The 72,089-nt window shown below is 34.5% G+C and overlaps 4 protein-coding genes and 1 long non-coding RNA gene across 11 annotated transcripts in view; 1 reads left to right on the top strand and 4 right to left on the bottom strand.

Annotated features, from left to right (window-relative positions):
• LOC115878607 overlaps positions 1-975 on the top strand; it is a 118,898-nt gene extending 117,923 nt beyond the window's left edge. For all 4 annotated transcript variants that reach the window (XM_030895157.1, XM_030895155.1, XM_030895156.1 and 1 more), the window contains one exon: positions 1-975. This exon is cut by the window's left edge and continues 294 nt beyond it. In XM_030895157.1, the coding sequence (XP_030751017.1) occupies positions 1-182 (182 nt within the window). In that variant the 3' untranslated portion in view covers positions 183-975.
• A 934-nt stretch (positions 976-1,909) lies between these two features.
• Positions 1,910-6,126, bottom strand: LOC115878608 (WD repeat-containing protein 13-like). Of its 2 annotated transcripts, XM_030895160.1 has the most exons (9): positions 5,805-6,126; positions 5,498-5,751; positions 5,275-5,441; positions 5,058-5,210; positions 4,848-5,001; positions 4,498-4,794; positions 4,253-4,439; positions 3,311-3,429; positions 1,910-3,020 (listed from the first exon to the last, which is right to left on the bottom strand). In XM_030895160.1, exons 2-9 carry the CDS (start codon positions 5,580-5,582, stop codon positions 2,815-2,817), a joined length of 1,368 nt encoding a protein of 455 aa, XP_030751020.1. In that variant the 5' UTR covers positions 5,583-5,751; positions 5,805-6,126; the 3' UTR covers positions 1,910-2,814. The 2 variants fall into 2 exon arrangements, with proteins under 2 accessions (XP_030751020.1, XP_030751019.1); XM_030895159.1 differs by having other exon boundaries at positions 5,498-6,126.
• A 180-nt stretch (positions 6,127-6,306) lies between these two features.
• LOC115878605 (carboxypeptidase B-like) lies at positions 6,307-14,032 on the bottom strand. Of its 3 annotated transcripts, none has more exons than XM_030895152.1 (8): positions 13,955-14,032; positions 12,466-12,678; positions 12,312-12,408; positions 10,801-10,901; positions 9,398-9,614; positions 8,725-8,981; positions 6,732-6,943; positions 6,307-6,523 (listed from the first exon to the last, which is right to left on the bottom strand). In XM_030895152.1, exons 1-8 carry the CDS (start codon positions 14,029-14,031, stop codon positions 6,378-6,380), a joined length of 1,320 nt encoding a protein of 439 aa, XP_030751012.1. In that variant the 5' UTR covers position 14,032; the 3' UTR covers positions 6,307-6,377. The 3 variants fall into 3 exon arrangements, with proteins under 3 accessions (XP_030751012.1, XP_030751014.1, XP_030751013.1); XM_030895154.1 differs by having other exon boundaries at positions 9,398-9,605; XM_030895153.1 differs by having other exon boundaries at positions 12,318-12,408.
• A 23,399-nt stretch (positions 14,033-37,431) lies between these two features.
• On the bottom strand, positions 37,432-58,230 carry LOC115878631. The gene is given in 16 exon segments (XM_030895177.1): positions 37,432-37,597; positions 37,665-37,876; positions 38,194-38,325; positions 38,327-38,397; positions 39,071-39,287; positions 40,233-40,295; positions 40,355-40,567; positions 40,623-40,631; positions 44,433-44,577; positions 44,638-44,849; positions 49,918-50,174; positions 50,376-50,592; positions 54,213-54,313; positions 54,371-54,461; positions 54,521-54,733; positions 58,080-58,230. Coding segments are annotated over 16 exon segments (2,376 nt in total). The 5' UTR covers positions 58,157-58,230; the 3' UTR covers positions 37,432-37,451.
• Positions 58,231-61,555: 3,325 nt separating this feature from the next.
• On the bottom strand, positions 61,556-62,657 carry LOC115878618. Its single transcript, XR_004049571.1, has 3 exons — positions 62,209-62,657; positions 62,043-62,109; positions 61,556-61,838 (listed from the first exon to the last, which is right to left on the bottom strand). It is a non-coding gene; the product is annotated as an uncharacterized LOC115878618 (long non-coding RNA).
• Positions 62,658-72,089: the final 9,432 nt, after the last annotated feature.

Below are 72,089 nucleotides of genomic sequence, written 5' to 3'. Positions count from 1 at the left end.
ACGAACCTTTAAAAGAGAATTTTGACGAAACCACTCGTTTTTGTTCGAAAAAAGATGTTTTCTCTAAAGGAGAAGCAAGTTTGTTAGACAGCGCAGACGAGGATAGCGGTATAGAGTCCAGTACGTTAGAGAGAAAGGTCAATAACGAAGCGGCTAAAGAACATAATCTTAAACTCCAGTAAATGGAGGTAAGGGTTGTTTTTAGCTGTTGATGATAACGTTGAGAGGTTTTTTGTGATAATAGAATAGTGTGGGGCTTTTCTTAGGAGGTATCTATGAATTTCGGTAGTTTTTAAGTTGTTTTTTTTTGAAGAAGATATATGGCAAGAAAAAAAGACGATATTTTCCTACTGTAGCCAATTCTTTTTGAATTTGTAGAAAATCAGATCATGATAATAGGAAATAGAAAAAGATATAGCAATGATCATAGAAGAAAAAAAGAACACATCATAGAGACCCAGTATCCAATTCTGATCCATTAAAAATATTCATTGAAAGATTGCTTCCCAATCATACAACTAAAAGACTATCAAACTTGTAATGTATGATTGAATGAAAACGTCATCACAGTAGGTATACGAAGATTATTTTAGTTTAAGCACATCTATGGGTCTCTAATTTATTTGATATTCTTGTTAAGTGTTAATACCTTAAAATTAACTTCAAATAATTTCTGAAATGTTTATTCTTAAAAAATTGCTTGTACTTGTTATATTATTGTGTTTTAACGTTTATTGATTGTACGCCAACGTTTATTGATTTCTCTATATACGTTTTTTAAAGGTCTTTATGATGTGTAGCAATTTTATTTTAGCGCTTACTTGAATCTCCACTACAGGGTCCGACTATTTCTTGTAGTATTTAGACTGTTTTTAGTTTGAAGGTTTATTTTTGTAATCTATGTCAATATAGGTTAGTATGTATATGTACTAGTTTTTTAGTTGTAATATAAAAAACGTTTGTATAATTCTTGAAAAAACACACTTTTTTATTATTTTATTTTGACGTATCGTGAAGATATAGTTTTAATCTATTTTGGTACAGGTTTTAGTTGGAATTTTATTACAATGAGACAAAGGAATGAGGTTAGTAATGGAATTTGGACACAATCGCAAGATATTGCGATTAAAGAGACCATTGTGATAATTTTATTATTTTCCAGTGTTTTATTTTTGAATAGGTTAGCAGTCATTTTTACAAAATTATATTTTTTGTCTTAGAAACAAACATTTTGATCTCTTAAATCACTTCTGCTAAAAAATAATGCCACTGAGGTGATTATTATAAAGTATAATATATTGTCCTAAAAAAGTAGTAAGCAGTTATTTATAAAATTTTATATATATTTTTTTATAAATTTTGGTTGAGGCTATAAAAACCTGTTTGTTTTAATTTTCCTACAGAGTTTATGAGATACTATTAAAAAAATATTGGATAAATTACTAACAGCTTCAAATTAAACTTAAACATATTTGGTGTGATTTGAGATTTATGTAGGTATATCATTTAGTTTATTTTTTATTTAGCAAATTTTAAATAACTTTGCTAAGTCTACCAAAAACATACATTTTTTGCTTAATAAAATATTTTTTAATATTAGCTGGGAGCGTAACAGATATATTTTCCTTACTAAATAGAGTTAGATTTGAAGTTAGTACAAATCGACACATACGATGGTATAGTGATTGAAAAAAATGGTATGGAGATATATAATATTTTTTTTTTATAAAATACGACCGAAAAAAAACCCGTCGTCAGTTGGTCTTTGAAATAACCTCTATATAATAATAATCTTTATATTTAAAAAAATTTATATTTAATTAAAAAAAAGTTTCCATATACATATGTACACAACTCTATTCAGTAAAAATTATTTTCTGAAAATAGATTTCTGTCTTAAAACTTTGTATTTTTTTCTGTATTGAATATTAATTTTTGACAAATTTTTTATAATCGGATTTTTTATAAATTACGTTTTCGGGTATCATCGATCATCATTTCAAAGGCTACTGCGGTGTCGTTTTTTTTTGTGACAGTATGACATGTTGCTTAGTATGCTATTGTATAATCTCAAAAAGAAATAAAAAAACAATACAAAATTACAGTAAACAAACAAATATAGTCTGTATAACAATCATTCAACGTTACGTGATCAATATTTTCTATAAAAAAAACAGTCGGATTCGAATTTTGTTTGACAGCACGGTGGATTTCTAGTTTTGACACTTATCAATATCCCTCAACAGAATCATAACATAACCACAAAAGTAAAGTGACAAATACTATAGAAACAATATATGCAGTGACATACAGTCTATTTCATTCTGTTTTCACGGGAAAGAAAGAGTACGACAGTATATGGCGTAACGTTGATCGCTGGTTGCATATTACTTTAATTTTGATTGTATAAAGATTGATGTTAAACTGCCAAGTTTTAATGATTTTTAGGAAGGAAAGGATTTGATTTAAGTGTCGATCGATATCTTAAGATATTTCTAGTTTTTAATTTCTGTAGATAATTGTTGTAGATATATATTTATGTCCGTATCGGATTAAGTAACATGTGATTGGTTATTAATAATTCTTGTATTAGTAGGATGTAGAAATTAATTGTATTACAAAAATAGGCGTAGTTATGTTAATAAATGTTTTATCTAAAGAAATAAGCATATTTTATTTAACAATTTAAATATGTAAATACAGGTTATCTTAAAATACACATTAAATATTTGAAAGATCAAAAATGTATACCTATAAAATATCAGATCTGGAAAAATTTAATAATTTTATCTTCATAAGATTGGGTGCAAGTAATCACTCGGTTTCCTCAATATTATTTGTACTTCTTTTCCAAATAATAACTAAACCTTCTAAATCACTAGTTGCCAATAGAGATTCATCATAGTTAAAGCTGATACTTAAAACGGAACTTGAATGACCTTGTAGTGTGTTAACAACTGCCTTAGTACCGATTTTTTCAACGTCTACGAAATACACACTGCCATCTTCACTTCCAGTTACTAAAAAAATGTTCCTTTTTAGTTTAGAAAAAGGAGACTAGTCCTTTATATTTTTGTTACAAATTGTTATTGTCATCCTACTGACATTAAAATAATAAAGGCAAGTTTGCAAGTGATAATAAAGGCAATAAAGGCAAGTGACCAGATGTCCGTCATTGTGATGGACAGTCCGCAATTCAGACGCGATGTCCGTCAAAAGGTCACCATATTCAACATTGCCCGCCAATTGACTTCAATCAATTCCCTGTCATCATTAAAGCACACTTTATCAGCTTGTATTTTTTTCTTACCCACACAGGCACCTTCTCTGAAAGACATGATTGGACAAAAAGTTGATCTAACCATATGTCTGCTGTGGCGATTTTGGAACTTCCTTTTGAGATACAGTCCACCTTCACTATCAGTTACACTGAAAAAAACATATTATTTCTTTCGGTGTTCCTTAATGACATGCTTATATTTAAGGGGGTGATTCTTGGGTATATTCTACGAAAAAAACTTCATATTAATGTATGTCCTAAACATTTTAATTTTTGAGATATCTACCGGCTGGTAAAATGTTCTAAAAATAACTGTTTTTGATAATAACTCTGATGTATTTGTAGGCATCTTTATGAAATATGATACACGTCTTCTGTTCAATGCATATATTTTGATGCAAATTTTTTTTTGTTGTATCTCTTAATTTCCATTCAATCAATGTGGAAACGATTTGCACACAATAATCACCGAATCAGATTTTTAGCGATTTGACCCTGAAGTCTCATGACTTTAATTTTTTATAGCAAAAAGTATGTTTCAGACGAAAAAAATCAAGAGATGAAAATTGTTTAGAAATGAATGAAGATCTTGAAAATAATGTTTATTTCAAGAAAAGTCACCATTTTTTCAAAAATATTCAACGTATAAAACCATAGACTTAAAAATGTATAAAACCTTTATGGACGCTACTGGTTGAAATAAATAATATTGTTTGTACACCAAAAAAGGCACTTTGATGTATAGAAGACGTGTATCGAATTTCATAAAGATATTTATAATAACATCAGTGTTGTCATGAAAAGATTTTTTTAGAAAATGTTTCCACCGTCTATCTCATAAGTTAAGATGTTTAGGACATTCATATGATTACATTCATATGATTTTTTATCTTAGAATAGGTCTAAGAATCACCCTCTGAAATATTAGCATGACATTAAGGAACAATCTATATATTTTTCTACCATTTTTACCTAAATAAGCACATGCTGTTATTTGTAGCATTAACTAACAACAACGGATCTCTAGCTTCCCTACTAATCCATGCTCTGTAGCTCAAATTTGTAATGATACAGTTTGGATCAAAAGTTATTTTCTTTAGTTTACACAGAGCCCCATTTAGCTCACAAAATAGTGACACAATTTCACCCCTGTTGTTACCTATAATGAACTTGAATAATTATATTATTCAAATAATATTTTAAAAATAAATATTTACCCGCCCATAAAATCTTTCCATTATTGTCCGTTGTGATAGTTAAAATACTTCCTCCAATTTTACAAATGTTTTTCAAAAATAATCCAGTAGATACATTCACTATTCGTATATCTCCTTTACTGTTACCTATTAGAATAAGGTTATTATTACTTGGCTGAAATATACAGCATAACATCTGTGCAGAATTTGGTTCTTTTAAAGTTCTTAAACAGGCAAAATCAGAAACTTTCCACAGTTTGATTGTGGCATCAAGAGATACACTCGCAATCAGATCATTATTAATTGACCAGTCAAAACCTAGAATAAATGTGATAAATAGGTCAAAACAGTGTTTTGTAAATATTCTCCACCTGGGACAGCTTCTGTATGTCCTTTTAATACTGCCAAAACAGCTGGAGGATCACTTGTAACATCACATATCGATAAATTACCATCTAAAGAGCTGCAACATAGCCTGGATCTGTCATTGTTCGCAAATTTTATCATTGTAGTAGCTTTGGAATGCTTTGAACAATATTATTTATTTGAATAAGGTTATATTAAGGTTTAACTAAACTTACTTGATCAAATATGTGATGAACTCCACTAAAAGCATAATTCTCAGCTATAGTATTTCCACCCACTATAGCCTTTGAAGCAAAAGCTTCTTTAGTTGGTATGACAGTGTTAGTTCTTGAAAATTGAGGCACTTGAAGGTCTGTTAAAATACTGGTCTGTGAAAGAACACGTAAATTAAAGATTATTGAACATTTTAATGTGATTTTAGTTTTTACTTACTCTGCTCATAGTTCGAGACAAATTTGTGTTTGAACCTGAGTCGGTTTTAGAGTTGCCATACCTCTGTTGCAAAAGCATTGCTCTTAGTTTAATATATTGTTTCCACTGGTCTGAATTCCGGTCAGTTTCTCGAAGTAGCTGACTTCGTCTTCTTATATATAAAGTACCTAGAATATGCCATTTTTATCCACAGTTTTTAGATAAATATCAAAGGCTAATTTACGGAAATTTGGGCTCTCTGGAGCCCTGTGTGCGTTATAGCGTGCATCTAATGCAAAAACTTGCTGTTGAAGCGCAGTTGTCATCATAAATAAATCGTTAACTCTTCTTGTTTGTATACAAACACATCAGCACAGCACATCAGCTGATTGTCAATTTGACATTTTCTTTTCAGAGAAAAAAGTGAAATAGACAAACTTTTGGTTTGGACAACTTCTTGACAGAGGGCACCACTGATATTGCCTTTTATTTAAAATCCTTTAAAATACAAATTTAGATCTTCCAAGTTTAAAGGATCTAATGGTACGTACACGTTGGTGCGCTGCGCCGTTTTTTGTTCTAACGAACATCCCGCGATCCATAGAAATCCCGCGAACATTCGTCTAGCCGTTAATCATGTCTCTAGCGTCCGAAAAGAACTACGCAACTTTAATCATGAGTAGTGCGACTCTTTAAACACTCCATTAATAAACAATATTCAAAGAAAAACACAAAAAAGGGAATTTATTCAAAGAAAATACACAGAGTCACTGATAAATGCGCGCGGTGTCTTCACCGGCCGTCCCAACTGAACAACGAACAAACAAAGCGGAGCGTCGAAAAACCCATAAAATAATTAACCGATTGGAGATGGTTCGCCGATGGCGCGCGGAGCGCGCGCAACTTGAATATACGTACTAATAGAGGCGAATCGGTGCGCGCCAATGTGTACGTACCATAAGAATATAAAATAACTTGTGTACCTTCTTTCATAAAAATTACAGTTTATTTAAAAATACTTTAATAGACAGGTAAGAAATAATAAACAATTAATAAATCTGTAAAAATCTGTATGCAAAGTTATAGTTACAAAACTTGTCTTTATTTAATATTTTTTGTCTAATCTAGGATGATGGGGTTGTAGTTGTGATCGTTAGGTTGGTCCAAAATCTTTCTTCAATAAAACTGTGGAAAACTTCAATTCCTGCCCAAGTTTCTTGAACTATTGGTAGAATTTCACTTGCGAGGTTCAAGAATGCGTATCTGGCAGCTAAAAATAACATATAACTTGTGAGGCTGAAATCTTTTTATAGACTACGTTCATATAGGTACTGTATGCTCGAAAAAAAAACGGCGTCCAGCTGGCTGAGAAATGACGACCAGTGACATTTCCCATATAAATTTACATATAAAATGACAGCGATCTTCATTTCATAGCCATCACTGTCGCCGTTATTTTTCGATCATACGGTACTTACATCCAAGTGGAAGTTCGATTGTATATGACAATGCTGATCCTCCGACCGCTTTGGCCCAATCAGCACTAGTTCCAGCAGCTTCATACAAGCCTAGTGCTGATGTATCAACCATGTATACAGAGTTTAGTTTGTTGGCATTGTATATTGCTTCTGCTACTAAATCTCCTAGATATTTTAGATCACCTACGTCATCTGGCACGATGCGATCGTATCTGTAAGCAAAGAAAAATGATCCATTACAGAGCTGCAAGCTCACAGAAAACTTTTCTTTCTGTATTTTTTTGACTTAAATAATTTTAATGACTTAAATCATTTGATTTTAAGTCATATTTCGAAAGCTGACTTAAGACGTTAGAAAATTTAAGTCATTTTCAAAATGACTTGTGATTTAAGTCTTTATTCCGAAATAGAAAAAGATTTAAGTAATTAAAAAAAGATTTAAGTCTTTTCAGAAAAGATTTAAGTCATTAAAAAAGATTTAAGTCTTTTATGAGATTTGTCTTTTTTTTCATATATTTTTTATCATAAATTTTTAACAGCGGCATCAAATATGTGTTTACCATCTTTAGTTTCATAAAAAAGTAGCAACTGTGAAAACCGTATCTTTGTACCTCTGCTCATAAACGAGAAACACTAAACACTGCAAAACACCATTTTCGCATATTATGCGAAAATGTCAAAAGTTGACATATGACATGTCATTCTATTCAGAGTGTCATTTTCTATCGAATAAAGTAGAAATATACCGAGAGTGCCATTTAAAAATCAAAAGTTGTAGTCATTTCCGGTGAAACAAGAAGTGACTAAAAACAATTGAATACATCAATATCAATCCTAAATTATGTAATATACTAACATTCCAAATCTTATTTTTTATCTGAAAAGTTAAAAACGTTATAGGGGTGAGCCACTTTTGAGACGCACCCGGTATATTCCAAAACTCCTCTCCAAAAAGATAACAGAATAAATCCTTGAAGGAAAATAATTTACATTATCTTATAGAGGATAATACCGTATGATCGAATAAAAACGGCGTCAGCGATGGCCAGTGGCTTAGCGACAAATTATGAACTTGAGTTAACCCCCCCAGCCTATAATATAGGGAATAGGGGTATTCCCTATTTTAAGAGTAATTCTATATTTATATTATTTTATTTTATATGAATATGAAGCTTGTAGGTATGACCAATTCAGGAAACAAAATTGGGGAATATATCTCAACTTCAAACCTAATATAAAACTCAACTTTAATGCATATAAAAACAAAACAATATATACAATATACACGATGTGCGAAGAACGTTACAATACAAAAAATATTATTTTCGGACAAGGAACAAGACCAAAAATATTCTTTGAAACTAGAAGGAATAAAAACTGAAAAACGTTCAGGCACCTAGTTCGCCTAAGTAGCGAACAATAATAAAGAACAGAAACAAAATAAAAAATACTCTTCAAAACTAAAGCAATATAAACTAAAAAAATCTTTGATTTCTAATCAAGCGAAAAAGAAACAAAATAAAAAAATATCCTTTAAGACTAAAAAAAAAGATTTCGGGCCCCCTTTGGGCCTGGCGCTACGCCACTGGCGATGGCCATGAAATGAAGATCGCTGTCATTTTGTATGTAAAATTATATGGGAAATGTCATTGATCTTCATTTCATAGCCATCGCTGACGCCGTTTTTATTCGATCATACGGTATTTATGATCGCAATATTTAAGATGCTCTATCTCAATTTTTTTAAATGCAACGCCCTGTATATTATTTTACTTTTAGTTGCAGAAATATATAACAGAAATTTTTCGTATTTTATGAGTTCCTAAATTTTTAACAATATATGGATAGCCATTATACTCTTTACTTAATCTTTTTATTCAAAGATGCTAATAGTTAATTTTCTAGTTTATTTTAGCAATACGCTATTCACAATGATGCGATAATTGAACAACTTTTAGAAACATATTTTTTTTTAAAAGGACATAATACTTGCCCCCAAGGATAGAGTAGCAAATTGCCAAAGCTGTGGAAAGTGAGGTACAATTTGACAGTGCCGTTGTTAGTAAAGAACCAGTCTTTCAAAGCAACTGTTTCCGGTTCTGAAAATGCTTGAGGTCCAGCATAAGTCTCGGCACAGGGGGTTGATGATGCTCCAGCGTGCATCCAGTAATAATCAAAGTTTCTGTTGCCGTCTGTCCCTCTGCAATCGGAATTCGGGAGGACGCTGCGAGTCTTTCGCCACCATCTTTCCTATAAAATTTAACAAAAATGCTCATTTGCATTAGTTATCTAAGTAATAAACTTGTAGTTATCTGTCAATGATCACGTAATAATTTTCCTTAGACTTTATTAAAGCCCAATATCCAGGTGGACATAATATCTCTGAATATTTTATGCACCAGTAGTATTCCGTCACGTTGTCAATAGTAAAAACCATAGAATAACTAACTGTAAAAACAAAGCAATCAAGACATTCTAAAGGCCCTCACAGATGTTCAGTTTTTTTCGCACTGGTCGCCTGTGCAGGTCAGGCTGTGGTAAAGAACTGGTTTGTGGGTATTTTAAGATTTAAAAACTAACGGCTTTTGTTTCTGTCCACTCCCATCAAAAAGAATAAAGGAAGACCATGAAGGTAAATTACAGAAGATACATATATAACAACTTACCTCGTCCTGGGTATATTGGTAGCCATCTGGGTTCAAACAGGGAATGATAGCCCAGTCTACGTTCTGATACAATGCTGCGTTCGCAGGGTTTTCAACTAATTGATGAATTATGTATAAAGCTGCGGGGGGAGCAATCCATTCTCTGGCGTGAATTCCTGCGTCTATGAATATAGTTGGTTTGGGCACATCGGGATTCGAACTGGGACCACTGGACACCCTAAAAAGATGATTGAAGGAATACCATGTGATCGAAAACAAAATGGTGTCCACTTGGCTTGGCGATTTTAGGTATGGCATTCCTCATATAATTTTACATATAAAATCATCTCTGATGCCGTTCTTTTTCAATTTTATGGTAGATTTATGGAGTTTTATCAGTATCAATTTTTCAAGAGCGGATGTCTGCTGTAGATATTCGCGAATGCAATAGTGGATATTAATTAGTTGTTAATAAATATTATAATAAATAATTACACCCCCACAAAGTGTGCGATACCGTTGCCACACACTTGATAACGGTCAGTGATACATCTGGCCGGAAGGTTGTGTAAGTAAAAAATATTTCGCAAAGCAGCCCAGTTGACTGACATGACGGTACGAAAAGAAGGCGCGAGAACAACCAGGAGCTAGGCATGTTCGGACCTGAGATTTCAGTACCGGTATCCGGTTGGACCGGAAGACCGGTTGGGACCCGAAGACCGGTTGGGACCTGAAGACCGGGTGGGACCAGAATATCGGATGAACAGGTAAGTACACGAGTCGTGAGAATGCGTCATAACTTTAGATTTTCATTGTTTATGTTTTCATTGTTTATTCTTGATTTCTTGTCCAACATTCTCGTTAGTTATGAAAAATGGAAAAACTACAGGAAGAGCAGCTCTTCTTAGATATAAATGGAGCGGAAATTTGATGCTATTTTACATATATTAAATAATAGAGTAGACGCCCTTGAATATCGGCCTTAGTTTAAAATTTACTTGAGTTAAAGCTTTAAGGGAATTTTAGATGTACTAAAAAAAGAAAACTAGATTACTAGACCAAACTTGACTAGCACATGCCTTAAACATACATTAAAATAAATTACATTGTATGTTACCGTATTATACCGAATGATCGAAAAAAGGCCTCCAGTTGGCTTGGAATTGAAATCGGTCTTCCGGTATCGATTGAAACCGGTCTTTTGGGACCGATTTAAACTGGTTTTCCGGTACCGATATCAAAACTGGTCTTCCGGTACCGATACCAAATCCGGTCTTCCGGTACCGGTACCTAAACCGGTATACCGGTCTTGAAAACTAGACGCATTTTACATTATCCACACGGAATCCAGTAAAAAAACGTAATAGATACGTTTTAATTTCGATGCTGAATTTTTGTCCACCCCATTCAAAGAATTACGGTACCTTATAAGCAACATATCTCTTCCTTCAAACGATGTTCCAAAATGTTCCAGTTTTGTGATTTCAGGATATTGACCAGCCAATCTTCGTAAATATGCATTCATCTAAAAAACGTATCCTCCCCAGTAGCATACCATATTGGCGCATTATTGGTTCTATATTGGTAAAATATTGCATACGGGCACAATATTGGCAATTTCTAGCTAATATTGGTAATATATATGAGCCAACCTTTTCTATACCGGGTGCGTCTCAAAAGTGGCTCACTCCTATAAGTTTTAATTTTTTCAGATAATAAAACGAGATTTGGTATATGACATAAATAGTATATGACATAAATTTTCCTCTCTCGGGGGAGGTCAAGTATCGAGGAATCACGCTTGATGCCAAACTGACCTGGAACCGACCTTTTGAAAATGTCACGAGGAGGGCGGTGACTACACTAGCGGTAGTCAGACGACTTGATGGTGCACTGGCTGTACACTGGAGTGGTGAGGCCTTCGGTAACATATGCATCCTTGGTATGGCGGCCTAAGGTAATGCAACAAACAATAATGCTCAGCCTCAGCAAGGTGCAAAGACTTGCTTGTCTGAGCATAACAGGGGCGATGAAGTCAACGCCCATTGTAGCAATGGAGGCGCTTCTGGACTTTCCGCCTCTTCACATAGTCTTTTCGGTCACATTCACTGTTTCACCGGAAATTACTACAACATTTGATTTTTAAATGACACCCTCGGTATTTTTTTACTTCATTCGATAGAAAATGACACTCTGATTAGAATGACATATTATATGTCAACTTCTGACTCCCATATGCTTTATTTGAAATTGTAGCATAGCGGTTCATAACGACAATTTGACTCGAAATGCCAAGTGTGTGGTACCAAATTACTCGTAAAAATGATTTTTCCTGATATGCTAACCAGCCATTCTTGTTCCATTTGAGAAAATTGAGATATGATTAAAAATACGATTTGAGCATTTTTTAACAACCGGCTACGACAAGACACGAAAAACATTAGACGATCAAATCTATTTCCAAGGCTCCTTGATTAAAATTAGTGTTTTTAACACAGCCATGGCACTAGATTTAAATTTAAAATACGATTTTTTTAAAGCGAAAATGTCAAAAGTTGACGTATGATATGTCATTCTATTCAAAGTGTCATTTTCTATCGAATAAAGTAAAAATATACCGAGGCCATTTAGAAATCAAAAGTTGTAGGTTAGGTTAGGTTAGGTTAACATACCAAATCTCGTTTTTTTGTCTGACGAAATAAAAAAGTTATAGGGGTGAACCGCTTTTGAGACACACCTGGTAATTCGGAATATTGGGACTGTATATATCTATAATATTGGATTTCATATAAAAAATATACTCGTACATTGGGCCATGAAAAAAATCTGTCTTTTCCATCGTTGAACCAATATGTAAATATAATATTTTATCAATATTGCTGTGCTACTGGGGCTAGGACCTATATGAATTATTATCATATTCTCCATTTCTTACACTCACTTCATGATGAAACATGAAACTTCTGAACGTAACATCTCCCAAACCCATAAACGGTCTAAGTGAAAAAGTTCTTCTTTCAGCTTCCATAATTCTAAAAACGTCAAAAGAATAATAAAAAGGGTATTAAATACCATTGTTATTAACTTACTCTTCAACATTTTCTACCACGATTTTGTACTTCAAACCAATGCTTTTAAGGATTTTTTCAATTTCTTTTTGATATTGAGGGGCTACAACGACCTCATTTGGCTCACCCAGAGAATAAGCTTCCTTGAGAAAATTTAGACCAGCTTGTTTTTCCAATTCCCGCAAGTACTTCATCTCGATTATATCATTTGCAACAATCTCATACAGTTTATACCTAAAGTTTATTAAAAAATATATATTATAATATATAAATGGTATTTTAATTTCTTACTATACTTTTATAGTAATTTTCAGGGTGGTCCGAACTGTATTCCGGAAACTTCGGCAGCATATTCTACAGATAAAAATGAGTAAAAAAGTTCGTATAAATATTCGTCCCAAAATGCTTAGTTTCGGAAATACAGGGCGTAGAAGTTTTATTTTTATTTTGATTTTTTTCAAATAATTTCTGAACTAACGTGAATATTTGGATGAAAATTGGAGTTTTTTGACATGAGAAATTTTATTTTGATGTGAATATGACTCCTATTTATAGGGGCGCCCCTACAAGTGTTTTAACTGTTTTGAAGCGTAATAACTTTTCGTTAGCACCTGTATAAAACTACTGAGTGAAAAAATATACCTTTCCGTAATTTTTACCTAAAAAATATCTCTTGGTAAAAAGAACGAGAACCGTTCTCAAGATATTTAGAATGGAAATAGTCAATACATGTCATTATTGACAAGAATAAACACGTTGAGTAGATAGTTATTTGACTGAAATAATAAATTTGGGAAATTTTTATTTTTTAAAATAATCATAAATTTTTCTTCGAAAAAATGATGATAAATCAATTTCTGTTGAATTTTTGCCACAAAAACATTTCGAATTTATGATTTCAGTCTAATAACGATTTAGTCAACATGTTTATGTACATTATGACAGGTATTGATAATTTCGATTCCAAATATCGAGAACCATTACTCGTAACGATTTTTACTAAGAGATCTTTTTTACGTAAAAAATGTCTTAAATGTATATTTTTTTACTCAGTAGTTTTATACAGGTACGGACAAACATTTATTATTTTTCTAACCAGTTAAAAAATATGTAGATGGTGCCCTCTACAAGTAGGAGTCATATTGACATCAAAATCAAATTTCTTATGTCAACTCCCAGGCACCAATTTTCATCCAAATATTGACGTTACTTCAGAAATTACTTGGAAACAATCATAATAAAAATGAAACTTCTACACCATGTATCTCCGAAACTAAGCATTTTAGGACATACATTTATACGAACTTTTTTATTAATTTTTATCTGCATAATACGCTCCCAAAGTTTCCGGAATACAGTTCGGACCACACTATATAAAGGTTTTCACGCAACTTCCGCATTTTAGGATCTAATTTAGATATAAATTTGAATGTTTTTAGAGAAACTTTTATCCTTGCACTTTTTTCTATGTATTATAGATTTGAAAAAAATAATGATTTTAACAACTTACCCTTCATAACTAAAACCATTGGTCCAATTAATAAGTAAAGAAGCACACAAAACAACAACGCTGGCTCTCATAGGCATTTTGTCCATTTACTTGTGTAAAAATGAAATTAACTAGTTTTTAAATTATAACATAATCTAATTTTTAAAACTTTTATGGTCTATTTATCATAATCAATTTTCGTTTTTTAATTAATCCAGATATTAGATTAACTTTTTTAACTTATTAGACTGTAAATCCAGGCTTACGAATTTGTCATTTTTGTTCGAAATTATTAGATATAGCAATTTGTGGGGAGATTGCTCACCTAAAAGTAAGATTTATTTTTCATATCAACATATAGGTCCAATTCTGCTTTGTTTCGTAGTTAAAGAGTGTTAAAATCTGAATATTTTTTTGATTTATTATAATTTTCTTCCAAGTACTTTTAGCGTTTCGAATGAAATTTTGAGGGTAAAAGGTACTATATAATATATTTCAATGCTAAAAAAGTGTCGACATATTCACCAGGGACGTGCAACGCCACTGATTTTTTTTCTCTTGTTAGTTGCTTGTTTTCTCTCGAAATAGTGTAACCGGTTTAATGCCGATTAAAAGTTGTGTCTTGATATTTTGTCGATTTCGGCCTCCTTGATGAGATAAACGCAATTTAATTAATTTGCCTTAATCCAAGTCTACTAGGAACCTCAAAAAAATAATATCATTAACTTGGGAGAGTTTTAAATAAGTACTCATTGATTCCTGTTCAAAAAAAAAAAAAAAGAAATAAAGTTCCTAAATGCATGGTTTTAAAGTTACAGGATCTACGTGTATCTTATCAAGGAGGCTGAATTTGACAAAATATCCAGAGATAACTTCTAATTGACATTAAACGGCCTACACCATTTTGGTATGAAAAGAAAAAACGGCAGTGGCGTACAGTGGTTTTTTTTCAAAATATCCCAGTGATAACCCATATGCACATCTCTGATGAATTTATTTCCACTTTTTTAGCATTAAAATATGTAGCACCTTTAGTAACTTTTACCCTCAAAATTTCATTCGAATCACCAAGAGTACCGGGTGGCCAACTAAGAATGGACGCCGGCTGTATCTCAGAAACTACTTATCGTATAACTTTGGGAAAAAAATTCTAATAAGTAAATCGACAAAGGGAAATCGGTGGAAATTATTTTCAAGTTCGAAAAATGCCCGCTAGGGGGCGTTTCTCTAATAGCCAATCAGAAAACAGGATTTTTCTCAAAAATATGCAGGTGAACAGGTATTTTAAATATTACTGTTGTAGTCATCGAGAAATTTGTAATTTTTTTGATATAGAGTATTTTGCTCTATTTCATAAAATAAAGTGGTTAGTGGGGAAGGTTAAACTTGCTTATATTAAAATAAGGATAACTCTGGTTTGAGTTACCCTATTTAAACAAACTAGGGCTCGTTTAAAAGAGCTTTTCTTCCTTAATGATCTCCAGTATAAATTTTGTTTCCACAATTTTTTTTATGGTAGCTAGAGGGCGCTCTTTGACATCATAACAGATATTGCACTTTTGCGTAAAAAATTTAAATAGGAGGCTATATTTCTCTTTGTACAGTTAAATAGAGCACAACATTTCCAAAATATCAGCGCAAACATCGAAAGAATATTAAGACTTTAACACCCTGTAGCTACGAAACAAAGCAGAATCGGATCTATGTTGATATGAAAAATAAATCTTATTTTCACGTGAGGAATCTCGGTACATGTTTTTTGAGACACTCTGTATGTTTTATTATTTGAAGAAAAGGACTAAAGGAGTCAAATATTAGAGAACAACGGCACAGACTACAAACAGGTAAACGTTTACGTACGCATGCGCATTTCTTATATTTTACACGTTTATATTTTTTACGACTCTTTACGTTTACGTGATACCGGTGGTGATACGTAACCATAAACAAAGAAAGAAGATACGTAACCTAACGGTTCTATACGGGCCCGTAGTAAAGAGCAATATCACTTGATCTATTTATTTCTGGCCAATCATAGGACATGTTAAAATTATAGTGTTTATAGCTCGGCGTCGTGCAATAAAATTTCATTTCATGTCATCTTCTGTCTTCTGTGTTTCGTATAATATGTTCATGATATGCTGTGAATTTTATTCAACGAGTATTTGTTTAAATTATTGGTGTTTATCTCTGACTGTCGATTATTTATTGTGTTATTTGTTTCTGGTTGTGGATTATTATTTTTTCGATTATTTGTTAGTATACTCTAGTGAATAGCAGGTGAGTTTATCTCTGTGGTTTAACTGGTGTATCTGTATTAAAAATAAAACTTGTTTAACACTCTAGCAGAATGTGTGATTTTACATTTTTGATTGATTTTGTTTCGTTTAGTTGAGAGTTCGTTTCACTTTAGATGGCTCAAAAGTAAGAAATTTTCTATAAAATAAAGTACACATAGGCTTGTAAGATTTAAGCAGTTGGAAGACGGTTTTCCTTAAATAAAAAAAAATTTTCTAACCTCAAATGCAGTTTAAGCGTCTGTATACTTATTCGTTTTAATTTTTAACGAAAATGTAAATCTGAAGATATTGTAAGAGAATAGGAAAGGAAAAACCCAAAAACGTGATATCTGCACTATGCATTTGTGCATTTTAAATAAAATTAAAATAAAAAAAAAATCTAAAGTGAAACAGTATGGTAGTTGACCTATATCAGTACCCAGGTTTGTATTGTATAATAATACCTACCATTGTTTATAGGAAGTTTATGTAAATGGAGCTTTTAAAAAGAAAAAAACAAAATCCTTTTGATGATCCTATCAGATGGAATAATATTCAAGAAGCATTACATAATATATGTAATTTATTCATCTCAATAAGAACTATTAAGGATAGATTAACACTTCTCTTGAATACATGGTTTACGAGAAATAAAAAAAAATAAGAAAGTTAGTATATTTTGGCAAGTTTTAGTTATTTTTATATTTGTACCCCAGAAGCAAACTATGTTTAGTCACAAAACAGTTTCGAGAAAAAAAAAACGAATTTAAAGTTTTCTTTAGCTCCGGGCTTTTAATTTGATTTTAGAGTATTTTATTTATTCCTACAGATAGCGTAAAGGTGCCGTTACACGGCGCGTTGATCGCCGAGCCTGCAACAAAAAATTTCGCGCCGCACGCCGTGGGGGTCAGCGCGAGGATCGTCGGTCGGCGCGTCCTTCCCCTCGACTGGCGGTAAATTTCAAAGCAAACGCGCCGCGTGAGGTCTGCACCAGTAATTTGTTTAAATTTAATTGTTACATAATTTATTTAAATAACTTAATTTAATTCAAAAATACATAATTTGATATTAGCTTAAAAAAATATCTAAATATCATATTAATTAGGTATAAAAATTACTGATAAATAAGGGTATCCCAATATAATCTACAATGTTATTAAAACATCTCTATACCATGTTATTGTTTAAAGTTATTGTTTATTCTAAATTAAGTTTGATTTATATTTTTTTACACTTTCGTATTTTATTGATAATATTGTTGCGGACCCGTACCGTGTGAACTCGGCCTTAAGCTTGGCCACTCGGCTATGACTCATACGCCCACCGACGTTCGAAGAACGCCGCTAAGAATTTTCGAGATATGTCTGGACTGTCTGTTTCCCTCATATATAAGCCGATGCCCGAAACCTGAAGGAGATAGAGATAAATAACCGATCGACGCGTACAGTTACAATCGCCGCGCTAATTCAAAATAAATTTCTGTTAGATAAATAATTAGATAAATTGTAAATAAGTTATAAATAGTTCTTTAAGTCTTTTAATCGTTATTGTTTTTGTTAATTAGTGTTAAATAAATTGTGTTTAAATAAATTGTGACTTTCTATCCACACGGAACCGACGAAAAACGTAACAATTGGTGTCAAGTGTGGCGTGTGTGATAGACAAAAGAATAAAAAGACTGACCATGGCTCTAAAAAAATTGTTGAAAGACTTGAAAGTGTCTGAACTGAAATGCATATTGGAAGAGAGAGAGTGCGAGACAGATGGAAAAAAAAGCATTTTGCAAGCTAGACTGAGAGACGTTTTGGTGGAGGAAGGTGAGGATCCTGACACATTTTACTTCGAGCTGGAAGGTGACCTTGACTCGTCATTAAAAAATTTGCAAGACAACTTAAACGGCAATTTGAATAATTTAGAAGATAAAATGATGAAAAATTCCCAGGATTTAATTAATATTTTAGAAGATAAGATCGCAGAAAATTCTAAAGACATACAGGCTAGCTTTAATAATAAAATGCTTAATTTAGAAGAAAAGATAACAGAACATTCCAGGGAATTAGAAGAAAAGATTATAGAGAAATTCTACGGAGCTACAAGACAAAATAACACAAATTGAGGACGATGTAAACAGAAAGATAGAAATATTAAAAAAAAAATAGCGAAGGCGGCTTCACCAAATCGTCAAGAATCTTCGGAAGACCCAACACTCGTCGAAAATAAGTATATATCAAAGTCAGTAATTAAGCCTCCACAGTTTGACGGAAAAACCGCTTGGGCCAATTATTTTTGCCAGTTTGAGGCCGCTGCGAGAGCGAACGGATGGACAATCGTTGTAAAGGCTACCGCTTTGACTGTCGCACTGCGAGGAGAGATGCGACTCACATCCTGCAGACACTGTCACCATCGGAACAGGGAGATTATCAGCAATTGGTACGACATTTAGAAATGAGGTTATTCGAAGCGTGGAAGCCTCCAAAGTTTCGACTTCAAAAATTCCGGACAAAATGGTGAAGGAGTTAGTAAACGTTAAGGGATTATCTCCCGAAAATAGTAGAAAATTGAGAAACCTGATAATCAAGTATCAAGATGTGTTTGATAAAGGAGAAGCAGGACAGAGAGGTCGTACCAATTTAGTACAACATAAAATTGATACAGGAGATGCGCGACCAATCAAACAAAATCCGAGAAGACTTCCGCTCGCCAAACGTGAAGAAGCTGATAAAATCCTTCGAGAAATGAAAGAAGAAGATGTCATCGAACCATCTAACAGCCCGTGGACATCGCCGGTAGTACTAGTAAAGAAGAAAGACGGTACCACCAGATTCTGTGTTGATTATCGGCAGCTCAATAATGTTACCAAGAAGGATAGTTATCCCCTGCCGAGGATAGACGATACTCTAGACACGCTGGCGGGGTTAACGATATTCTCTACGTTAGATCTGAAAAGTGGATATTGGCAAGTCGACATGGCGCCGAAAGATAGAGAGAAGACAGCGTTCTCGGTGGGCTCCGGACTGTGGCAATTTACCGTCATGCCTTTTGGATTGTGCAACGCGCCAGCTACCTTTGAGAGACTAATGGAGTCTGTGTTAAAGGGACTATCCTGGACTACCTGTTTAGTGTACCTGGATGACATCATAGTGGTGGGGAAATCCTTTGACCATCATCTGAAGAATTTGGAAGAAGTTTTCAAGCGACTAGGGAGTTCTGGTTTGAAACTTAGCCCCAAGAAATGTCATCTGTGTCAAGAAAAGGTACACTACTTGGGCCATGTAGTCTCCTCCCAAGGAGTTGCGGTAGATCCACAGAAGACCAGACAGTGGAAGAGTGGTCGATACCCAAAGACAAACATGAACTACGAAGCTTTTTGGGACTATGCACATACTATCGCCGCTATGTACAAGGTTTCGCCACCATCGCAAAACCATTGACCAGACTTACCGAAGGCGAAAGGCGTTTCTCTTGGGACTCCGATTCTGACGAGGCATTCCGAAGATTGAAGAAGGCCCTGACTAGTGCGCCCATACTTAGCTATCCTCTTGGCAACGGAAACTTTATATTGGATACCGACGCTAGCAATGTTGGGTTAGGCGCTGTTCTGTCTCAGATCCAGGATGGTCAAGAAAAAGTAATTGATTATTTTAGTAAGACCTTGTCGAAACCGGAAAGGAACTACTGTGTAACCAGACGAGAATTACTAGCTGTAGTTAAAGCAGTGGAACACTTCTACAAGTATCTCTATGGAAGAAAGTTCTTGTTAAGAACAGACCATGCTGCTTTGAAATGGCTGTTGCAGTTTAAGAATCCTGAAGGGCAGGTAGCTAGATGGATTGAACGATTACAAGAATTTCATTTCGAACAGAACATCGAGCTGGGGCGATCCATCAAAAATACCAACGCACTTTCCAGAAGACCTTGCGATAAGGACTGTAAGCATTGTTCCCGAGCAGAAGAGAAAGAAGCGAAACTCCTAAGAACAACTGTGATTAACGATACTTGGCAACCCGAAGATCTTGCAAACGACCAAATCAGTGACCCAGAATTAGGCTTAGTGATTAACTGGAAAAACGCGGACCAAAGACCAACGTGGGAGGAAGTTTGCAGATATTGAATTTGCCGAACGTGAAGTCGTACTGGGCCCAGTGGAATTCCTTGGTAATAGATGATTGGGTAATAGATGATGGCGCCGTGTGATTGAGAGGCCAGAGGGACAAGAAGAGAGAAGGTAGATCGTCATTCCAAAGAAGAGGGTCCCGGAGGTCTTGGAGGAAGTTCACAATGGAACCAGCGGTGGACATCTTGGTGTTACCAAGACACTTGGCAAGCTGCGAGAACGGTTCTATTGGTGAACTGCAAAGAAGACGTGAGGGCTTGGTGCAAGAAATGTGACATTTGCGCAGCCATTAATGGGCCACAAAAGCGTGGTAAAGCCCCTATGCGCCAGTACAATGTTGGTAGTCCCTTCGAACGAATAGCGATCGACGTGGCTGGTCCTTTCCCGGAGACGAACGATGGCAACAAATACATTGTGGTAGTAATGGATTACTTCAGCAAATGGGTCGAGGCCTACGCGTTGCCAAATCAAGAAGCGTCCACGATTGCTGATGCCCTTGTTAAAGAATGGATCTGCAGGTTTGGTGTTCCCATGGAGCTTCATTCAGATCAGGGAAGAAACTTTGAGTCCAATCTGTTCCAAGGCGTCTGTGAAGTCCTGAACATCCGCAAGACCAGGACGACTGCTCTACATCCACAATCCGATGGGATGGTTGAACGCATGAACAGAACTATCAACCGTTATCTGGCCAAAGTAGTCTCTGACCACCAAAGAGACTGGGACAAATTTCTTCACCTGTTCCTGTTGGCCTACCGTTCATCCGTCCAAGAATCTACAGGGCAAACTCCAGCCAGCATCGTTATGGGACGGGAAGTGCGCCTACCCTGTGATCTGAAATTTGGTTGCCGACCGGGAGAAGAAGTCGCCGGAGAAGATTATGTCCACACACTACGTCAAAGGATGGACGACATTCATCAGAGAGTCCGCCTAAATATTCAAAGTGCTAGTGACCGAATGAAGGAACACTACGACATTCAAGCTGAGCATGGAGGATACCAACCAGGGAAGTTGGTGTGGCTATATAACCCGCAGAGACGTCGTGGGTTATCTCCGAAGCTACAATCCTCGTGGGAAGGGCCATACGAAGTCATGGATAGAATTAATGACGTCGTATACCGTATCAGAAAATTGCCAAAAGGAAAACCGAGGGTAGTCCATTTCAACCGTTTGAGCCCCTACCAAGGCGAAATAGAAGATCGTGCTGGGACCGTGAGAACCTGCAGCTTTGATCCCCCTGATTCGGAGATGTCCTTTGACGATTTCATGGCCCGATACAACAGCAGTGAGAAGGCTCGCTATGGTGTAACCAAAGAAGATCAACGAGACCTCTTTTCCGTGCCTCCTGATTATTCGCTCGCTCATTGTGTGGCTCGAGATTTGCGGATGTCCAGAGGAATCGCTGCGACGTTCAATGAGAAGTTTGGGCGTGTCGGAGAACTACGCCGACAGGATCCAGAGGTTGGAAGCGTCTTGAGGCTAACCGACAATGCACATGGTCAAGCAAGGCACATCTTCTACCTGGTCACCAAGGAATGGTCCCCGAGTAAGCCGATTATCTCAATCTATGGAAGACCCTGATTGAACTGAGAGAAGCCCTGCTGAACAATAACATTACACGATTAGCCATTCCGAAGCTGGCGTGTGGACTGGATGGTTTGAGTTGGCGTACAATCCGGAACATGATTGAAGTCTTGTTTAGATTTACGGGAATCGAGATCCTCGTTTGCTGCTATAACCCAAAGCTGAGATCGGGCGAGAAAACTGTAGACTGTTTTTTCTACCAGACTTCTCAATGCACCAGGGGCCAGCCATGCAAATACCTTCATTCACCGTGTACATCTCGGGACGAGCATGTACCTAAGAAGGGGGCAGTGTTGCGGACCCGTACCGTGTGAACTCGGCCTTAATTCAAAATAAATTTCTGTTAGATAAATAATTAGATAAATTGTAAATAAGTTATAAATAGTTCTTTAAGTCTTTTAATCGTTATTGTTTTTGTTAATTAGTGTTAAATAAATTATGTTTAAATAAATTGTGACTTTCTATCCACACGGAACCGACGAAAAACGTAACAATATCTTATTGTAGACTTTGAAAAATGTTAAAACTGAACCGAAACGTTAGTTATGTAATAAACACTTTCTAAACCCAGAAAAAGCTTAATATTTATGAAAAGCCAAGAACCCTTTAAATAAAAAAATATATTAGATTGGTCAAAGAAAATTTAATTAAAAAAAGATATATTTTATTAGTTCTAAGCATAATAATATAAGTTACATACAAATACCCCGAAGGGTGTAGAACATGTCAAAAGTGATGACTATTACTAGGAGGGTAAGGAACACTAGATACATTTTAATGAGGGGATTTATGTATGTGTAATAATTGTATTTTAATAATATTTAATTTATACTTTTAAATTTTACAGGAGCTATAGAAATATTAATTCATAAAGTTTTATGTGCAATTATGCTATTTAAAATTTGTATAGCTATACTAATTTATTGGCGGCAATTTGAGAGATGGTTGCCGATGATTATAAAAATATATTATACCAATTTACCCCTCAGTTAGTTACCCCTCAGCGATTAGTTCAATCACAAATGAACTGATTTACAGCGCTTTCAGATGGAGCGGAGAGCGGAGCGTCCGCGACTTCGAACAAGTACCATGAGTTTATATAAACAATTTCACATAGATCACGTATGCTCCGTCCGGATGACGGCCATATACATAAACACATTAATATAAAAACACGCGGACGGTCCGTCACGCACGCTCCGCTCCATCTGAAACCGCTGTTATAGCCGGCCAGAGATTAGCAGAGATTATTAGAAAATACGCATTGGCGTGTCCTGGCTCGGCGATTCGGGCGCCAGGCGCATGGATCGGCAAGCCACACGCCGTGTAATGGCACCTTAAAACGAGAAAGAGCAAATGTTACAACATAAAAAGTTAAAAAATGTTTATACCTATGTGGCGGATTCATCTCTCCAAAAAATCCTTTATGGGTATTTCGCCACTGCACTGCAAGAAAATCTACAAAATAAAATAGTTAATTTTTGTAAACATTTCTGCGTTAAACCTAAACGGACACTGCTTGTCAGAAGTTATGTTTACAGTTATAAAAATTTGCCTAACAAAGAAAAAAATACTTAACGTTTCGGAAAGTTTATCTCTTTCCGTCGTCGGAAGCAAAAAAAATACAAAAAATAAAGAAAAAAACTATTTAAAATATTTAAATTCAACTATTCGAGAACGCTTTACTTTTTTAAAACAGATACGTCTACAAGAAACCGTTGACGTTCTGTTAGAATGACATTATATCCAAATCATCCAAATTATATCAAAGTAAACTTCAAAATTAACAATTATTACTACCTGATAACAATTACTCAGCAGAATAAAGTTCTATCTGGTGCGAGATCTGGCGCAGAGGTTATTTTGAGAAATCACTGATCAAAGGTCGGATTTCATATATTTTTGTTAATTTAGTCAGAGTACCTAGATCGACAGTGGGAACTTCGCTTCTTCATATGACAGATGGACTATCCATTTCGCGCAGCCGCAATGAAAATTGAAAACCGAAGTGTCGCTACTCGTCGGTTTACGTACTTTGATTTAGCCCTGAATCAAAAACTGATTTTACACGCACCTGCACACAGATGGTCCTAGTGGTATTAGAATATTATAAAACTGGATGAGATAGAACAATATTAAGCAAACTTTACATTTCTGTAAAAAGTGCAGATAGAATCATTGTGCAGAAATGCAGTTGTGGACTGTATTAATTTTAAATTACGTACCGGTTAGCTGACCAATTTCGTCGTACGACGGTTTGTAATAGACTGTGTGCCACACTTCCTAGTGTTCGGACATGCGTACACTAATGTTGCAGGAAGCAGGTATAAGTGCGGCAATTTAAAATTTAAAGTGTAACGAAGTTTTTTTTTATATATATTTAATTTTCTTTTTCTATTTTTTTTCGCCGATTACGAATTTTCTTTATTTAATTTATCTTTCTACTCTTGCATACATTAGAAAAATTTGATTCTTTTTCGAGAAGATAGTACATTTTAAATAAAATTATATTTGTTGGATTAACGTACGAACCGAACTCATTAATTAGCTTAAAATGCGCTAATTAATAATTGAAAGCATTCCACGCGCTCGATGCAGCCCGCTTGGTACCGCTGGCACAACCGCTGGTACTAGATCGGGTATCGAGACGCGCACACCGCTCGGCTCACGCCGCCACCACGACAGTTTTCAACTGGAGGGAAGGACTGGGAAAAATAAGAAGCGACGCGCCAGCCAGAGGAAGTCAGTTATCCCCAACACACAAGCAGGAATAAGAGCTGCCATTCTTCGGCCGCTGATTCCTCGGAGGTGGATCGTTTTTAGTGGGTATTTCGAATCCCACACTGTCTAGGGGTTATTTCTATGACTGTCTCTCCCGAGATGGCCATGGAAATGATCACTATTCGTCTATAAAAGATTTTTAAACCACCCCCTCACAAAAAAAAAAAATTCAATACAGGCTGTAGTTCTACTGGTAGCCTCCGCGTCGTATGAGTGGCGCCACCCTGTACAGTAGCTCACGAACAAAATAACTAAATAATTAAGTGTGGAGCCGGTGGTCCAGGACGCGCCGCATTGTCGACAATCAAAATATCGCATTAGGGGGCGCGCGAACGGGGTCGTTTGTATATTATGCACCCCGACGGTGCCGGCGCCAACGACGGACAGACGACCCTCTTTTTCTATCGGTGGCACCACCGCGACGATCATCACCCATCCGCTTCCTTTCGTTTGAGGGGTGGGCGCGAGCAAACAACCGGTAATCCGCCAGTGGTTGAATAAATATTTTGCCACGGTGTATAATCTGAAGCTAAAGCCGGCTTCAGACTATACGTCAAACGTCTAACTAACTTAGAAAACATGTCGTCTCCTATCTTAAGTCATTTCTAAAATCAAAATGATTTAAGTTTTAAGTCAGTTTCAATATAAAGTTCAAATAACTTAAGTTATTTTCTTTCAAGTCAAGTCATTTTTGTAAAGAATTAAATCAATATAAAGTTATTTAAGTCTTTTTTTACTTAAATCGTGATAATCTGCAAGTTAAGTCAGTAAAGTGACTTAAATCCATATAATTTCACTCAAGTCAAGACAACCAGAATTCAATTTAAATACCTATTTTTTAAATGTTAATATTAGTTTTTACCCATTACCGATATTTTTTATTATTTATATTAATTTATTGTAGATACAGATTAGAATAAAATATTATATAAAGAACTATAATAAACAATAAAAAAATAAACGCATCAAGAACATAAAAACACACATTTAAAAACATCAACAACTTAAAAAAAAATAAATTTCGTGGAACTTTCATAAATGTGTCTGTCTGTCTGTCTATCCGTCTGTCCGTCTGTCCGTCTGTAACACGATAACTCAAAAACCGCTAAACCGATTTTAACCAAATTTGGCACAAAAATACTGTGGCACCCGAGAATCTGGCCATTAGTTTTTGGTGGGGTGGGGGGTTGTTAAGGCCGGGGGTCGCAACCAGCCACCTACACATCGCCGTGCTATCTGACTTTCCGAAGAAGACAGACATTTTTTTTTTGCATTTAAAATAAAGCTTTGACTTGTAAATAGTTTTGGAAAACACGACCTGCCCTTTATTTTACCACTGTTGATTAGAGTTTAATTTATTTTCCCCACCTCTGAGCTGAAAGAACTGTAACACTGCCATACTTCTCCACTGTTTAAAAGCTACCCGAACCGGCACTGGTGGGCCTCTAACCACTTATTAACTAGAGGTGGCGCCCGAGATCTTCTAAGCAACAATACAAGAAACTTAAGCGTCAGTAACGCAGCTAAAAAAAAATAAGTTACGTTGCAAAAGAAATTAAAATAATTAATCTTAATCTAGAAATTACATAAAAGAAAATAATTCTATAAAAAATATTAAGTTTCCTTAACAATCATGTTATTCTAACAAAACGAAATTATATACTCAGCTTTTTGATGAGGTTTACCTTGATTCATGTTATTTGCACAACATCAAAAAAACAGCATCAGAGATGGCTTGGGAGCTATCACTGTCATTTTATATTTAAAATTATGTAGGGAATGTCATCGCTTGTCATTTCCAAGCCAACTGGAGGCCATTTTTTTCAGTCATAATGTATTTTACAGTTTCATGAAAAACAAATAGCAAGTGTGGAATTATATTAAGGGCGTATAAATAAAAACAATCAAGCCCCAAAATATGTTTTTTTGGGCTGACACTTTTTTGGGCTGACTTTTCGCTTTTGTATAAATTGAAAAAACGTTAAAATTACACTTATATTTCCTGTGTTAATATCACTGTAAACTATTTTAACTCAATTTTTCCTACGATCCTGCTATTAGTCTATATTTTTGTATAGATGTGCCTGAAAAAGAACTGGAATCAGATTCTTTGGATCTTAATACCAATGTCGTAGTACAACCCACTCCAGATGCACCGCGTTTGCTAAAAGCAGTGGAGTCTCCAGCTGCAACACCTTCCAAAAAACGGTCAGCCCAATGTTCCCGTAGTATATTAGGTACAAAATAAAAGCTTTATAAAAAAAACTCTAATAAATGTCTATTTTAAATATGTTATTCATGAATATGTTTCCTCTAGGGCCAAGCAAAAAAAGACAAAGTAACCAATCGGCAGGGTTGGAGTACCTGGAGCAGAAATCTGAAGCTGTGTTAAAACTCAGAGATAGGGAGCTGGCATTGGAGGAGAGGAGGATGCTAGTGGAAGAACGCAACATTTCTCTTGTCGAGGAGAAAATTGGTATAGAAAAAAAAGCTGGAATTAGAAGAAATTAGATTAGGGATGGACAAAGAAAACCGCAATAGATGGATAGGAGAGAGAGACAAATGTCCATGTAAATCTAATTCAACAGCAACAAAAACTGTTGGATTTTTTTTTGAAAAACATAATAAATAAAATTGTGAAAATAAATGCTTTTCTAATGTACTTTTTCTAGTGTACTTTCATAGTATTGGGAAATAAACATACAATTTGATTTTTTTAATATCCACCGAATTATTGTACAGAAATATTCCTACTCTCGAGCATGACTGGATACCTCTTCTGCCTTCATGACTGCCATATTGACAAACTGGTATAAATGAAAAACTTTTTATTATACAGTTTACCAAGAAATCATCCACCTATATTAAAAAAAAAGAATGTGTGTTTTAAAAAAGGGTTTTTATTGAGTATTATGTAAAAATTTAACAATCAATACTTTTATTGCATACAATAAACTGAACTGAATTTTCCTTATGCTAAATACTGCGTAAAGCGCAACATACACATACACTACATAACACGCTGCGCAAACGCCTGTTGCTCAAAAGAATTCAAACATTCTTAAAACTTTACAAACAATTGCGCAACGCATCAAACGTTACCATACATTAGCAACTCGATGCGCAACAGCCTGTGTTGCGCAATTTGTTTGATAATGTATGGGCCGCCGTCGGCCGCTTCGATTCAAAAAATACGCGACGGATTTTTTTTGTGATAGTTATTTTTTAAAATTTTTAATCCTGTTTTTATGATTTTTTTATAAACTGTATATATTTTCGATCAGAACCGTGTATATATAATTTATATAACATGCTTAGGATACTTTTTAAGAGCGAAATGAAATTGCTACCAACAATTTGTAATTTTTTCAATTATCTTACTTTTTGAAGATATTTTTCAATTTGACGAGGTGGCTTTGGTGACTATTGTCGTAAGGTCATAGTGATAATTACATTTTGTATACCTACCTGCGATTGAATATGGTTTTTAGTGTCGATGAATGTGCAAAAACCATTGCTCTTGTTGAAGATGGACGAAATAGGCATGTTCGGTCTTCCGGTATACCGGTATATTAGGACTGGTACTTGAAATATTACGGTATCGGTATCGTCTTTTTTAAGACCGGTATACCGGTTTAGAATTTCGGTACCGGGAGACCGATTTTGGTACCGGTACCGGAAGTCCAGTTTAAATCGGTCCCGAAAGACCGGTTTCAATCGATACCGGAAGACCGGTTTCAATCGGTAGAGAAAAATAGATTTATGATAATATGAAAATCAAAAAACCTGTATCCAACGATTTCGGTACCGGTATTCGTGCACATCTGATTGTGTTCTCCTACTCTTGGTACCGTATGATCGAAAAAAAAACTCCGTCAGCGATGGCTATGAAATGAAGATCGCTGTCATTTTATATGTAAAATTATATGGGGAATGCAATCGATCCTCATTTCCAAGCTAACTTTCTTGGACGCAGTTTTTTTCGATTATACCGCTATTGCTACTATTATAAAATTTATTTTTAATTTAGTTCGATATGTTATAAAATATATTTGTTTTAGATTACTTATTATTCAGCAAAATAAAACACTATTCTATTTTATTTCACCACAATTAACACAAAATTATTTTACCACAATAGACAAAAACACTTTATTTTTGCACTGGCCGCGTGTATTGTCACTATTGTCGTTAATTAGTGTTTTGTTTTGCTGTTGTAACACAGAAGGTTCCAACCCTCAACTGTAATACTTATTATTCAACAAAATTAAATTTATTACTTTCCTAGCTAACTTTATAATCTATCAAAAGTAGGCGATATTTAAATACTCTCTGTATTTACACCTGAAATAGATTAATAGTCTAGGAAAATTAAGCTGAAAATTGATGATCAGCCGAAATAATTCGTGTAGTTTTTAAAATTGGTATAGCTATCCATTGGGGTGTCCTGATAAACATAATAAAAGTCCCCGAGGGTGGGGGACGAGCTGCCGATAGGGGAGGGGGTAAAAGGTAATTTTCTTTAGCTTTTTGGTTATATCTGTAAAATGTTTAGGAATATCAACCAGAGTTTAGTAAAATAAATTTAATACAAATTTTACCTTGCTCATTTTTAAGGTATGATCAATACTTTTAGATACAGGGTGTTGAAATTAATCAAAATGAAAAACTAAGAGTGATTTTTTTATCTTCTTAAATTTATTTATTTGAATCAAGCGAAAAATGTATATATTGTATTTAATCGTCTGTTATATTATTATTATCATCATTGTCATCGTCATTGTTCATCATTTTCATTGAGATCAACGGGCGCCCTGTTGGGACATGCACCTAAGTAGCTATTACAAAGAAGGCTGCAGTAAATTCCAACTTTTCGGCAGCCACATTTCCCAGAACAGTCACTCTTGCAGTGGCAAAAAACAGAATTCAACACTGTGTCAGGTGCGGGAGGGTCTAAGGTTGTGATTGGCTCCAGGTTTCCATCGAATCCTCGCTTCCATCCCCACATTTCAGGAGGCAGTTGGTTCCCCAGCCACTCTTGTACTTAGTGATAAACTCTAAACGAGTGATATTTTGCTGACCCTTTGGTAGGTGGCAGCGAAGTAAGATCCAGTTTAGGCTTGGTGCTGGATTTTAAAAAAACTAATTATCGATGGCTGTTTAGATCAGTCTGATTAGAAGAGGCACGGTAGATTGTCAAAAACATCTTCTCTCCTGCTTTTACTATGGATTCTTGAGTTGATGTTGGGTCATAGAAGATGGCTGCTATATCCTTTATTAATGGATTTTGTTCAAAAAGCTTAACAAACAATGCTTTGCCTTTTCTAAAAATGGCTGAGGTTGTATCGCAATCGCTAAAACTGTGAAGAAAAAGAATGGCACAACAATATGAAAGTTTTTGAAGTTCTTGGGAAGAAAATATTTTAGTTTCCATTTTCCCTCTTCCCGGCTTGACAAAAAATATTTCATTTGCTGATGGTGTCAGAGCCATTAAAAGAACTATAAGATCCACATCTTCTCCAACTACAGCAACCACAGAGTTGTTTGCAGCTTTCTCAATTGCAGTTCTTATAATTGGACAGTCAGCATCACCTACAGCCACTCTTAGTTTCTCAGTCAGCATTTTTTCTGTAAGTAGTTTAATACGAGATTGCGATGAGGAAGTTAAAAGAAGAATCGGCCGTGCAAAAACAACCTTCTTTAAACTAAAGAATTTTCTCCTGCATAGAAATATGCCGCTACATACCAGGATACGGGTAATTCAATCGTATGTGTGGCCTGTGATGTTGTATGGCGCTGAGACTTGGTCACTTAAGGTAAAATCAATAAATATAATTGAGGCTTTCGAAATGTGGACACTTCGCCGATTGCTGCGCATACCCTGGACGGAGCATGCAACAAATGATGAAGTCCTAAGAAGAGCCAGAGTAGACAGACAACTAATGGATACCGTAAAACAACGCAAAGTATCATATTTAGGACATATATTAAGGGGACGTCAATACTCCATACCTAGGTTGATAATGCAGGGGAAGATCGAAGGCCGACGGGGACCGGGTCGAAAACAGCATTCTTGGCTTCGCAACATAAGAAACTGGAGTGGCATACCTGACGCCGCAACTATATTTCGACGAGCCGAAGAGGGCACCCTAGTCATCTTATAGCCATAAAACAGACGAATGATCGCCAACGTGCGGCATAGCACATGGCACCCAAAGAAGAAGTTTAATAAGTTGGCATTTGTTTTTTGCATTTGACAGAAAATGCTCTTGTTGAACAGTTTTTCTTGCGCGAACATACGACAAGCGTAGCGAGACTACTGGCTGCTACTGGCCAAACCGTCGACCTGAAGCGGCGACTATTGGGCGCGCGCCCGCGAAATGGAAATTGCCAGTGCACGGGGAGGGAGAAAGGACGTGATGTACAACCAGTTTTGTCGCGGTTAGAACATGTGTACTATTTCTATAACATTTTTGACAGCAAAGGACAATCATAAATGGACTTAATTTTAGTCGGTTTTAGTAATACAAGCAAAAAACTACAAAACCTTACCCTTACCCTACTTAACCTTTCACCCACTCCCCACTGCCGGCTCACTCCCCACCGTCAGGGACTTTTAGTATTGTTACGGATTCCGTGGGTCCACTATTTAAACTCACGATAAAATACTTAACGCATTTATTTGTTTCACTCTGTACACACAACTTATACTATTTACAACACAGCTTATGCAACTACTATTACTCTAACGGTATTTCGCGGTATTTTCAAACTTCAGACTATCTTCAGACTTTAGACTTCAAACTTTAAACTTTAAACTTGTCCAACTGTCAAAGCGCGGGCCTTATATACCCCCTGGCGGTTGTTTCTAGATTTTTCTAAAGAATTCTATAATTTTCTTTACTTTCTGGCGAATGCGCCAGGTTCCTCAATGCCGTTGCGATTTTTTAGCAGTATGCAGTTATGCAACCAGTAATACACCTTGACATTGCCCTCTTCTCAAATTTGATCGTCCCGATCAAGGGTTTCTGTCTGGTATCTCTTCAATCGATCCAGATGAACTACTTTCATCTTACTTCTAGGGCTGCGTTGAATCCGGTACACAACATCATTTATCCTCTTGATGACTGTATAAGGACCTTCCCATGCTGGAGTTAACTTTGGGGACCTCCCTTTCTTGCGCTGTGGGTTATATAACCATACCATATCGTCCTGTTGAAATCCCGTAGAATTGGCTCTGAGGTCGTAACGAGCTTTCATCCGGTCACTGGCTAGCGTAATCTTACTTCTTACGGCCTTATGAATTTCCATTAACCTTTCCTTCAGTTCATCCGCGTAGTCCTCTACATTTGTGGTGCCGTCGTCTGGTGATCCGAACACCAAGTCACAAGGCAACCGTAATTCTCGACCAAATAAAATCTTCGATGGTGAAAGTCCGGTGGTGTTGTGAACTGCACTTCTATACGCCATTAGGAACAGCGGTATGTGTTGATCCCAATCTCTTTGATGTTCGGCCACCATTTTCGAGAGGTGTTCTTCAATGGTCTTATTGAATCTTTCGACCATCCCATCAGACTGCGGATGTAAAGCTGTTGTCCTAGTCTTGTGAATACCAAGCAGATCACACATCTTCTGGAACAGTCTTGACTCGAAGTTCCTTCCTTGGTCAGTGTGAAGCTCTAAGGGAATTCCAAATCTACTGAAGACATTATTGACCAATACTTCAGCTACAGTCGATGCTTCTTGGTTTGGAATGGCAAAAACTTCTGGCCATTTACTGAAATAATCCATCGCCACTAAAACGTACTTGTTGCCCTTGTGCGTTTCAGGGAATGGGCCTGCAATGTCAACAGCGATTCTTTCGAATGGCAGTCCAACGTTATATTGTTTCATTTTTCCCCTAGATCGAGTGCTTGGTCCTTGGCTGGCTGCACAAATTTTACATTGTCGACACCATTTCTTGACATCTTCGCAATAATCCACCCAGTAAAAGCGATCTCTCAGCTTGCTCAAGGTCTTGTTTACCCCAAGATGGGCTCCAGTTTTACCACCGTGAATTTCTTCCAATACCTGGGTAACTTTCTTCCTTGGTACCAGTAACTGAGTTGTTACTGTGCTGCCATCCGCACTTTCCCATGTGCGCTTTAACAATCCATTCTCAATAACCAGTGAATTCCACTGAGCCCAGAGAGCTTTGAAAACGAGCCCTCTGTCCGCAATATCCTGCCACGGTGGTCTCTCGCCGTTACCTTCCTTGAGCCGTAGTATTGCTCCGATGTCTGGATCTTCCATTTGATCTTTCCTCAATTTATCGTCGTCCATGGTTCGTCAGTTCTAAGCTTAAAATTCCTTATTCTGATAGTGCTTTCGCGATGTTTCATTTTTTTGTCCAAGGTAGCTCGTCGTCGATCTAGGTCGTTGTCGATAATTTGTACCCGTCCTACACGGCACCCAGCGGTTTCTCTAGTTTCCCGAACACAGTCTTCTTGGTATCACCAGGTATCATCGCAATTTTCGATGATCTTTCTTCCATATTTCCTGGTCTCTTCTCTTTAGATACAGAAAATTCCTCATTTCCGATTTTCAGGATGTTTCTATGGTGATCAAACGAAAAACCATGTTGACTGATCACATCCATACCCATGATAAAATCATCTTCAATGTCTGCCACTAAAACGCTATGCCGAAACTTCAAATTCCCTAACTCCAATTCCATGAAAGCCTCTCCCCGTACAACGGCCATTTCCCCGTAACTGTACGTAAATACACTCTTCTTCTAAGAGGCATCATCTTCAATCCTTGCACTGAGTTAGTCCGCACCAACGATACCATAGCGCCTGTGTCCACAGTCATTCGAATTCTTCTACCATTGACCTTCCGTTGATCACCAAACTGTCAGCGGTTTTTCCTAGACTCTAACGGAAAACATCCTAGGGGCTCTGTTTTCTTCAGCCAATACTCGCTCATTAGTGTTAATTTCCTGGTGCCTATGTTCTCTCGATGGTAAACGGAATCGCATTTGGACACGGCAATCCCGTTTGATGTGGCCATTCCTGCCACATCTATAGCAACTTATGTCCTGGGATCTTCCGATGTGCCGATGTTCTCTTAATGATGAACGGAATGGCATTTGGATGCGACAATCCCGTTTGATATGGCCATTCCTACCACATCTATAACACCTAATATCCTGGGATCTTCTCTGGTTCTCTGTCTGGGTGTTGTTGACTCTCTTGTTCACTAGTAATTCACATAGTTTATTAAACATCTCCTCCAAACGTATGTGAGAACTCTTTGGCTGTTCCTCAACCGTTACCGAGCCTATCTTCGGTTTAGGAATGGCGCTAAATGCAGCTTCTATTTCCAGCGCCCTGACGAGTACTTCGCTGCTGGTAGAAAATCGGGATATTTGCAGCGCCCTCTGCAATTCTTATGCAGCGCCCTCAGTCCGCTGATAAAGCACTGAGCAGCGAGTTCCTCCCTAAATCCTTCCGGTGCTTCAGGATACGCTAGGTGTACCAGGCGACGTAAGTCTGCTTCGAATTCTTGCAGACTCTCTCCGGACCTCTGCAGGCGTGTCTTGATCTGGGCCTGGTAAAGTTGACGTCGATGTTGGTCGCCATATCTTCTGTCCAGTGCAGCTACCAAAGTTTGGTATTCCTGCTGTTGGGCTGCAGGAATAGTTTGCAGCAGTTCCAGAGCAGGGCCACGCAGCGCGATGACAAGTGCCGCTGCTTTCTCCTGGTCGGTCCATCCGTTGGCAGCGGCGGCTGCTTCAAACTGGCGGTGGAACATCGTCCAGGTCGTTTGTCCATCGTAGGTCGGGGCCTTAAGGTTCGCAGTTCCAGGAACGCCAGGTGTCCTTACTTGTACCTTGGTCTTGTGTAGGTCCATCTCTAATTTTTCCATTTTCTGCTGAAGGCGTTCCTCCAGATCTTCTACGGCTTCTTGAAGGTGGATTTCTTGCCTTCTTTCTAGTTCTTCAAAGTTCTTCTTAAGACGGTTTTGATCTTCTTGTCTTTCTTTCTGGCGGTGCGTCTCTATATCTTCTAAAATTTCCCTCCATTCATTCTTCTGACGGATTTCTAAATTGCCTAAAATTTTCTCAAGCCGGTCCTGTTCTTCTTGTTTTTCTTGTTGTCGTTGTAATTTTTCCTCTTCCTTATCTTTACGTAGTCTTTCTTGTTCTTCTTGTTTTTCTTGTTGTCGTTGAATTTTCAAATCTTCAAAAATTTTGTCAAGCCGGTCCTGTTCTTGTTGACGTCGTAGTTTTTCCTCTTCCTTTTCTCTTTCTAATCGGGCTCGCTCTTCTTCTCGTTCTTTACGGAGTCTTTCTTGATCTTCTGCTTTTTCTTTTCGCAGCCTCTCTTGTTCTTCTGCCTTTTCTCTTCTCATATTCTCCATAAAATCGCCCAATAATTTGCTTACTTCCTCCATTTTCTTCGCTTGCTCCCTTGTACCAACCATAAAAACACTCTAATTCGGTCTAAAAATCTTCCAATCACTTAATTTCTTCTTAAAATACTCTTGAATCGCACTTCCGACACCAATTGTTACGGATTCCGTGGGTCCACTATTTAAACTCACGATAAAATACTTAACGAATTTATTTGTTTCACTCTGTACACACAACTTATACTATTTACAACACAACTTATGCAACTACTATTACTCTAACGGTATTTCGCGGTATTTTCAAACTTCAGACTATCTTCAGACTTTAGACTTCAAACTTTAAACTTTAAACTTGTCCAACTGTCAAAGCGCGGGCCTTATATACCCCCTGGCGGTTGTTTCTAGATTTTTCTAAAGAATTCTATAATTTTCTTTACTTTCTGGCGAATGCGCCAGGTTCCTCAATGCCGTTGCGATTTTTTAGCAGTATGCAGTTATGCAACCAGTATTACACCTTGACAGTATGTTTATCAGTACACCTTAAAGAATAACTATATCGCTTTTCAAGACTACACGAATTATTTCGACTGATTTAATTAATTTCCCTAGACTATAAGTTCAATATTAAAAGCATAAAATAATTAACTAGAAAGAAGTGTCAACTCTGTGTTAAATCGCGGAAACACGATACGCCACCGAAAGCCTTCGTTGTCGTCTGGAGAACTAATTTTCAATTGACAGGTTGACATGATGGCTTCATTTTTATTTCCGGTTATTCAATGGCGGGCACCCCTTTCAGTTTAAATGTATTTTGTACTCTTTCTTATCATAAATAAAACAAAATAAAAATGTATTCAAACAAATTTATTTGAAATATGAGACAACGTGACTAGCAAAATAAAAACACTAAATCACCACAATACACCAAAACACTTTTACTTTTACACTGGACGCGCGTTTCGCTAACCATGTTAGCATCATCAGCAGATGATTATAAACTGAGTTTATAATCATCTGCTATATGCATATATATCAGTAAAAGTGTTTTGGTGTATTGTGGTGATTTAGTGTTTTTATTTTACTGTGTAACACCAAAGGTTCCAACCCTCAACTGTAATCAACGTGACTAAATAAATATAAAAAATAAAGAATTGAATGATTTCTATATCAATTACTTAATTATATGCAGTTTTAACGTAAATTAGTAAGTTATAAGAATGACTTACAGTAATTTGTAAATAAATACACGTATTCACAGCCTTCAGAAACAGAAAACGGGGACAGGAACATGACAACGGGAGCCTTATACCAAACCAAACCAATCCTGAAAACAAAAACAATTTTTTTCTACTAAAATTAACAATGTAAAAATATCAGTATAGGTATAAACTATTTAAAAAAAGCTCCATTATTCCCAAAGAGACCTGGTTTATAAATCCAAATGAAGCAAAAAGAGACTTTTAGTCGGATAATAATCGTAAGATTGTATCAGTCAGGTTTATTGTATAATTGACAATAAATCGCACATACTGGGGATAACTAATGTTGGCTATAGTTAAAAATGATCTTACCTTACTGTAAATTGTCCATTTTCAAAAAAATCGCCGATCATAAACATATAACAAATTTTTCTTGCATCTAAAAAATATAGAAGTAGTGTTTATTTACTACCTATTTTTAAATACATGGGACATACCTAGTACTGCAGAAGCGTCTTTTTCTCCAGGATTTTTCATGTAACATATATTTTATATGCTTTATTACCTTTATATTTATAAATTTCAGCCGAAATATAAAATTGAATTTACAAAACAAAACTAAACGGAGAAAATTAAAATGGCGTCGAAATTTGTTCTAGACCAAATCTGTCAATTCTAAACTGTGAAGTTAGACAATAGTTAGACAGAAACATTGCTGTCCTTGTCTAGGCGGCCATACTTGTCGTCAGGAGATGACAGGAATGACACTAATGACTGTTTCCAATTTTCCTATTTCACTGTCACCCCCTGGATTAAAAGTAATGCCGTAAGCTATAATCATTACAATTTTTACTTAAGCATTAAGTATATCCTTAGCAGCAGAACGGAGAAGTTAACTCACATTTTAAACTTTAATCATTATTGTTATTATGTAAAATTGTCAAAATTTTGTAAAATGTAAACATACACTTTGATCCTCGAAGTTTATGGAATCTGAGAATATGGAATATCTTGAATTTATTATAAATATATAAAGAAAGCTATAGAAAAAATGATAAACAACTAACAAATCTTTAAATAAATTCTTTTATCTACACATGTTAGTATCATGCAATATTAAACTTAAAACTAGTCTTTATTTTAAATTTTCAGTATAATCCAGGTATATTCTAAGGTGATGGGGTTGTAGTAGTGGTGGTTAAGTTGGTCCAAAACCTTTCTTCAATAAAACTGTGGAAAACTTCAATGCCTGCCCAAGTTTCTTCAACAATTAGTAGAATATCACTTGCAGGGTTCATGAATTGGAATCTCGAAGCTAAGAAAATAACGTAATTTGTCTAGTTTTGAAGTGGAAAAGTTTAAGACTACTTTCATATACTTACATCCAAATGGAAGTTCGATTGTGTACGACAGTGCTGATCCTCCCACTGCTTTGGCCCAATCGTCACTACCTCCAGCAGCTGCATACAAAGCTAGTGCTGAGGTATCTACTATGTATTCAGAGTTTAGTTTGTTGGCATTGTATATGGCTTCCGCTACCAAATCTCCGAGGTGTTTTAGATCGTCTACGTCGTCCGGTACAACACGATCGTATCTGTATGTACAGAAAGTTTATTTTTCGACATATATTACTACAGTATAAAGATCTAAGATATTATTAATTCTAAGATGTTATTTATTAAGATTCTTATAAGTTTTTTGTCAAATATAAAAATACGCAGACGAGTAGGAATTCATAGTAAATGCGTATATGCGAATTCATAGTAAATTGCGTACTAAAATATTTTTTTGTAAACGTTAATGGTAACATTCTAATTTAAAAATGTAAGAAATCAAATGAGCAATCTTTGTATTATTCAAATAACCTTTTTGTTATAGGAATTTTGCTTTCTTTTTCTACATTTAACTTACCCCCAAGGATACAGTAGCAAACTGCCAAAGCTGTGGAAAGTGAGATACAATTTGACAGTACCGTTATTGGCGAAGAACCAGTCTCTTAAAGCAAGAGTTTCAGGTTCTGAGAATGCATGAGGTCCAGCATAAGTTCCTGTTTCCGTCTGTACCCCTGCAATCGGAGTTTGGAATGATACTACGGGTTTTTCTCCACCACCTGTCCTATAGAGTTAAAAAAAATGCTCAAAAATTTGTAAGTAAAGTTTTGTAAGTCATAAACTTGTAGATGTAGATATCTGTATATGTTTAGCTTTAAAGAACACTAGCTGTTTGGCGGGTTTAAAAAAATCGTTGACATACAAACGTAACTAACAATTCGTAAGGACAAGAGCGGTTTTAGGGGAAAGGTAATGGGGGTAATTATTTCCCCCCAGACCGATCAAATTTAAAAAAAAAGTTTTTAACACGTAATAAATAGTTTTTGCGTGAAATAAATAGTTTTTTTACGCGTAAAAATAGTTTTTTATGTGTAACAAATAGCTTTACACGCAAACATATGTTTTTTACAGGCAAAAAGCTATTTGTTACACGTAAAAGACTACTTTTTAGGCGTAAAAAATATATTTTTTAATTTATTACTTTTTTAACACTTTAAACTAGACTTTTCCATACTGCAAAATATTATACTTCAAATCTTTCAATTTAAAAGCTGTTAGTAAGACGTTTTACTTCAAATATACGCACGTAGTGCACACAAATTGTTTATTTAAAATTACCCCCCTAGAATTTTTCCTAAAACTGCCCTTCCTTAAGGAACGGATATCTGGCCAGGGTAAACATAATAGATCGTCAGAGGGTAAATTGCAGTTGATAGTTAATAGATATAAGAACTTACCGCTTCCTGTGTATATTGGTAACAGTCTGGGTTCAAACAAGGAATGATAGGCCAGTCTACATTCTGGTACAATGCTGTGTTGGCAGGGTTCTCAACTAATTGCTGAATTATGTACAAAGCTGCGGGGGGAGCAATCCATTCTCTGGCGTGGATACCCGCGTCCACAAAAATTATTGGTTTGGGAACATCGGGATTAGAACTGGGACCACTAGACACCCTAAAAAATGATTGAAGTAAATGGTGGTCTTAAATAATTAATACACTTCCATCGTGCCAACAAGAAACAATTAAATGGACGGAAATAACTATCTATTGATTAGTGATGAGCAAATTCAATACCAAGATCAAGACTCGCGTGGTCTAGGTCTTGCAATTTAATAGTAGTCTTGGTTTTAATCTTGCAGGGTTCAGTTTTGGTCTTGGACTTTGTTTTGCTGCAAGACTCTTGCAATCTAGCAGTGTTTAAATGGATTTTTATTAAAAACACTTTCTACATAGAAAATTTTTAGATAATAACATTTTAAATAATTTTATGTAAATGAAACTTTTTGAAGAAAGAAACAATATTTGTCCGATAAAATTTTTTATTTTATCGGACCTATTTTGGATATATTTCAATATACAGGGTGGTCCGAATTTAAATCAAAAAACTTCGGCAAAATAAGATATTCTGTAGATAAAAATAAGTAAGAAAGTTTGTATGAATTTATGTCCTAAAATGGGCTTCGTTTCGGAGATACAGGGTGTAGAAGTTTCATTTTTATTATGTTTTTTCCAAATATTGATGTCCTTAAAAATTGATGTCTGATTTCTGTTAAACCTTTGGCACATAAAAATCCAAATTTATTACTTATAACTATCTAGTCTATACATCTTAATTCTTTGTCAATGTTGACATGTACTACATACATACTGCCATTACTCGCAGAACTCAGAACCAACTCAACCATTACTCAGAAGATGGTTAGGCAAGGCGTTTTCTTTCATGAGCTTTTCTGTGACTGAAGAGCCCGAGACATGAAGTTATGTCTTTTCCTCACTCCGGACATTCAAATATCTCATTGCTTTGTTGCCTCTTTACTTTTTGGTTGCCGCTGTTAACTGAGTTTACAATTCTCCATTGCGTTCTGTTGTGCGCTGCTTCTTCCCACTCTTCTGCAACGTAACATCTCCCCAGCCCATGAACGGTCTAAGTGCTGTAGTTCTTCTTTCATCTTCCATAATTCTAAAAACATCCAAAGAATAAAAAGATAATTGTATTAAAAGCCATTCTTAGAGACTTACTCTTCAACATTTTCTACCACGATTTTGTAGTTGAAACCGACATTTTTCAGGATTTTTTCAAAATTTTCTTGATATTGAGAAGCTACAACGATGTCATTTGTCTCACCCAAATGATGAGCTTTCTTGAGGAAATTTAGACCTTCTTGTTTTTCCAATTCTTGCAAGTAGTTTACCTCGGTCATATCATTTGCAACAATTTCATAGAGTTTATACCTAAAGTTTATTAAAAACAATAATTGGGTATTATAATTTCTTACTACATTTTTACTGTATATTACTGTAAAAATATGTACTGAATACAGAGATTTTCATATAACTGGTTTATTAAGTGTTTTTAACATCTAATTTAGATACAAATATGAATGATTTTGAAAAATTACAAGGTAAAGTATCTCCTTTCCCTTGCATTGTTTCTGTTTACTATTTACTAGTGATTTGGCAAAACTAATTTTATTTTATCTATCTTACCACACAAAACGAAAAAGCACACTAAAAGCACACAAAACAACAATGTTTATTTTCGGAAGCATTTTGTCGATTTACTCGGGTTTAAGTGAAATTTCCCGTTTTTAATCTCTAACATTAGAGAACAACGGCATACGGTCGAGTCGGTCGCTCCTGGCACGTATACGTAGACGTAAAGAATCTTTTACGTGTATAAAAAATAGAAAATATAAGAAATGCGCATGCGTACGTAAACGTTTACGTGTTTGTAGGCCGATTCGACCGTTTGCCGTTGTTCTCTAATATCTAAGATTTAAAACTTTTATGGTGTATTTATCATAATCAATTTTCGTCTCTTCATAATAAAGTTAATCACACTAGATTAACTTCTGCAACTAGAGGCTTATGAATATGTCATATTTGTTTGAAATAATTAGATATCAAGTTAAAGTAATTATAATATATTTATGCTTCTTTTTCAAACGTCACAAAAGTATTAATTTTTGCGACGTGAGTGATAATATAAAACATATTTCTTTAAATCTAAAATATTCAGTTTTAAGACACCCTGTAAACATATATAATTACTGATTTTTAAAATATTTATACACAAATTAGGGAGAGGGACATCAGACAATGAACAGAGATGATAGGTAATAGTTTTTAGACTACCGTTCGAGACGCATTGATGTTACTTTGGTTTGTAAGTCTTGGTTATTGTGCAAAAGAATGTTATTAAAGGTTAAGTAAATGTTTCCTCATTAATGCTAACCAAATTATATTATTTTGGTTTCCTGTTGTAATATTCTATTGGTGCTAAAGCTTTTCCTTATTTCTTTGATCTGACAAAGGTGCTATATAACATGTGTATGTATTTAATGGAATCGATTTATGCTGTAAATAATTTCCGTCTCTAAATACAATCGTTTACTGTCCATCCGTGCCGATGTTTGTGGTTCAGTATGACAATAAGAGCCTTGTTGAATGTACTAACATTTTTCGACCGTGGCTGGGCAATATCTTAGCAAACAAAAGAGCAACCAAAAACAATAAATAGAAAAACTAATAATATAAAGATATTTGCACCAGCGGCGTAGCGTGGCGTTAATACAAGGGGATGTAATAAGTAACTGCAATTAACATTTTACCAACACAATAAAATCTTTTTCTTTTATTTTATTAAAGTCTTTAATTTTGACGTTACAAAAAACAAAATTTACAAAAAATGTAACAGGTTACACCTTCATAGAACTGGAGGACTATTGCGTAATTATTTCTATTTTACAGTCGCACTCAGAATCGGTCATCGCGACGCGAAACGATTTCTTTATTTTATATATTTTTTATTTTTTTTTATTTTAAAAACCTCCATAACAAGTCTACATCATGGATCACTGAGCGATTTCTTCCTGATAAATAGAGGAGTTAGGCAAGGATGTGTCTCCTATTCAACATATTCATGGCAGCGTTCTCTATTATAGTGGACAGCAAACTGCAGGAAAGATTAGATACAGATAGGGCTTTAGATTGCGACGGCCGGCGGTCTATTCGATATAAAAAGACCCAGGAAAAAAACGTATAAAATTCATCACAGAACTTCAATACGCTGATGACTGCGCTCTAGTTGCAAAAACGTTAGAGCAATTACAACAAATTGTATGCCCAGGTATGTGGGCTTTGGGCCTTAGGCTGAACATCGATAAAACTAAAATCATGTGCACTCTCCCGGAAAATCACAATAATGTTATAAAAATCGGCAGTGTGATTTTGGAATAGGCCAATATCGACTTTGAAATTCAACACAGAATCAGCAGCGCCTCGAGAGCATTCTGGAAATTAAAAGACAGGGTTTTATCAATCAGGATTTCAACAGATTTTTTCCATGAAAACTTAAAGTGGAGATAGGGCAGGGGATGGGGCGCATTAAGAACACTTAAAGGGGTGATGTAGCAAGGGGAGGGGCGCATCAGAACGCAATGGAGAAGATTTGTAAACTCAGTTAACAACGACAACCAAAAAGTAAAGAGGCAACAAAGTAATGAGATTTATGAATGTCTGGAGTGTGGAAGAGAGATAACATCACGTATCTGGATTTTCATTCACAGAAAAGCTCATGAAAGAAAACGCCTTGCGTAACCATCTTCTGATGCGTGTCAAATACTCGTTAGCGAGTAATGGCAATGGTGATGATGATGCATTAAACAAGTTTTTACAAACAGATACGCCTTTAAGACTGACAACTGTTAAGAATCAAATGTTATCACCAAGTCTCAAATGTATCGGTTCTTGAAAAAGGTAGTTGCGATAGCGCTGAAGTCATGATTTACTAAATCCCGCTGAAGATGGACTGTTCACGTATGCAGGATGTAAGAACCGCCTAACCAAATCTCTTCTTTACGGTTTCCAACTTGTAGACGGTAAGAGGAAACTGGGTGGACAGCACAAAAGGTACAAGGATATTTCCCACAAAAGCTTAAAGGAGGTAAGCATGTAGAATCAGTGGGGGGAAGCAGCGCACAACAGAACGCAATGGAGAAGAATTGTAGACTCAGTTAACAACGATAACCAAAAAGTAAAGAGGCAACAAAGTAATGAGGTTTTTGAATGTCCGGAGTGAAGAAGAGATATAACATCACGTATCGGGCTTTTCAGTCACAACGCTATCCTTCATAACACCATCTTCATTTCCTTCACAACGCCATCCCTATCTCAAAGGAGACAATTGCTACAGAAAAATGGAATTTTTAATATATTAAACTCAGTCTACTACTGGATCGTTTACAATTGATTTTTATTTTAGTTCGATTTGTTATAAAATGTATTTGTTTTAGATTACTTATTATTTAACAAAATTAAATTTATTGCTTACTAGCTAACTTCATAATCTATCTAAGGTAGGTAATATTTAAGTACTTTGTAGGTATTGTACACTTGAGGTATTATAAGAAATGCCCTAAACTATAATCATTACAAATTTGCAACGTATCAATGTATCATACGACCGATATGTTTCAAACTTATCGGTCCTTGAAAAATCTAACTGGGAGAGTATTGAAGTCATGGTTACAAAATCCCGCTTAAGATGGGCTGCTCACGTATGCAGAATGTAAGAAAACCGCATACCAAAATCTCTGCTTTACAGCGACAACCAAAAAGTAAAGAGGCAACAAAGCAATGAGATTTTTGAATGTGCGGAGTGCGGTAGGCGAATAACATTACGTATCGGGCTTTTCAGGCACAGAAAAGGGCTCATGAAAGAAAACGCCTTGCGTGACCATCTTCTGATGCGTGTCGAATACTCGTCAGCGAGTAATGGCAGTATAAGTATATCCTTAGTAGCAGAAAAGAGAAGTTAACTCAATTTTAAACTTTATTTGTTATTGTTATTATGTAAAATTGTCAAAATGTTGTAAAATATAAACATAAACTTTGATTGTCGAAGCTTATACAATCTAAGAATGTGAAATATCTTGAATTAATAAAAAAATACTGTAATATTTATAGATGAAAAATAATAAACAACTAATATATCTTTAAATAAATAATTTTATTTATACAAAGGTAGCATCATGCAATATGACTTAAAACTAGTCTTTATTTCATATTTTCAGTATAGTATAATCCAGGTATAATCTAAGGTGATGGGGTTGTAGTAGTGGTGGTTAAGTTGGTCCAAAACCTTTCTTCAATAAAACTGTGGAAAACTTCAATACCTGCCCAAGTTTCCTCAACAATTGGTAGAACATCACTTGCAGGGTTCATGAATCCGACTCGAGAAGCTAAAAAAATAATGTAATTTGTGTAGTTTTGAACATTTAAGACTACTTTCATATACTTACATCCAAATGGAAGTTCGATTGTGTACGACAATTCTGACCCTCCCACTGCTTTCGCCCAATCGTCACTACCTCCAGCAGCTGAATACAAAGCTATTGCTGACGTATCTACTATGTATTGAGAATTTAGTTTGTTGGCATTGTATATTGCTTCGGCTACCAAATCTCCGAGATGCTTTAGATCGTCTACGTCATCTGGCACAATACGATCGTATCTGTACATAAAGAAAATGTATTTTTTGACAAAACTACGGTATAATATACGTTTTTATTCAAATATAAAAATATGCAGACAAGTAGAAATTTATAGTAAATAATAAAATTGTGTGTCCAAAGATTTTTTTTTGAAAAACTTCGATAGTAACTAAAACAAACTATAATAATCCTCAACGGCAACATTGAATAATTTTCCCTTAATCGCTACAGAGTGGTCTGGTACACCAGCGGCGGCGGCGCGGCGCGGCGTAGCGTGGCACCATTGTGCCGCCAATACAAGGGGATGTAATAAGTAACTGCAATTAACATTTTAAAAACACAATCAAGCTTTTTTTGTTTTTCTTATTTAACTCTTTAATTTTGAAGTTACAAAAATAAAATATAGAAAAAATGTAACAGATTAAAAAATAATCAAAAACAATATAAAAAACAAACTAAATTTAGTTAAAAATAAAACAAAGCTGTGAACGTATCTGTGTATATCAGATGAAATAGGAGACAATGCCAGCACAAAAGAGTTAACCAGTGTTCACTTTTATAAACATTTTCACTAAAATGGCGAATACGAAATTTTCATTCAGTATTAATACAGGGTGTCCCAGGCTGAGCGTACATTAGAAGTTTCTAGAGAACTACAACATCTAGCTCGGAGATTTTTTGCACATCATAGTTTCACAACGAGATCTATCGATTAAAAATATTTTCAATATGGCGGCAACTTTCTTATTTTAAATGGGTGCCCCCATTTTTTATTACATACTTGAATTCTCTGTAAAATTTTATGAATTTTGATATTAAACACTCTATATCTAATGTTGACCGTTTTTGAGAAAAAAAATATTTAAAATTTTTGAACGAAAAAACTGCCTGTCAAAAATGTCTGTATAGCCTAAACGTTAAATTTAGTGATTACCACAGCCACTGTTCCATAAAGAGAAAACATGTGGCTATCTATTTCAAAAATTATTTTTTTTGTCATATAATAATGGCCGCAGCTGTCATAGAATTAGGCGATTAAAAAATTATCATAAATCATTTTTTTCAAATGGAAACCCACTCTTTTATTTCACTAGTGAAAAAGCTTTTCAATTCGTTACTTTTTGACATACATGTTCCTATACCTAAAATAAATCGTTTTTAAGTTATTTAAGATTTAGTTTTAAAGCGTATATTTTTCTTGATTTTAACCAGTAGCCTATGACTCTAAAATAAAAAAGGTAGAAAAAATACTGAAAGTCTCGGTTTCTACCTTTTTTAATTTAAACCAGGTCTCTTTGGGAAGAGTGGACGCCTTCTTTAAATTTTATGACTTTAAACGCCAAGTGATGTAAAACAATAAATCTGACCATGTCACAGTGGCGGATATAGAGCGGGGCCCATGGGGCCCGGCCCCCCCCTAAAATCTCTAAATTGTGCGGGCCATGTCATATTGTGACGCTTTGTTCAAAAAACAGTAAAAAATCATACGGAATATTATTAATAATATCAAGTATTGGATATCACTAAAGAGCGAAAATACGAGATATATTTTTTTACAAATTCGCTTTTTAAACTCCTAAGTAGGCAGTATTTATAATATAAGAAATTCAAATAATTCGTTTTCTGACAGATGGAAATAAATTGTCCGACCGTTTGACACTTTATGTCAAAGAAAGCTAGATAAAATCAAGAAAAATATACGTTTTCAAATTAAATCTTAAATAACTTAAAAACGAGTTATTTTAGGAACATAGGAACATAGGAACGTATAGTTAAAAAGTAACGAATTGCAAAAATTTTCATTAGCGAAATCAGTAATCATAGAATTTTACAGAGAATTTAAATATGTAATAAAAAATGGGGGCACCCCTTTAAAATAAGAAAGTTGCTGTCAATTTCCGGTATTTCCGGAAGTGTGTATATATTGTGGTTCTCTAGAAACTTCTAATGCACGCTCAGCTTGGGACACCCTGTATATTCAAAATATGCTTTGGAGGTCTTTCTTCAATAATTCTTAATTTTTCTGAATACACCATTGAACTAAAGGATGCTTGTAAAATTATTTCTGTTTATTACCGTATTTATTGTTTTATATCGCAACCGCATCAAACACCGACTAAAGAGTGAACGGGAGAAGTAATCGCGGCCGGAAAGTTCGCTGACCCCGGCTTGCCTTGGATGGCATTCAAGATGTAACAGTCGCATCATCTTACTGTCAAGATATTTTTATTTTTAGCGTTTAGCGGAGGTCTTAGAGGAGCGTTATCTATAAAGCTCGACCCCCCAATTTTCACACTTTCTACATTTTTGTCTTTGCAGCAGTTTAAACATATTTTTCTTGAGCACTGTAGGGGACAAGCACTATAGGTTCTTATTTCTATTCTATAAGGGCACCCAGACTAAATACTTCTCATTTCTAGTCACCCCTCTTCAGCTATTGTTTCGCCTACCATAGTGTCTTTCCAATATTCACCCTAAATCTTAGTTTTCTTGTAATTTTTTTCGTTGAGGAATCTTCTCTCCATAATTGTATTTGTATTATACTTAGCCAGATGTTTAAGAAAATCCGTACATCCCATTTTAAAGACATTTTTATAGCTTTTAGTGTATAATATATGCATTTATGGTGCTAAAGTCATCCATCTGAAAAACATTGTCATTGACCATCAATACAAATTTTTTAATATGTATTTGTGATAAACTAGAACATGCGTAACTTAATTTTATATATCTATGTTGAGTATAAAATAAACAAATAAATAATAAAAACTATATAGGTAACATCCAAAAAATTATTAAAAAAAATACTTCCGGTACACACTTCTCGAATTTCTACAGGGTTGTTCACTACATACGACACGGAGTATTGTAGCTAAACGATTAGATTTTTTGCAAATTGTAAGTTTTCGGTTCGTTTAAGGACTATTAGGACTACAATTTAAAAATATTTTTACAACCGACGAGACAACGTGTGTCCCAAATAAATAAAAAATATCAAAGTTGTATTTTTTAAATGGAACACCCTGTATATTATTACATTTTTAGTTTCTGCCATTAAAATAAAGGTAAAGTTGATTAAGGTTTATCGCATTTTAATCTTACCGTTTTTGAAATATTTATTGTTTTGTCAAAATACAGTAATAATTTTAATGCGTCATTTCTTTAGGCGTATTTAAGTTTTTCGAACCAAATATTGTGCTGAGGAATTTCTGTTTACTAAATTTTGTGTGGCTAATTTTTGTGTTGCTGTTAATACAAATTTACTACCTTATCCAGAGTGTCCAAAAATTTATTTTAAATAATTACTACCTTTAAACGGCAATAACTTCTTTAATTTAAATGGAACACCATGTATATTTTATGAGAATCAGATGCACAATTTAATTGTCTATCAAATTGTAAGTAATAGATAGTATAAGAGGTCAGGGACGCCGACGAACATCATGGCTGAAAAATATTAGACAGTGGACGGGAATGATGACTGTACATTTATTCAGGGCGGTTGTCAATAGGATTATGTGGACCAACATGATTGCCAACATCCATAGAGGATAGGCACTGAAAGAAGAAGAAGAAGATCAAATTGTATTATACAATTTTCTATCTATCTCTTTTTTTTAGTTTTCGTAGAAAATGCATTTTCTTATAATTTAGACCTTATTTATCAATATACCCATGGAATATTGACATTTTGGATTATTTTTAAAGATGTAACAAAATTATAAAGAGTAAAGATACTAATAATGTCGATATAGTTCGTTAATTACCAAACTACATTAATTGTCTGTTCGCGTTGATTAATAATAATTGCTCCAAATACTAAAAAACTGAATTTTGTATGTGTATTAGACAGTCTGGTAAAAAGTAACACCTTAAAAATTTTATTTTACTTTTTGACGAATGCTTATTTATAACAACAGAGAAGTTCATTTTCATAACTTATTATTATATTGATTTCTAGTCCAAATCCACATTTATTTAGAATAATTTATTAACTAACACAATTAAGTATGTAATTAATTAATATTTGGGTGGAAATAATGGTGGTATATTTAATTAATGGTATACTCTTTTATAAAGATTTAAATAGTTTTCTTTTTGTATACAAATGGGCTAGTAATATCGTTTTTAGCATTTGTACATTTTGTACATTTGTTGCTTTAAAAACAATCTAAAATATCAATATTCCATGGGTGATAAATGAGGTCTAAATTATAAAATGCATTTTCTACGAAAACTTGAAGGGATAGGTAAAAAATGGTATAATACAGTTTAATAGACAATTAAATTGTGCGCCTGATTCTCTTTAAATATATAAAATATACACGGTGTTCCATTTAAATTAAACAAGTTATTGCCTTTTAAAGCTATAAATTATTTAAAATAAATGTTTAGACACTCTGTATGAGGTAGTATTATTTTTATTATTGCAATACAATAACAAATCAATAAATAAACTTCAGTAAATATTTAGATTTAAAAACTTTGATACCCTGAAGAAATGAAGCCTTAAAATTTTTACTGCAATTTCACAAAATTGAAAATATTTCAAAAATGGTAATGTTTAAGTGTGAGAAACTCTCGGATAAACCTGAATCAAATTTACCTTTATTTTAATCGTAAAATTGAAAATGTAATAATATACAGGGTGTTCCATTAAAAAAAAACAACTTTGATATTTTTAGTTATTTGAGACACTCTGTATCTTGTAAAAATATTTTTAAATTGTAGCACTAATAGTATTCGACGAACTCAAAACTTACAATTTGTAAAAATACAATCGTTTAGCTACAATACTCCCTGTCGTATGTGGTGAACAACCCTGTATATTTAATAATTCAGCACTCCGTACACTAATGAGTTTATGGCTTTATTAACTTATCGAACGCCTATTGACTCCCCATTGCTACCATTGTAGGCGTTTACGGAATATAGAGGCATGTTTAGCTCGAGGTGTCTGACAGACCACTTTGTAGCTTTTAAGGGTTAAAAGATGTAATAAAACAAGTCAGCAATTAAATATCTTGGCATAATTCAAATGCCTTATTTTTATAGGAATTTTCTTTTCTTTTTCTACATTTAACTTACCCCCAAGGATACAGTAGCAAACTGCCATAGCTGTGGAAAGTGAGGTACAATTTGACAGTACCGTTATTAGCGAAAAACCAGTCTCTTAAAGCAAGCGTTTCAGGTTCTGAGAATGGATGAGGTCCACCATAAATCTCGGTACATGGGGCTGATGATGCTCCTGAGTGCATCCAGTAAAAATCAAAGTTCCTGTTGCCGTCTGTACCTCTGCAATCGGAGTTTGGAATGATACTACGGGTTTTTCTCCACCACCTGTCCTATAGAGTTTAAAAAAATGCTCAAAAATTGAACTTTTGTAAGTCACAAACTTGTGGATATCTGTAAATGTTCAGCTATGGAGAACACTAGTTGTTTGACAGGTTTATAAAAATCGTTGATGTACAAACGTTTTTTTAACTCACTATTCAACAGATATTAGGGTAAACTGTAGTTTACAGTTAATAGATATAAGAACTTACCTCTTCCTGGGTATATTGGTAGCCGTCTGGGTTCAAACAGGGAATTATAGCCCAGTCTACGTTTTGGTACAAGGCTGCGTTCGCAGGGTTCTCAACTAACTGGTGAATTATGTACAACGCTGCAGGGGGAGCAATCCATTCCCTGGCGTGGATTCCCGCGTCTACAAAAATGATTGGTTTGGGGACATCGGGATTAGAACTGGGACCACTGGATACCCTAAGAAGATGATTGAAATAAAAGGTTTTAAATAATTAATACACTTCCATTATGCTAACAGGAAGCAGTTAAATGGATGGAAATAACTATTGCTTAGTGTTATACCAAGACCAATATTCGCTTGGTCTTGGTCTTGCAATCTAATAGTAGTATTGGTTTTGGTACTGCAGGGTCTTGGTCTTGGTATTACTGCAAGACCAAGACCAATACTGCCGTCGGCAGTTAAAAAGCGGCAAGTGATTTTTTTTCAATTTTGAGATTTTTTGCATTTTTAGACTAATGTGACCCTACTCTATCTAAATATTCAAAAATATTTTTTTTCTACGATTTTTGAAATTTGAAAAAAAGCGGCATGTCACATAACGTCACCATTTTGGAAGTAAAAAGGCGGCAAGTGTAAATATTTAAGTTAAAACGCGGCATTCTTGCAAATATGCCATTTATATTTAAAAAATAATGACATAATGATGCATATTATGTACTAAAAAGGCGGCATTAGACAGTAATTGCTCTATTCCTAAAAGATGGATATCAAATACGTTATAAAACTTGAAGTTATAAGGAGCCATTGTTTAATACCACCCTATTCGTCAAATAAGATCGTGAAATACGTCACGAAACTTGTAGTAAAAAAGCGGTATATGACTATTGTGCCCTTTTTAACGGTCAAAATCACCACGCGGACTTTGACGCGGACGTAAATTTGGTAGTAAGAAGGCGGTATATTTCGCGACAGATGAATTAGTCGATTGCGAATCCAGGCACGCATCGCATTTTTCGGCTTATATAAAGTGATTAATAATAATTTTTTATAATAATAGTGATTGGCTTTTGTGCAAAGGTAAGCTTTTAAACTATTTTTATAGGTATTTTAGATTATTATATATTATTTATTATTCAATACATATTTATATGATGAATTTGTAGCTAAATTTGTGTGATGTGTTAACAAAATATAAATTTCACCCCTGAAATTAAAAAAAAATATAGTCCGAATTAGTAACATTTATCAATAATTAAGTATTATTAATTAAATTAAGTATCATTAATTAAATAAGTACTATTATAGTATAGTGCCTCCATAAGTTTTTCTTTTAAATGGTATATCAGTATATTTACAAATATATTTATGAGTTATCTTAATGTTTAATCGTTTCATATTCATATTTCGAATTAATTGGCAATAAATAAATTATTTATTGTATTTATTGAAGAAAAGATTTTTCACTCATCCATTCAATTTTTTTTATTTCAAGCGTAATTTAGAGCCAGGAAAATATACGAGGCATGTTTTTTAAGTAAGTACCGTTTTGCGATTCCGCCGCCGCAGCGCTACGGTCGGCGTTCCGCGCATGCGCGCTGGTTACCTACATCTCTTGTCTATGCACAGACGCCAGTACAGTCTGATTCTTCATTGTATACGTTGTTTATTGAGTGTTTAAGATGCCTCCGACAATCGTGAGCCCCGTCGATTGTGAAGTACGGGCTGTCATATGATTTCTTAGTGCTAAAGGCGTAAAACCGATCGATATTCATCGTGAGATCTGTGAAGTTTACGGACAAAACATTATGAGTGATGGAATGGTAAGGAAATGGGTGAGAGCATTTAAAGATGGCCGCACAAATGTGCATGATGAAGAACGGAGTGGGCGTCCTTCGGTCGTTAATGAAGATTCGGTGCAGAAAGTGGACAAAGAGGTGAAAGAAAACAGACGCTTTACAATTTCATCATTGTGCGACTACTTTCCTCAATGTTCTCGTAGTGTTTTGTATCGCATTGTGACCGAGAACTTGAATTACCGGAAATTGTGTTCACGTTGGGTTCCGAAAATGTTGATGGATTTGCACAAAACCCAACGTTTAGGCAGTGCATTGACTTTCCTTGAGCAGTACCACAATGAAGGTGAAGATTTTTTAGACAAAATTGTTACTGGTGACGAAACATGGGTGGCCTACGAAACACCAGAATCGAAACAACAGTCCATGGAATGGCGACATTCATCATCACCCAAAACAGTGAAGTTTAAGCAAACAATTTCTGCCCGGAGAATCATGTGCAGTTTTTTGGGACAGAAAAGGAGTATTGCTAGTGGAGTTTCTGCCTCGTAATGAGACAGTCAAGGCAGCATCTTATTGTGAGACATTGAACAATCTGCGCCGTGCAATCCAAAACAAAAGACGTGGCAAGTTGAGTAAGGGTATTGTTTTGCTGCATGATAATGTCCGTCCACATGTGGCTAATCGGACCAAAGATCTCATCAAATCTTTTAAATGGGAAACTCTAGATCATCCTCCATACAGCCCTGATCTGGCGCCCAGTGACTACCATTTATTCTTGCACTTGAAGAAACACCTGGGCGGTCAGCGTCTTCAAGACGATAACGAAGTCAAAACAGTTGTGATACAGTGATTAACCAGTCAGGCGGCAGAATTTTATGAGGTTGGTATTGAAAAACTGGTGCCACGTTATGACGAGTGCTTCAATATTCACGGAAATTATGTAGAAAAGTAGATTAAGGTACAGGCTTTCATGTAAAAATAAAATTATTGCGATATCTTTGCACGTTTTTTTTTAATTCCAAAACGGTACTTACTTAAAAAACATGCCTCGTATATATTATAAAAATTAAAACCTTGCTATTATTTTTTTAACTTGGATACTATAGTATATCGATCAGAAGTGTAAATTTGTTTTGGGTTTTAAAAGAGGGGACATCGACGTATCCTCTTGCTTAAAACAACAAAAAGCAGACACCAAACTAGCGCCGCGCCGGATGCAAAGATTTTTGAGGTGGCACTTCTCAATTAACTATTTTTGTTATACCTCTAAGTAAAACAACAAAAACAACTCTCTAGTTTATAAAATGACCGCAGGCAAACAAAAAATGCATGAGAATATATACAGAACAATCCATTATGGACTACCCTGTTATACCTAAAATTATTCCTTTTACTATACATATAACTGTTATCATAAAACTACTTAAAATTTGCAAGATGACTATTAATTTAAAAAATAAACTGTGTTTTTAATAAATAGATGTTACTTAAAACTTATCTTTTTTAAGTTAAAACCTTAACATATTTTACTTGATTCTAAATAGCGGCACGTCAAAGGTTTTGCAGTTAAAAGGCAGCATTTGAACAGTTTTTTGTCGCTTACCGCCTTTTAACTTCAACTTCTTACTGTATTTAATACAGAAAACGAAGCAAGAAAGAATTAACCAACATTTTTTTAAACGAAACTTGCTCTATTGTCTAAAAATACCTCTAAATAACTAAATATAGTATATCCAATTAGTGTTGAACAATAAAATCGAATGTATATATTCTTATTAGTGAAGGACAACATCACAAAGTTTTTGCCACTTTTCTCAAAACTATGGTTTTGTCACTTGCCGCCTTTTAACTACCGACGGCAGAATACCGCTAGACTAAGACTAGTCTCTTTCATCACTACTATTGCTAAAGGCGACGATTCCTAAAACTAAAAAATATTTATTTGTATAGTGTGTAGTAGTAGTTTTAGGTAGTTGGTGATGTAAATATTCATTTTTTCATTAAAACGCAAGATTAAATGTTGAAACGCGAAGAAGTAACATGAAAAGAATTATACTAACCTTATAAGCAGCATATCTCTTCCTTCAAATGATGTTCCAAAATGTTCCAATTTTGTTGTGTGGGGATATTGAGCAGCCAATTTCCGTAAATATGCATTCATCTAAAAGACACAGTACCTGTATGAATTATTATTACATTCTATATTTATCGCACTCACTTCATGATGAAACATGTAATTCCTGAACGTAACATCTCCCAAGCTCATGAACGGTCTAAGTGATGTAGCTCTTCTTTCCGCTTCCATAATTCTAAAAACATCCAAAGAATAAAAAGATAATTGTATTAAAAACCATTCTTATAATCTTACTCTTCAACATTTTCTACCACGATTTTGTACTTCAAACCGACGCTTTTCAGGATTTTTTCAAAATGTTCTTGATATTGAGGAGCTGCAACGATGTCGTTCGTCTCACCCAAATGATGAGCTTTCTTGAGGAAATTTAGACCTTCTTGTTTTTCCAATTCTCGCAAGTGGTTTACCTCGGTCATATCATTTGCAACAATCTCATAGAGTTTATACCTATTTAATTACCCCATGATTATAAATTTAAGCTTATTAAAAACAATCCTATATTATAATTTATTACTAAATTTTTATAGTAATGTACAGGGCTTTTCATGCAACTGCGAGGGGTGTCTCACTAGGGTAAAAACTGTACACGTATTGCCAAAATGTCGTTTTATACAAGACTGCCAGTGACTGCCGACGACTGCCAGTGACTGCCGACGCCTGCCAGCGACTGCCAGTGACTGCCAAGGACTGCCAATGACTGCCAGCGACTGCCAACGACTGCCGGCTCAGCGGTATCTTAAGTTCCGGGCCTTTGTTGCCCCTTGAAATATATTATTTTTTATAACGGGAAACACCCTTTTCTGTAGGAGATGGACAAAAACTAATATCGGTATCTGGAGCTCAATTTTATGGCGAAAACCGCACATAGATATCTGTTACCGTTTCGTAGTTACGGGATGTTTTTCAAAAAAGTGCATTTTTAACAAATCACTGTAACTTTTTTGCTATAGAAAATTTAACTTTTTAATTTTTTTTTAGGTAAATCTCGACAAAAGAAACATATTTGCTCCTTATCGTTTTTCAAATAAGTCCAAAATAACGGAGTTATTTTACTAAAATGTTGAAAACCGTTGGATCTTTTCTGGATTTTCATTCTTGTAAATTTAATCTAATACCTATGTTGCCATATTATCAAGAAATTATGTTTTTTAATTAAAAAGTAAAAAAATTTCCAAAACATTTTTCAAAAAATTTCGAATTTTCAAAAAAAAATTTTTGCAATAAAAACTCATAGGCCTGTTTCTGGGGTATTATTACTACTTATTTCTGGGACACCCTGTATATACAGGGTGTTTCAAAAAATATGTGCAATCTCTTGTGGGCAGATTCCTCATGTAAAAATAAGATTTATTTTTCATATCAACATAGGTCCGATTCTGCTTTGTTACAGGGTGTTAATAAAGTCTTAATATTTTTTCGATTTATTATAATTTTCTTCCAAGTGCTTTTAGCAATTCGAATGAAATTTTGAGGGTAAAAGTTACTATTAATGCGACATATTTTAACGCTAAAAAATTGTCAACATATTCACCAGGGACGTGCATATGGGTTTTCTCTGGAATATTTTTCTAAAAAAAGCATGTACACGACTGACTTTTTTTCTCTTGTTAGCGCAATAGTGTAAGCCGTTTAATGCCGATTAAACGTTGTCTCTTGATATTTTGTCCATTTCGCGTTCCTTGATGAGATAAACGCAATTTTATTAATTTGCCTTGATTCAAATCTAATAGCAACCTTTAAAAAAAATTAATATCATTAATTTGCAAAAGTTTCAAATAAGTACTTTTTGATTCCCCATCAAAATATATGAAAAAAGTTATTATAAACATAGGTATGGAAATGCATAGTTTTAGAGTTACAGGGTGTTAAAACTTTTTAAAATTATTTTTTTTGTAATTAACTTAAATACCATTATTTTTTTATTTGAAATTGCTGTATGTTGGATTAATAGTAATGATAACTAACAGTAATAATATTTAATAATAAATTAGGTAAAATATATAATTTACGGGTGCCCGGTGGCGTAGAGGTACAGGCTCCCGTCTACCAATCTCAAGGTAGTGGGTTCGAATTCCACACCCGGCATTGCATCAGACGACTATTTTTATTAAAATAAAAATAGTTTGGGTACCTAGGTCGACTCAGCCTTATATGATTACTTGGGATTCACAATCCTGAGGTAATAATAGGCGGTTGAAGCTTAGTGCTAGCCACATTACCTTCCTTGTATACCGAACGGCTCTAGCATGGCAAGCTGTACCTTGCTACTCCCAAGGCGTTAAACGCTATATACGGGAGCTATTATTATTATTAAAATATATAATTTATTAATTTTATTTTTATTAATTGTGATTAATAAAATTGCGTTTATCTCATCAAGGAGGCCGAACTGGGCAAAATATCAAGAGATAACTTTTAATTGGCATTAAACGGTCTACACAATTTTGATATCAAAAGAAAAAAGTCAGTGGCGCACATGTTTTTTTTTTGAGAAATATCATATCCCAGTGATAATCCATATATATGCAAATCCCTGATGCATTTATTACCTTATTACTGTCTTTTTCTATTTCTTTAATTGATGCGTCTCGATTCTAGATCGACCCTGTGCGTTTTTGCGACTGTCGCAGAAACGCAGTGATTGCCACAACACACGCATTTATATGAGACATGTTACACTATGTCACTGTGCGTTTTTGTCGCAGCACCGGCGCCGGCGTCTGTGTAGTTTTGTTTATGGTCGATGCCGGTGCCGCGCGTTTCTGCGGCAACCACAAAACGCGCAGTGTATCACCGGGCCTAGTCGCACCAGCAAAAAAGTATGTATTATCATTTTTTCTGATAGAATCTACAAATTTTGCGTCATTTCTATAAACAAAGTTGAATAGTATTGATATCTCGGCTCTATAAGATAATAATTTGTTTACAAAAATTATAATAATTTAATGTAAAATTGGGTAGATTTCCTGGAAAATCGTATTAAAAATGATACGAGTTACTGCACTATGACCCTCGATACGCACAAAAGTTACCGAATTGTACGTAGAATCAAATTATAAAATACAAATAGGGTATTCTCATTAAAAAATATATGTTATATCCGCAACATTTTTTTGAAGTACCCTGTATACAGTAATTTTAAAATGTGCTTCTTAACCTTCCCTACACTATTCTATTTAACATTTTGTTCTAAAAAGCGCTAAAAAACAAAACCAAAACATTTTTGATATACCTTGAAGTCGATAGCTTTTCATTATCTATTATACTGCATTTATGAATTAATTTAACATTATTAACCATAAAACAAAAATCTATCTGAATGTATGTGAAATTTTCGAGAAATTTTTCTTTTACCCGATCGTCACATGAGTCGTTTTATATAAGTATATTTTGTTAAACAAGAATTATGCTGCAAGTTTTTTTTACATTAAATTGAAAAAAAATATATATATTTGCTTCAATATTGACAAGTTTTTATACAAAACATCCCGAAATTGACTGCCAGTGAGTGCCAATGACTGCCAGTGACTGCCGCGATTGCCTAGCGACTGCCAAGCGACTGCCGGTCGACTGCCGATAGACTGCCTATGACTGCCATGTAATTATAGGCGACTGCCGTAAGACTGCCAAAGACTGCCAGCGACTGCCAGCGATTGCCAAGAAAATGTACATGTAATTCCAACAGTGAGACACCCCTCGTGCAACTGGTTCATTAAATGTTTTTTTGGATCTAATTTAGATATACAAATTTGAATGTTTTTGAAAAATTTCAAGAAAAAGTTATCTATCTTACCCTTCATAACTAAAACCATTGGTCCATTTAATAAGTAAAAAAGCACACAAAACCACAATGTTTATTTTCGGAAGCATTTTGTCGATTTACTCGTGTAAAAGTGAAATTTCCCAGTTTTTAATCTCTAACATAATCTAAGGTTTAACATTTTTATGGTGTATCTATCATAATCAATTTTCGTCTTTTTAATTAATCGAGACATTAGATTAACTTCTGTAAGTCGAGGCTTGTATTGTATTTATTGTATTTACTAAGAGTGGGTCCCAGATAGAGCCACTGCGGGTGCGAGGGTCTACATACCATAGTCGAGGCTTATGAATATGTCATTTTTGTTTGCAATAATTAGGTACTAAGTTAAATTTATTATGTTTTATTCTTTGTAAAAAAAGACCAAAGAAGTCTAAAATAGTATTTATACAGTGCGTTTCAAAAATAACGTGTTATCCCTCATGGGGAGATTCGTCAGGTAAAAATTAGATTTATTTTTTATATGAACATAGTTCCGATTTTGCTTTATTTCGTAGCTGTAAGGGGTTAAATCTTTCATTTTCTTTCGATTTATTATATTTTTTTTCCAAGTGCTTTTAGCGATTCGAATGAAATTCTGAGGGAATATAATGATGAAAATGAATAACGAATAAAAGTTACCATAAGTGTTAAATATTTTTGTACTAAAAAGTGTCGACAGATTTACCAGGGACGCGCATATGGGGTATATCACTGGTACAGTTTTCTAAAAAAATCTGTGCGCCACTGACTTTCTTTTCTTTTGTTAGCAAAAATTGTGTAACAAAATATTGAGTAAAATTGCGTTTATTTCATGAAGGAGACAAAAATCGAAAAATATCACGGGACAAGTATTAATCGGCATTAAACGGCTTACACAATTTTGTAAAAAGAGAAAAACTACAGTGGCGCTTAGGTCTTTTTTCGAGATATATTCCAGTCATAACCCATCTGCACCTCCCTGGTGAATATGTCGACACTTTTTTAGCATTAAAATATGTCACATTTAGAGTAACTTTTACTCTAAAAATTTCATTCGAATCGCTAAAAGCACTTCGATAATAAGTTGAAAAAAAAAGATTTTTTTCGAGAAGGTTTAAAAAACCAAACCAATCCAAACCATAAAATAGTGAGCAATTTGTTACAAAACCATATAAATTATATATCACTGTAATCACAAAACTTCAATCTATTTCCGTATTGTAACGGAATTTTAAATTATGTCTTTATTTTCGAGAAAATTTAATCCAAACATAAGGAATATTTTGTTGATGTTTGACCATTAAAATCTTAAAAATAAAGAAGTATAGTCTGTGAAGCGAATAACTTTGAATTTGACAGTTCCCGCGGTCTTTTCTAGTGTTAATTTTATTAGGTTAGCAACTTGCGGCCCTGCTGACGCAATGCCGTCTCTAATAAAACAGCCTCACTTGACTATGGCTGAAATCGCACTCCATAGTCAATGTAGATAGTTTTAGTGTTAAGAATAATAATTTTAAAAAATATGTGGTCATCTTTTGACAAGTTTATATTAGTTTATTAATTGTAGTAAACATTATATGGTGTGTGGTGTGAATATTTTATATGTAATTTTTTGGATTATATTCGACACTATTTTTTCATATGACACAACACTGATGAAGGCTATAATGTTACCCGAAACGTTTTTTTTTAAACCAAATAAAAATAATAAAAAATCAAATGAAAATTAATCAGCGTTTTTCCCGAATCTAAATCCCAAGAAAATCAAAAATTTTAGAATAATTTTACATATAAAATGACAGCGATCTTTATTTCATAGCCATCGCTGACGCCTTTTTTTTTATGATATTGTATTATTTGCAAATATAATTTTTCGAACATTGATACTTGCAAAATATACATATAAATTTTGTGAATGCAAATAATAATACATCACTATTAATAGATATTGAATGTTTTTTGTTAAATTAGATCGATTTTCAAACCCCAAAATTTAAAATATGTTTGACATTTTATCCATTATCTGATGTACCTATTCATTATTTGTGTATTGTAAAACATTTGCTGCATTTGTGTGGTTCATAGTTTATTTGCCAAAGTATTTATTACTATAAATAGGTATATGTATTGTATTTATTAACAAAGAGGAAGTCTTGACCGATCAATTATAACAAAAAAATTGTTTAATTTTTGCCTTCAGACCGCTATCCCCAAGAATTTTCTTCTAAGTATTTATTAACTGTATATTATGTATATTTCATGTAAACTGTAATGAAGTTCATAAATTTTGGGGCTCATTTCTGGGACACCCCGTATACTGTACTTAAATAATAGGGACCTTTTCTGTAAACAAGGTTAGGCAATGTATTTTATTGTTAACTCATTATGGTAATGAACTTCATTAATGTTCTTACTGTTGAATTAAATGCGTTAGATATTTAATGACCATATTGTAATAGAGTTTTGATCGGCGTTACTCGCTATAGTTCGGTACGGCAGCCGAGAAGCTGGCCCTACCGGGATGGCGTAAAAATTCCTAATGGGAATTTTTCCTACTGCGCGAGATTTCTAATTCTCGCCCGACCTACTCGGTTCGGCCGTCATCGGCATGGATCGAAATCCTTGAGATGTACATTCTACATGAAATGAAGGAAAAAAACGTGTTAAATTTGTCAACGTCGCTCCTCGCAGTCGCTATCGAGAGTTGAGACTCGAAAAGTTAGAGGCTGGCCAGGTGCTCCATACGTTAAGTTAGAAAGTGATATAAAAATAAAATGTTATAATTATGCAGACGCATTGAGTATTGATAATATTTTTAATCGGAAACAGTGTGGTATGCGATTAACTGGAAATTAAATTAAACATTTTTATATAACTGATAAATCTTGTGAGGAAGGGTGAAGGAAAAAGAAACAGATGAAGCAGAAAAACCTCTGAGAAAAACAAACTAATTTTATTGGAAATTAAAACAAAATTGTAATTTTGACAGTTAATGTTTTTTTTAGAACATTAGAACGTTATAGCACAAGCATCACGAAGGAGAAGCAGGAAACATACAAAGGTAAATATATTTTAAAAACATATTATGTGCAGTGACTTTCTAACATAATTAATTCTTTTCAGAATCAAGGTCCATCATATACACAGCAAAATTTAAATAGTTATATATGTTTAGAGCTTTCAAAATTAAAGATATATGATGTCATGAGAGTGTGTATTATTGGTTGCCTATGGTATAATTAAATAAATAAGAGCAGAGAATTCTAATAATGGCAATAATCCCTAGAGTCAATTTAGAGGTTAACTATTCTCTGGGTTAACTGAAAAAAAAAAATGTTCTGGAGTCAAAGAGTATTTTATTTATAAAATTACCCAGAACATCCCAATTAAATAATTTTGTATTTTAATTTAGAGACTCTAAGGAACGTTTTTAGGCTATTTTGAGTTTACTGAAGAAGTTTAAGGTACTAGAAAAAAACATTTTCCCCCAACTCAACTTTTTTACCACCCCTTAAATGATATTGCAATTCAATTTTAAGACCTTAATAAGGAAATTTTTTCAAAATATTTCGAATTTATTCATGAACTTTAAGTCGGTCAAAATAAAGCATGGAAGTTGGTATTATATGATATGGTTTATTACAAAATATAAATGTATGATAAAATAAAATAAATCAAACTGTAGTCCCTCTGGTATTCTAGTGACTGCGAACTGCGGGTGGCTGGTGAAAAAGTGCTACTGAAGGTGAGCGTAGGTATACCTACACCTACCTATAAACAAAAAAATGTATGAGTAATGAATTTAACAACACCGTCAAATTAATGATTGGGTAAAACACATTACATATTATTATTTAAAGCAATATCTACCCAAAGTGAATATAATTGAAAATGTTAATAATCTTATTTTAATTATTAAGTCTAGGAAAGAAATGTGTCTTTTCCATTTTAAAAAGGTACATACCAAGTACATACCTTTTTGTTCTATTGTAACTATGGTAACTAACTAGACACCATTTTGCCACCGTTGCTGCTCGAACTACTAGAAATAAAATTACAATTCATTTTAAATTATTTGGGAGCCAACTACTGTCAAAACTATAACACCGAGACAGAGGCCGAGGTACTTATTTTTACTTACCGCTAATATATTCCACTATTATTATTTTCACATCTATATCTTCATATAATTGCGGATCCAATCGGAGTTGGATTATCCAGCTGCCAGTACTTGTCCTCCACTTTGAGAGGATCTGAAAGTATTTTATTACAAATTAATTAATTACCTTGCACTTAAATACATGCTAATCAAGTTATAAGTAAACCGAAACATTATGGATACTGAATATTTTGTTTTTTTAATACATAACTACAAAAGATAAGCACAAATGAAATTTCCTACCTTCTGGCTTCCTTTTTAAATAATCCTTCCATTTTCAATTCACAATAATTCACTCCGTTCAGTAACGAACAATAATTCCATAATAATTCACTCTGTCTGATATACTTACGAAAATATGCGAATACTGGCAACAGTGTTTTTTACTTTCCGAAGACGTTCGGACGCAATCGTAATGTTAGGAAAAAGTAGAATTAGGAAATTCTTGGCGCTCCCGGCCCTACCAGTACCGGTCGAGTGGAGGGGAGGGTCGTTTGAGTATACCCTGGCAGCGAGAGCGCCAGGTAGTCAGTGGTGTGATCGCACGTGAACAGTGAAGTTCGAGTCCGGAGTGCCCTGCCAAGTACCCTGCTGCCAGCCGCCGTTGCCGCTCTGAAGAAGGTAAGTCCAGCCGCCAAAGTGATCGAGAGTAGGTCGTTTTCTTTTTATTGTTAATACGGTTTGTTTTACTGCCTTAACGCGTTATAGAATAAGGGAGATAGAGATAGTTAAATTCGCTCCAGGTGTCTAATGTCCTACTGTAGAAGTAAAAATACGTGCAAGGTAGAGGCATCTTGGTCCGAAACGCGCGTACGTAAAATTTAACCAGACTTGTATCCGCTCAAGGTGTCAACTGTCCTACTATAGAAGTAAAAATACGTGCAAGGTTGAGGCATTTTGTCCGGATCCCGTGGACGCGAAGACCGATTTCTTTTGGTTAAAAGGGAGACAGATAGCGGTTAAGGTAGTACAACAAATATACGGGCGCGAATATCCTTGGAGCTAAGACAGGATCTCGTCCAAATCCCGAGACTGGTTCTGTAGTTCCCGTATTCTCATCAGGAGCGCCGTGGGATCTCGCCGACATCCCGAGGTGGTCCTGACCGGGCGGTGTGGACTGTGCTTATCCAGACGACTAACCGAGACGCCGTTTCGTTCTACTGCGAACGATCCAGGGCTCGCGTGCGTACCTATCCCACAGGACTCCGTTTCGTTCTACTGCGAACGATCCAGGGCTCGCGTGCGTATCTATCCCACAGGACGCCGTCTCGTTCTACTGCGAACGATTCAGGGCTCGGGTGCGTAATTATCCCACAGGACGCCGTTTCGTTCTACTGCGAACGATCCAGGGCTCGCGTGCGTACCTATCCCACAGGACTCCGTTTCGTTCTACTGCGAACGATCCAGGGCTCGCGTTTGTTTATCCCGGGACGTCTGTAACGACGTCGCCGACGTTTAGAAAGTCGGTTTATAAAAGAGTATGTCGCTCCGGTACGTACATGTCTGTGTTTACTAGGACGCCGTTAAGTTAGACGCCGGTTAGAAACTCGCGTCGTTTTATTTACTAGAGCGTCATGTCAAAAACGCGCTTTGAATTCGCGTGATTAAATCGAACAGTGAGTTGCATATCGAGATTATACGGTCAAAACTCTAGAGGTGCTCGATTGTTGTTGTAAATTTTATTTTACGAGTCTTTAATTATAAATTTTCTTTCACTTTCATTACAATTTAAAGTCGTGAAACTTCATGGGGTATTTAGCATATAGTTAATTAATTAAATAAAGCCTTAATGTTATGTTATAGTTGACTGTGTGTTTTATTTCCTTTTCATTTCATCACTCCCTGGTATCTCCACTGTATAAAAGCTACCCGTATTGGCGAAACGTGGACCTCTTCCACTATAAATAACAGAGGTGGCGCCCGAGAGATTTAAGTTTACTACTGTACGCCAGTAAGGCTATTTATTTTTCACTGAACCAAAGAAAAATAAATTGGGACTCTTACAATACCAACCAGGGAAGTTGGTGTGGCTATACAACCCGCAGAGACGTCGTGGATTGTCCTCGTGGGAAGGGCCATACGAAGTCATGGATAGGATTAATGACGTCGTATACCGTATCAGAAAATTGCCAAAAGGAAAGCCGAGGGTAGTCCATTTCAACCGTTTGAGCCCCTACCAAGGCAAAATAGAAGATCGTGCTGGGACCGTGAGAACCTGCAGCTTTGATCCCCCTGATTCGGAGATCCCACTGATTCGGAGATCCCTCTGATTCGGAGATGTCTGATTGAAAATAATATATATTTCGATATTAAAAAAATTAGTCGTTTCGTTCCTCTCTTCTTCAGAGAGGGAGGGTAATATAAAAAAAAACAGAGAGATTCATGCTTATCCCCACTTACTTTCGCCCCCACTATATCAATGTCCAGTCATATATAGTAAAAACATCCAATAGTTAGTATTAGGTCAGAATGACGGAAGAAAATCATTTAGAACCCCTCTCTCAACAGACCAGTTTTACTGTTCAACATAAATCTATACTTAGTGTATTCCAATCTCCTCCTAGGGAAGAAGAAAAATCTATAACCTGCGAACAAGATACAAAAGAAAATATAGAGGAAATTAAGCGACTGTTTTGTGCAATTTGTCACGACATGGTTAATTGCTACGAAACTTGTGTGCCAAATACTTGTTCCCATTTTTTTTTGTTTAAACTGTATATTAACATGGAACGATGTACGTTATGATTCAAAAATGACAACTAAGTGTCCACTATGTGGTTCATATTATAAATATTTAGTGCAGTTTTTTTCGAAAAGATATAATTAGATATTACTTTGTCCAGAGTATAAAAAGGATATTAAAATAAATGTGACTATAAATATTTGCAGTTTTATTTCATATCCAATAGGATGTAATAATAATGTAAAAATTGATTTGACAATAAATATTATTTAAAAAATAAGTTCTAGAGATTTTATCCAATGTTCCCATCAATTAAACACTTCATTTAATTCTAAACACACACACATCAAATTATCACCACATTTTATCGATATTTTAAAACATTGATCATCTCTAATATAAAATTTAAAAAATAAAACCAGTACCGCGAAGACATAGGTTCAACTAAAACAGGGTTCTCACGAGGCGATTTTAATTGAACGATTTTTGTTGACCGACAAAAATCCCAAGCGATTTGCGTTCACACGGTTGAAATAACGATCGGATCGAATTGGTTTCTCCAAAATGGCTCCAAATAAAGTAGTGCAAAGGTGTTTTTAGAGATATTTAGAAAAAAAAGAAAATGTTGGGTGAGGAGTTGGATATCTAGGAGAGACCGCATAGTTTGCATCTTTGTTCTTCTAAATAACAAGGGTTTGATTCCAGAGGCATTCGTGCTGCTGATAAAGATCCATAAACTTGAAGGTTAAAGCGTCACTCCATTTAAACCCCTTTTTAGACGAAGCCATTTTGCTCATGCACTAGGTACCTATCACACACCAAAAAATACAAACAAAGATTAATCGTTTTCGAGTCGGTATGGATCGTTCTCACGTTCAACAAGATTCAACTCGCTCAAAAATTAAGCCGACTTGAAAGCAAAAGTTGACAGCCGGGCAACTTTTTATCTCAACGATTTTATCAACGATCTCAGGGTCAACCTGTTAGCTAGGAAGCAGACAAACAAACGAGACGACTCTGCAGACGAGGTAAAACTCTCGGTCGTACCACTTGCTTGCGAAAGACAAAAAACGGTACTTAAATTTCGCGTCCCTTACAATTAAGTTTTGGTAAACATTATCTGTGTCAGTTAAAGTTAATATATATAGATTTGGTAAGTTATAGTTTTATACCTATTCATCTAATAGAATTAAGACTTTTTTTATTCAAAAACTTGTCCAGTTTTTAGTTATATTTTACACTTAAAATAAAAATAACATTCTTCAAATTTAACTCGTTATAAAAATTATACAATATAAACAAAATAGTAACAACAGTAAAAACACACAGAAAAAACACAACCAACAACTAAAAAGTAACTACAATAAAATTAAAATAGACAAAAAATACTAACAAACAGATAAACCGCAAAACAGACAAAAAGATAACTTATTACTTCATATGAGGACTGCCTGTAGCAAGTCAAGATTTTTCAATCAAAGGGTTGCAAAGTCTACTGCGAATGAAAAAAAAGGTAAGACATTTTCTCGCTAGTTTACAATTTTAGTCTTATAAATATTTCCTTTTACAGAGAGATTTTGTAAAGATTGTAACGTGCCAGTTTTGTCAAATATTCAACAAAAACAATTCTAAAATGATGGAAGATAAAGGAGTTCAAATTATTAAGTCGGCGTTTAAGGAACGAATAGTGTCATACAGAATTACTACAGAAAAAAATATTCTAGATGTAAAACAATATTTTAAAGAATTAGAAGTCAAAATTCTGTGTATACTAGACAACCAACTCACAAAGCATACCTGCATTAAAATCAGTATGGAACTTTTTGGTTATTACTATAATCCTACTACTAATAACCATGATGTCAAATCATTCAACACACCTTTTAAAGTAGAAAAATTTGGTAGAAGAATTTTTAATGATTATTGACAACAAGGCTGACGTGTTCGCTGAAAAAGATTCCGGTAAGAGATTTTTAATATAAAAATATAAATACTTAATTTTATTTTTTGTTTCAGGATGGATCTTACTTAATTTTCTTTACTTGGAGATTAATATTAATAAATTCAACCCAATGAGAGCATCATCATTTGTTGAACTTCCTCCTGAGATAGTACGACGTCAAGCTATAGTCAACATCAGAAACAACGATGCTGCTTTGCTTGGTCTATAGTAGCAGCCCTTTATCCCCCAACAGGTGTCGACTTTGTTACATCATCGTATCCACACTATTCAACAGTTTTGAACACTGCAGGTATTGACTTTCCCATGTCATTAAAAGACATTAAAAAATTTGAAATTCAAAATAATATATCGATTAATGTATACGGTTTAGAAAAATATTTTAATAAAATTTCTAATAGTGAAGAATATGAAGTAATAGGGCCTTTACATTTTTCAAGTGATAGAAAAAATGTACATGTTAATTTATTATTGATAAGTGATGATGATGGAAATCTTCATTATTGCTACATTTCCGATCTTTCAAGATTAGTTTCTAAGCAACTGAGTAAACACCATGGAAGAAAATACTTGTGCAATGGATGCCTTCAATATTTTGATACAGAACACAAATTACAAAACCAAAATAGTTATGATTGTGATCATATTAGAATTAGTTTACCTTCTAAAGAATTACATAAGGATAAGTTTGGAAATGTAGCATATGAAAATATATTGAAATATGTAAATTATCAAAAACAAATGGAAGTCCCTTTTGTGATTTATGCTGATTTTGAATGCATTTTGAAACCTTTAAATAATAATGATAATGTAGAAGACCCAAATAGTTCATATACTGTAAAAAAAATTGAGCACGTTCCCCATTCTTTTGCATATTACATAAAATGTTCATTTGATGATACATATTCCAAATTTGAAAGTTATAGAGGTTTGAATAGCGTCCAAGTTTTTATAGATTCTTTGGAAAAAGATGTGTTAAACTTATACCACATATCTTTTAAAAAAATTAAAAAAATTCACAGATTTTGCAACATGCGCAACCATCATAGGTGTATTGAAAATTCCAGATACAAGTCGGCGGTTGTCGGCAATCACCTGTTTTTTTACATTTTATATTAATTTGTGACGTCATTTGGAAGAGCTCAATAGAAATATAAAGAACTAAACCTTGTTTGGAAAGCAATTTGACATTCGTGACGTCACCACTCCGGCAGTCTATGGTGCGTCCAGACTTAGTCTAAGGTCCAGACCTGACGAGCCGAGCGCGAGACGAGAGCAAGACAAGAGCGAGATAAGAGCGAGACGAGAGCGACACATTTTCTATCCATTTTTTACGCCAACCTGCCACGAGACAAGCCGAGTGGGATCATAGCGAAAGAAAGCCAAACACATATTAAATTGCAATTGAATATAACAAACGATGGCCAAATAATAACGCATACAGTAATAAATTTTTGTATCTTTAATATGATATTCGGTCTTTAACATGGTATTCATCGTCGGTTTTCCCTCTTTTGGCGGTTTTCCCCTTTATCCCTTACACGACGTTTTTTACATAATGCGTTTTTTAACGTTTTTAGAACAAAATGTTAAATAAAAAAGTTATTGGTAAGGTTAAGAAGCACATTTTAACATTACTATAGAGTATACAGGGTAATTCAAAAAAGTGTTAAGGATGTAACATATTTTCTAATTGGAATACCCTCTTTTTTATTTTATTATTGGGTTATACATACGTACAATTCAGCAACTTTTCTTGCCATTGTTTGATATTATATATCTAAAATTAATAGATGTTGTAATAATTCAATTTGTTTAAAGAAATGCTGGATTTCGGTAGGGTAAAAATTATCAGTGACATAAAATTTGTAAATTCTATCAGAAAAAATGATAATACATACGGTGTACGATTTAAAAATTTGAGATCACTTAATTTTAAATGGTCGAAATTTATAAATCAGACCTAATATCTCGCAGTCGGGCGGGCCTACCAAAAACACGTTCAGACTTTCGAGCTTTCTTTGATCGGCCGTTGGAAAACCGACAGGGGACGGATAGCAACGAGGCTCCGTGGGTTGACTCGTCCACACAGCGAATTTGGAATGTCTCGCGCTCGTCTCCCCAGGTTTGGACGCACCATCGTATCGCTGATCGCCATTTGCAAATATATTCCAGATACGTATAGTGAACAAGTGTTCGCAACGTTAAATAATTTTGATATTTAATTTTTATCGTGATGGCTTTTTATGAAAGTGTATACATAAAATTAATTGCACTAATTTGCAATAGCACTTCGAACCCACAGTTTTGTTATGGAGCCAGATTAAACCAATCAGAATGAGTATTATGTTACCGTAAGAGCCCGAATAATGGCTAAATGTAGAGTTGCCCACGTAGGAGCCCGAAATATACCAAAAAGTGGGTCAGTTTCGGTTAAGTTTAGATTAGGTCTATATTTTTATTAATTCAAAACCAACTAAAACCTAATTCTAATCTAACCTAAACTCATCCCTTCTTTTGCATATTTCCGGCTATTACCTGGGTATTCCTAGGTTTAACTAATATTCGAACTTACGGTGTAAATTTATGGAGGGCCCATAAATTTAAATTCGCCGTAAAACAAAATTTCACCAATTTTCTCAATAAAAATAGTTATAAATCATACTATTTTTTATAGAAATGATGGAATAAGGATGAACGGGGTGCCGGTAGACCAAGAAGATACCTGGAATGTAAGTGTTAATTTATACTCGAATTGAGTTGCCTCACAGTATAGGCATATTTTGAACCCTTACCGTGCATCATACCTAATAAAAAAACCGTGACAACCACTACTTATAGTATGTACCTACATATGTATTTTTAAACATCATTAAGAGATTTACGTATAAAAAGGTGTCTATAATGTGAGTAGCGGTATTGACGGTTTTTTGTTATGAGGAAAATAAGCAGCAAAATATATTATCGACTGCAGCAACTATGTATTCCTAGTTTACATTCAGTATGTCCAATTAATATGGAATATTATACCTATACATGCTTTTAAACATTTTCTACCATTATATTTTGATAGTTGAGTTTTTGAAATTATTTGTTAGCTTCTTAAACAAAACAGACCCATAATAATTCAAATCTTTATCATCCAAGACTTTCAAGAATTATGAAGTAATCTCACGTCAATTTTTTTTAATTATTGCATGCCTTAAGTATTTGCAAAGTTAATAAAAATATTTCTTTGCATACCTTTCAATTAATATATTTGGTCTAATTTATCAGTTCTGCATCATATCCGAAATTCAGATTGTGTGTGACACAACGAAGAGTGAACGTGCAACGTGAAAGATAAGAAAAATGGCAAGTAAAAAAAAGTAAAATTTTAATTACTAATTACACAGTCCTTCTCTTGAGTTCTTCTGCCTAAAATCTATATTGCCTTCCCTAAGATTTTAAATATAAATGATTGAAACTCACAACAAGTTTACCACAATTTAAACTTAAGATAATTATTTAATTATTAAATCCATAATTATATTAAAAAATAACACTTACGAAGTTAATAAATATTAACTATTATATACATCATTTTTTAATAATTATTCTGATAAAAACACGCTGGATTTTTTATTTTAGAAATCATACAGGCATATAATCATTAATATGACTATATGTATTAACAATACTTAAATTAAAATTTATTTGAAGGAATGCCACTTGAAGTATTAACTCAGAATAATTATTAAAAACTGCTCATCGCGTTATCGATGTCGGCGTCTTGTGACTGTTGTCTGGCTGATTGGCCGTTTAGGTATCTATAGTTTGATTTCAGATAATGCAGATTTTAGTGTGCCATTTTTGTTTTTTTTATTGGAATTTTTTTACATATTTGGTATACTCTATAAAGTGCTCATGTCCATATTTCAATTATTAAAGTGCATATTTAGATACATTTAAAATTAATTAATTAGTGTATAGTAATTGAATTATACAATATTCAAACGGTAAAAACTATCAACTTATCCCAATAAATATTTGACAACGCCTTGGATTCATTTGTTTTAACGCCTGTTGGCGGTGGAAACCATGCAAGCTTTTTCTTTGTCCTAAGTTGATAATTAAAAAAATTATAATCATATAAAAAAATATGGTTATTAGTCTAAATTTATTATTTATGTGATTCTGCTTTTTCTCGTATAATTTGCTTCTTGTTTCTCATACGGAAATAGTAAGATTTAAATAGCCCAACTGTACCTAACAACCCATGCCTTGACATATTTTCTTTTAAAATAATATCGCTTTCTTTATCCGCCGGGCCAGACTCGACCTTGCCCTATTCAACTTAAGTACGTGTTGACAGGCAGGTTATTGAACCCATGTTGCTTCTAGCATGTCGTTTTTTCAAAGATGGGTCCCATATAAACGCGGCCAGAAGTATTTTCAATACTAAAATGAATACTTTAACGGAATTAGAAAAAATTAGACACAACTATGCCACAGATTGTCATATTTGCGACAAACAACTTTTAGATGATAAAGTTGCTGATCATTGTCACATTACTGGTAACTATAGAGGACCAGCTCATTCTTTATGTCACTTAAACTATAAAATTCTTAATTATATTCCAGTTATAACACACAACTTACGTAATTACGACTGCCACCTATTTATAACAAGCCCATGTTCAAATAAAGAATAATTAAAAGTAATTGCACAAAACAAGGAAAAATATATTTCTTTTGAAAAACAAATCCATGTAGACAATTATTTTGATAAGCATACTAAAAGTATTAAACAAAAGAATCTATCACTTAGGTTTATTGATTCTTTTCAATTTCTATCCTTTTCTTTATCAAAACTTTCAAATACCCTAAAAGATGAACAATGTGTAGAAGTAATAAAATTTTTTGATGATGAAAAATTTAGTCTTATTCGTCAGAAAGGTGTATTTCCGTATAGTTATATTGATAGTTTTGAAAAACTAGATGAACAGTTTTTACCAGAAAAAGAAAAATTTTATAATAGTTTAACAGACCAACATATTTCTGACCAAGAATATCAAAGAGCTCTTAAAGTTTGGAAATTATTTGAGTGTAAATCCATAGGACAATATTCAGATATTTATTTGCTATCAGATACTTTAGTTTTAGCTGATATTTTCGAAAATTTTCGAAAAACATGTTTATCCACATATAAACTAGACCCTGCACACTTTTATACTTTTC

Source organism: Sitophilus oryzae, unplaced genomic scaffold, assembly GCF_002938485.1.
Source record: "Sitophilus oryzae breed Bouriz unplaced genomic scaffold, Soryzae_2.0 scaffold_151_pilon_pilon, whole genome shotgun sequence".
Taxonomy (NCBI): Eukaryota; Metazoa; Arthropoda; class Insecta; order Coleoptera; family Curculionidae; genus Sitophilus; species Sitophilus oryzae.
The sequence above is the reverse complement of the archived record's forward strand: the minus strand, read 5'-3'. Positions and strand labels throughout refer to the sequence as shown.

Excerpts from the sequence above, each read along its gene's own strand:
- LOC115878608 (XM_030895159.1), bottom strand. The coding sequence starts at position 5,582 with ATGATGACAACTGCGCTTCAACAGCAAGTTTTTGCATTAGATGCACGC. Across the intron at positions 5,002-5,057 it reads TTCATCACATATTTGATCAA|CATTCCAAAGCTACTACAAT; the intron begins GTAAGTTTAGTT and ends TATTGTTCAAAG. Across the intron at positions 3,021-3,310 it reads CAGAGAAGGTGCCTGTGTGG|TAACTGGAAGTGAAGATGGC; the intron begins GTAAGAAAAAAA and ends ACATTTTTTTAG.
- LOC115878605 (XM_030895152.1), bottom strand. The coding sequence starts at position 14,031 with ATGCCTATGAGAGCCAGCGTTGTTGTTTTGTGTGCTTCTTTACTTATT. Across the intron at positions 12,409-12,465 it reads GTGGTAGAAAATGTTGAAGA|AATTATGGAAGCTGAAAGAA; the intron begins GTAAGTTAATAA and ends TGACGTTTTTAG. Across the intron at positions 6,524-6,731 it reads AATCGAACTTCCACTTGGAT|CTGCCAGATACGCATTCTTG; the intron begins GTAAGTACCGTA and ends TGTTATTTTTAG.